At 32.4% G+C, this 72,089-nt stretch overlaps 1 protein-coding gene across 1 annotated transcript; it reads left to right on the top strand.

The window, feature by feature from the left end:
- The first annotated feature begins 13,811 nt into the window (after positions 1-13,811).
- LOC127731713 (fibrinogen-like protein A) lies at positions 13,812-55,332 on the top strand. Its single transcript, XM_052240526.1, has 5 exons — positions 13,812-14,155; positions 31,944-32,083; positions 48,969-49,065; positions 52,397-52,561; positions 53,570-55,332. Exons 1-5 carry the CDS (start codon positions 13,822-13,824, stop codon positions 53,812-53,814), a joined length of 981 nt encoding a protein of 326 aa, XP_052096486.1. The 5' UTR covers positions 13,812-13,821; the 3' UTR covers positions 53,815-55,332.
- Positions 55,333-72,089: the final 16,757 nt, after the last annotated feature.

The raw sequence follows: 72,089 nt of genomic DNA, 5'->3' as shown, positions 1-72,089 counted from the left end.
ATGTGTTAGGGCGTTGGATTTACCCATTTGTTAACGGACTTGAATTTTCAGTATTGAGTTCTGTATTTTTGTTATTTTACTTTTTTTAATGGTTATTTAAGACATTTAAGTCGAGTAATGCTATTTTGGTCAATCTCTTCAACAATATTGACAACAAAAGATGTCGCTTAGAGATTCATAACACCGTGTGTAAAGTTTATCCATCCAACATACATGACATACTTTGTCATCTAATTGCAGGAAAAATACAACTTGTTATAAGCACCACGCTAAATTTAAAACTGCTTTTAAGTTTTGTCATATTTTTCTTTCCTGGACGACCAAGGGGAAACATGATGTCGACAAATACCTAAAAATAAAAGACATTTCAAAAGCCTAATTTTAATTGAAATAATCGGTATGTTAATGGATAAAAATTAAAAAAACATGCACAATTGGTACATGTGCATATTGTTCTAAGTGTCATGAAAAACTCAACAATATTTCTTAAAACAGTTTTTTGTAAATGCTGCTTGTCCCTTTTACTCTGCTGATTAATAAAAAGTGTACAGTGATGAAAAGTTCCAGCGATTGGAAGATAAGCTAATGTACAAATGTATCTACCATTTAAAAGGGCAAAGGTCAACAAAAATGTCACAAATAAAACACCGATATCATATACAAATTGTTTTAGGAAGAACTGAAATAGTATGTTTTTACAATACCCACATACTCATATTTTGACTATAGGGTCTAACAGATGTTGAAAGTAAAGGGTTTATTTTATACACAAACAATTATAACAAATGCGTTTAATAATATGTTAAAACAATAACAAAACAAAAAAACAAAACTTGCAATGGTAATAGTTGATGATCCATGAAGAATGATGATTTTATTTTCTAAATACATTGTTGAATAGATACAGTAAAAAAAAAGAACAAGAAAGAAAAGAAATCTGAAGCCTGTGTCAATCATCTTGGTCTATGTGCATATTCAACAATTGACACACTCTACAACATCGTAGACATGGTAGACGAGAATACAGTTCATGAAAAATCTCTGTTATGTTGATTTTGTATTGCTGATGATTTATTTAAAAAAAATAAAACCAGATTTAACACAAAATAATGTCTTTGCAAACAAAAATTAGGACAAATGTGTGGGAATTGCAAATAATTCAGTACAATTTACTTTTAATTGTTTAAACTCTGAGAAGGCAAACTGTTGGATTCGGTATTTATTACAGAATGAACTGATCTGTTGGTGATTGGCTCAGTTTTTAAATTGCCCGAAAAAATAATTAGAATATATAAAATGCCGGAACTTTACAAGCATTTAACAAAAGAGAAAAATATTAGGCCCGTAATATATATATAATATATTTTAAAAAAATAGCCGTTTTGCTATAATTATAATTTATTTTCTTTTCCATGGAAAAACAGTATTGTAAAGGAATACTTTTATTTGTTAAAGACATTTTATAATTTAATATTCCTCCTGTATCATTATTACAAAATAGCAGCATTTACAACATAGTTTCATCCTTACTGCTACAGATCGCACAAGAACTATATGACTAAGATAAATATTACATACTCACCACTGGATGTCACATAAACAACATTCAATGTATTTAAGCGTTAAATTACCTTCATACATGGCTTTTGTCTAAGGTTGAGCATTCTCCTGTTACATACAAATATAGAACCATTTGTAATTCCAATAAGTTTTCGAACTAGTTGCTAATGCTACAAACTATTACTTTTTCCTATATTAAATCATTGAATTAACCATAAATGTCGTTCACATAACACACAGGCATGCAGATTAGCGGTGCTTTGTAACCAGTAGTCGCACTGGGTAAACATTGTATTCAGGTTAATATATTATGTTAAAGTTTAAACCAGTTCGTCGTGTACGTAGCTTGTTGGACATCAACGTCAGCGTAAAGTACATTGATTGTACTAAACGGACAAGGGGATACAACTCAAACTTGAATCTTTGTAAAAAGTAATTTAGACCTAGAATGTCCTTGATATTATAGTATTAATAAGTTAACATGTTAATATATTTATTCATAAACTTATTTCATTTATTTCTATTTCATTTAAACTATTTGGTATTTGTTTAGGGGGAGGGGTTAGTTTTTGCATTTCTGGATTTGATCGGGGGCATGGTTACTGCCTGACTGTTCCCCAGACTGTCCTTTATCGTTGCCTCCGTTCAACGCTACTTCACGCTTCTCGTGGTGGTATTTTATGGATAGTTTATATAATGAAATTACACTTTATTAAACTTTGTTATTGACTTAACAGATTTGATTTTGATTTAAACGTGCATTTGTCCAATTTCGGCTCTTTTCGGACAGTTTCGGTTACCATTCGGCCATGCTTACTTCACCTAGTCTTTATATACTTCAATTGTGCTTCTTATACAGGGAAGCACTGTTAATGAAAATGTGTGCCCTTTCCATTTTCATCTGCAATAACGATGTCCTATATAATGACCACCCCCCCCCCCCCCCAAAAAAAAAAAAAAAAAAAAAAAACTTGACTTTTAACCCTAAGTTCTATATATTCAGCGATGGCGGTAATGGTTAAAGACTAGCGGGTTAATCTGACATCTGAATAACCAATTAATTTTTGATTCTAATAATTGTCCCTTCACCGGATGTTTTGACTCAAGCTATTCAGACAAAACACGGAGAACAATTACTATTCAGACAAAACACTGAGAACAATTACTCACTTTAAACTAAAGAAACACATAATATGTGCCTTTCGAGAGTATTAGGGTAAAAGGTATTCAAAAGATGCACCCTTTTTGAACTCGTCTAGGTGTCAATAGTTACAATAAGTTTCAAACGTGGTCACTGGCGGTCTATCCGAAAGCACACATGTCATGAGATAGTTTCTTTAATATTTATTGTTTCCATTTCATGGCTTAAGAGCTCCACATGTAAGTAACATGTCACTAAAGAGTCTTTCGTAAGTGTATTATCTTTAAAGTTACATATCAATCTGAGAGATAAATCTTAATCAACTAAAAGCAGAATTATCGGCTTTCCCAAAAAAGGGGTGACCCCTGTCAACAACAATCAGTTAAACATCCGATCCTCTAAATTAAATATTACAAATGGACTGGAAAATAGATTTAGAGATATCTACACCATACATATGGTTAAAAAACCTTTCGTTTAGAGGCATGAAGATTGGGGAGAAATATATTTTGATAAAAACTACATTTTGTTTACACAAATGGCTGGGGAAGAAGGAAACCCACTGTTTTTTAGTTATTTAATTTAGTTAATTAAAACTGTATTTCCATGAAACGGGAGAAATTTGGTGTTTATTGTTTGAACGGTTGGAAAAAAGCATTTATGTGTCACTTTCATTTCTCTCTGCTTATTTGTACTTTATTTTTTTTTAAATTGCTCTAAATATGTTTATTGACTGTATAATTTTAAAACATTTATCCCTCACAACTGTAAGTGATATGAAATATGGGTAGTTTAAAAATTGGTTGCATAAATTGTAGAGGCATGTCTTCTGATAAAATAAAAAGAAGTGATCTATTTATCAAATGTAGAGAAAATACTGATATAGTTTTCTTGGTAGATACTCACTGTAAAAAAGAACTTGAAAAGTATTGGCAGGCAGAATGGGGATATAAAATAATATTTGGGTCTCATACCAAGAGTAGTAGGGGTGTGGCTATCTTGTTTAGAAGCACTTTTACTATTGAAATTTTTGAGCAGAAAGTGGATCAAGATGAGAACTATGCAATTCTAGGTATACAATTTTTCAATCAAAGAATGACAATAGCAGTAGTATGTTGACCCAATGAGGACTAACCATTTCAGTTTTTATGAATATGCCAACGAGATATTGAAAATTTTGGTAACACTTCAGTAATAGTTGGGTATGATTGGAATTTACCACAAAATAATGATATGGATACTTTACATTATTTGCATAGAAATAATCCAAAAGCTTAAAAAAAGGTTTATGAAATGATGGCAGAAATAGATCTGGTTGATGTTAATCGGGAATTACACCCAGAGAAAAAGAGGTTTTCCTGGAGAGGACCTCACAAGAGGCAAGAAAGACTGGACTACTTCCTTGTCTCATCTGATTTTCAACCACTGATTACCTCGTGTGATATTGGTGTGGCATATAGGTCTGATTAATTACCGGTATCTCTGTCCATTCAATTTAATACAAATAAAAAAAAAACAAAAAACAAAGGGACGTGGAAATTTAACAATACTTTATCATAAGACAAAGAATTTATTGCTAATATTAAAACTTGTATTGCTAATTGTAATGAACAATTTAAAATAGTTGATTCTGAAAACAGGGAAGAAATATAATTTTCCAGTTCAGATCAACTGTTTTGGGAAACATTGAAACTGATTATATGAGATAAAACAATATCTTATTCCTCTTTTAAAAGAAAGAACGCTGTAGGGGAAGAAGGAGCACTATAATTTCAATTAAACACATTGAACAGTAATGAAAACATTAATAAAAATGGGAAGAAATTACACGTATTGAACTTCAGTTAAGGTCGTTTAGAGAATCTAGAATAAAAGGGGAAATAATGAGAGCAAAATCAAAATAGCAAGTTGAAGGAGAGAGAAGTACAACATATTTTTGTAATCTAGAGAAAAGAAAATATATAGATAAAGTAATACAAAAATTAACTTTAGATTGTGGGGAAACTATCACTGATCAAGCAAAAATTCATGCAGAACAAAAACTATATTATGAGAATCTTTATTCATCCAAGAAAACATTTATCAATAATATACACAGGACTAATTTCTTTTCTTTGGAAAACCCATTTATCAAAATTCTCTCTGATGAACAAAATATTAAGTTCGAGGGAGAATTAAAAAGCTCAAAAATTCATAATGCATTCAAAAATATAAAAAATGGAAAATCGCCTGGTTTGGATGGTTTTACCACTGAGTTTTATAAATTGTTTTGGCACGACATTAATTCTTTCCTGTTGCGTTCTTTCAAGGAAGCATTTCTAGAAGGTAAATTATCAATTTCACAAGCACAAGGAGTTATCACCTGTCTACCTAAAAATGGAAAACCCAAACATTTAAAAAAAAAATTGGCGACCTACTTCATCACTTAATGTAGACTATAAAATAGTACCAACATGTATTGCAAATAGAATTAAGTCCTTGATCACCTGATTAGTGAAACTCAAACTGGCTTTATGAAAAGCAGCTATAATGGTAAGTGTACACGTCTTATATATGACCTATTACAAAACGTAGACGAGGAAGATATTCCTGGCTTGCTTGTCTTGTAAGATTACAAGCGGAACTTTATATGCGAAACTTTGAAATTTCTAGGTTTTGGTGACACAATGGTAAAATGGTTCACAACTTTATACTATAATTCTGAAAAGTTGCATTCAAAATAATGGCTATCTATCTGTTTTTTTTTTGTAGTAGAAAGGGGGTACGACAAGGGGATTCATTGTCTCCTTATCTTTTTATTTTATGTTTGGAACTGCTTAGTGCATCAATAAAATATGACAACAACATTAATGGTATAAAGATTAAAAGTTCTGAATTTTTACTCAGCCAGTATTCTGATGATTCGACTTTGATCCTGGACGCTAAACAATCCTGAATAAGATAGACTTGTTTTACTCATGCTCTGGTTTGATGGCTAATTTTGGTAAAAAAAGTTATATGGATTGGGGTAAAAAGGGGCTGTGGTGAGGAGCTAAACACAGATAAAAAAATAATATGGATATATAAATATATATGGAATAATAATATGGAACCATTCAGGGAATTTCAAACTCCTAGTCCTTCAATATTGTTTGTCAAAAGGTGATATATGTGATAATATTTTTTAGAAAAAATTCAAAAAGTAAAAGATTTCTTGGTGATTGGTCATTTAGAATTATTACTAAATATGGAAAAATTGTAGTTTTGAAAAGTCTTGCCCTACCTTTTCTAATTCAATGTTTTACTAGATCCATCCCCAGATATATTAAAGCAGATATAAGCTATGCTATACAGATTTGTGTGGGATGGTAAAGGAGACAAAATTAATAGAAATATACTTATCTCAAATTATGAGGATGGCGGTGTAAAAATGCCACATATTGAATCCTTTACAAAATCATTTAAGCTATCCTGGGTTAAAAAGATTTAGACCCCACAAATTATTCATTATGTAAAGTGTTATTGGCAGATCATCTTGAAATGAATGGTGGAGAACATATTTGGCGTTTATCAAAATCAGCACTAAATAAAATTAAAAATGAATGTAACCGTGTTTGACAAAATGTAATTTCATCATGGGCCTCACTGTGTGAACCTCTGACCACAGACACAAGTGACATCTTGTCTCAACCAATGATTATAAATGAAAATATTATGATTGATGGAAGAACAGCTTTTAATAATAGTTGGATAAAGAATAATATATATCTCATTAAGGAAAATGGAGAATTGCACAACTTTGGTGAATTTTTTAGAAACTATAATATAGAAACAACTTTCCTAGAGTTCTATGGACTAATCTTCGCACTTCCAAAGGAATGGAAAAATGTTATTCATTTACAAGTCTTTTGCAAACTAAATACAGTCGGTCACAGAATTGTAACCGCCATAGAAACAGTGGATAAAGTATCAAAACATTTCTATAAAATTTTTCTAGACAAAATAAAGGAAACCCCAACTCGTAAAGAAGAGAAATGGAAATTAAAACTGGGAATCGATATTGTGGCCGAGGAATGGAGTTTCTTTTTTAGTCTTCCTTTACTTATAACCGAAGATTCCACATTAAGGTCAATATAGATTACTCCATAGAATTCTAGGAACAAATACTTCACTTATAAAATGTAAATATAGTGAAACAGAATTGTGCACTTTTTGCACAGAAACAAAAGAAACATATTATCTATTTTTTTAATGTAGATATGTTCGAACATTTTGGCTTAACTTTTTTCAAAAGTTGGAAGAGGTATGTAAAATAAGTTTTCACCTAACTTTATCAAGTATAAACTTGGGTGTTAAATATCATGTATATAAAGATATCCTTAATACCTGTATTCTGATATTGAAGAGATATATTTACCATGTCAAGTTAGATTTACAGTCCGATCTGTTACTGAAGCAATTGAATGGCTTAGATATTATTATCGGATTGACATGGTCTCTATGAGTTTGTGCTCCACCAATAAAGCAATAAGAATAAAAGAAAAATGGTCAAATATTGATAATATTACTACGAAATAGAACTCAAATAAGATGTATTCTGTACTGTATTTTAGACTTAGTATTCTATAATTGTAACAATTATGGTTAACCATATATTTATGAGTTATTACAAAGTTGTTTTTTGTACATCTTTATTTGTAGATGAGACTTGAGATTGATATTAAAATAAAAATATATATTACAAAAAAATAATTGTCTCTTTGTGTTCTGTGTAATTTTGTTCATATCAAAAATATAATTGCTAATGAGACAACTCTTCACAAGAGACCAAATGACATAAAATTATCAGCTATAGGTTACTGTACTGACCTGTTTGTCCTTTTCTTGTTTAGCCATGGCGTTGTCAGTCTATTTTCGACTTATGAGTTTGAATGTCCCTTTGGTATCATTCGCCTCTCTTTGAAAACTACATACCTGTGTATATCGTTAGTGATCATATTACATTCCATCCATATTTTTTCTTTTTATCATATAAAGTAAGTTCACATGTTTTTTAATACGTTCCAAGTGGAAAGGTCTGGAATATAAATTACTATGTTCCTTGACTAAACTATACAAAAAAGAAGATCTGTTATGATGACAATTCGCCCTCAGAAACCAAATGACATAGAAGACTGAAACATCTATAGGTCAAAGTACGGCCTTCAACAAGATGAAAAAAAACCCATACCACATAGTCAGCTATAAAAGGCTCCGAAATAACAAATGTAGAACATTTCAAACGCAAACGAGAAACAAAATGACCTGATTTATGTTCAAAGCAATGAAAGTATACAGCAACAAACGACAACCACCACTGAATTACAGGCTCCTGACTTGGGATAGGCACATACAGAGTGTGGCGGGGTAAACATTATTTGCTAGCGAACCAATTAGAAAATGTATTCAGACACCTACAAATGTAACAGTTTTATTTCTGAACAAAGATAAGTAAAGTTGGATTAAAAAGTAGCCGGTATGTTAACTAGTATATCAGTTTTTTCAAACTCTTTTGAATTAATGATCAGGTGAATTTATAGGTGTCTTCCTGACAACAAAAGGCGTGTTTTGGATAGAAAACTGAACTTAATTTGCTTCATGTTTTTACAACCTAATCTGATCTAATCTCTTGCTTTTTCAAGTATCCCTTCTTCTCCTATATGGATCTCTTACTTCTGATATAAATTAAAAAAATTAGAAATAACAGGAATAAAGCTAATCTATATTCCCTACTTTTTTAATATAATGTATCAGTAACATTTATCTTCTTAAATGTCTTTAAAATAATGCATAACTTATATTGTTGTTTAAACGTTTTGAATCTGAGAATGACTTTTCAACAGATCGGAGTATGAATTTAAAAATAACAAAGTAAACTGATCCCTATATACAGTGTAAGTATCAATTCGTTGTTGAACTTATCTTTGATAGTGTAAAATCCATCCATAGCTTTTATATACAGATATAGGTCACTTTATATTAATAAATAAAACGAGATGAAACAACAACCTTATGACAACAATACATTTAGAGAGTATTATATAATATAACAAAAGAAATTGTTTCTATCCATTGAACACGTGATTTTCACTGTTTTTGTTAAATGTTATATGTAAATTGAGATACTTTTTATTTATTTAGACTTAATTTTGTCTTTTTCATTTCATATTAATTTCAATTTATAGAGTTGGATTTCTCATTTGTCGATTGCATTTGTTTGATTTTGATTCAATATTCAACTAATATTTCCTTTGTTCAAAATGTTACTACGATTTTGTTCAATCCCACCATTCTCAAATTCATTTTTTTAAAGTTTTATTTTGTCAATGTTTTAGTTCTTCCCCAATTTTTAAATCTGTGTTAAAACTTATCAGATTTAAGGCATCAAACGTTCATTATCCCAATACCTAGTTTACGATCAATGTAAATATCGCTGGTTTTCAGTTTTGTTATCATGTTCTCGTGTTTAATTAATTAAAAGCGATTAAATCATGAATCAAACACCTGACTGCCCGTGGCATTAAACACAAATATATAATGGATTCTTGACGTTGAACTATTGAACTTACGTGTATGAAAGTATTATCTCTTTGTCTCTGGATTGATTTCTTGTAAAATTAACCAAACCTAATTATAACCATTCAAATGTTTGCAAACGTCGACGATGCAGAACACACAACAATACAGAAAAAGCAGCAGTGTCCATCCAGATATGAAATAAACACTGTTGGCTCTAAAGAACATTGTATTGCTCACCTGGAACTTTAAGCATCTTCAACAATAGTAACTCTATAACATTATAGATTAGAATATATATTTTACATTCTCCTTTTTCTGATCATTTTAGTTGTTTACTGTTTCTATCTTCTAAAGTTTATTTTGAAAATTGCAACAGCAAAACAATGGGTACAAAATCGTCATTTAAGAGCAACAACTCCCTATAGGGATATATTTCAGCTATGTGACTTATTCGCATATCTTGTCTTTCTGATCATTTTGAGAATTTATTTTTAGCTACTACAGTTTTGCCTAAAAAGTTAAAACTTAGTAAAGATCCATGATTAAGGACAATAGCTCCTATAAAGAGCTGAGTGATAATTTCGCCCATTTTGACTTATTAATCAATATTTTCTTGCTAATTAATTAATTAATTCTCAAGATGATACATGTATGCAATCACGCATCAAATAGCTGATATGAGGCTTTAAGGGCAATAATTTCTATTATGAATCGACTTACGACTTAAACCGTGTTGTTTCATGTGTACACCTTGCCTTTTTATCACTTTACCTTTTTACAGTTTCTGTCTCTCTGTTACTCTTATAGAAAAAAAATCAACAATAACAATGTGAAAAATCGTCACTTATGGGGAATTACTCCTAAGAGAAGTCGTCGTACAGTTTTTGGTACAAATGGGCGGTAGGTAGAAATTATCATTATGAAAATCTCTTCCCCTGTCTGATTATTTATAACAGTTTACAAGACAATAGACAAAATACTTGCATTTAACCACTTATGTTCTATTGTGAGCCGTTTTTAGCCGTGTTGGCCATGTTGGTTGGTAAGCTTGCTCACCAGACACATTCTTTAAAAAGATAACACAAGGATACTTTAAATGTTAACGGACGAAGAACGACAGACGACGGACGCCAAGTGAAAGCAAAAAAACATACCGGGCATTTGATCAAATTGAGCCAAAAACAGCACTGACTGCCTAGTGGTGATAAACAGCAGAGGTGCCGACCCAGCGGTCACTTATAAACACTTATCATTATATGTTTGAAAATTTTAAGGCTGCACAGTTTTTTTTTTCGCCGAACGTATTGATATATTTGTTCAAACCCGTTATTCATTTTAAAAAATTGAAAATAATTATTATTGGGATCTATTTTTAAACAACAAAGTTAAAGATTATACGATAAAGATTTTTTATTAGAAAAATTGATGTCAAACTACTTGCATTTCAAGTTTACTATATAGCAATGGTTGTAAATTCATTTGTATGTGTATCTTTCTCCCAAACTAACATACAGGCTTTAAATAGATAATAGACATAAAAAAGAAAAAGAAAACAGACACGGCCTAATGAGAAAAAAAAAACACAAAAAAACAACAGAGAAGTGTAATTAAAACAGTCACAACAGATTTACTAATTATATATGTAGATGCATTCAATATTTGTAGTCAGTTAAATTTAATATTTGAAGTGAATTGAATCTTAAGTGGTTCTTATTTTATTTGAAAACATCAATTTGTCATTATTCCATCAACGAAATATTTATTTATTTTAATACTTGTAGTAAAAATGTTAAATTAAAATCATAAACGAGGGTCTCAATGATAATAAACTCATCATAGATACCAGGATTTAAATTTTGTATTAACGCCAGACGCGCGTCTCGTCTACAAAAGACTCATCAGTGACGCTCGAATCCAAAAAAGCTAAAGAGGCCAAATAAAGTACGAAGTTGAAGAGCATTGAGGATCAAAATTCCTAAAAGTTTTGCCAAATACAGCTAAGGTAATCTATTCCTGAGGTAGAAAAGCCATAGTGTTTAAAAAATTCAAAGTTTTGTAAACAGTTAATTTATAAATATGACCATATCAATGATAATTCTTGTCAGCACAGAAGTGCTGACTACTGGTCTGGTGATACTCTCGGGGAATAAAAACTCCACTAGCAGTGGCATCGACCCAGTGGTTGTTAATAAACTCATCATAGATACCAGGATTTAAATTTTGTATTTACGCCAGACGCGCGTATCGTTTACAAAAGACTCATCAGTGACGCTAGAATAAAAAAAAGCTAAAAAGGCCAAATAAAGTACGAAGTTTAAGAGCATTGAGGACCAAAATTCCTAAAAGTTTTGCCAAATTCAGCTAAGGTAATCTATTCCTGAGGTAGAAAAGATGGGACTTCTTACCTGTATTCTCTAACTTTTTTAAACCATTATACCAACGCATTCAAGTATTCAATAATTCACAAAAATTTAGAAAAGAAATTGGGAATGTGTCAAAGAGACAACAACCCGACCATAGAGCAAGTATACTCTTCTCATATTTTGGCTGTCATCTACGTTCTTCTTTTGCTTCAAGATATGTTTTACCTACCAAGTACTTTTAATATCTTTCCGAGCTTGCAATGTAAGTTGCCCTCTGTATTGTTAAAGCCTTGTTCGTACACTTTTTATTATTTGTTTATGGTTTTTACACACAGTTATTATATACAACGGAACTTTCAAGGTTTGAGTTCCACAAAATAAACTATTTTGGCAAAAATGTGTGTACTAGTAGTGCAAAGTCAATACACCTTTATTTAGATTGAAAGATACTCGTTGCATTATTATCATAAAAAAGCATACAATATATCTGAAAGATAGTTGTTAGCTAAAGTCCAGTGGCAAACATCTCATTAATACTTAGTAGGAGATATGAACTCTTTGTTTAATAAACGATCAACACAGTAAAGTTAAATTTAAAAAGTGAAGTGTTTTTGTTGGTGAACCTTTATCAGAAACGTTCCTTACTATTAAGTCAGACGGGATGTAAAGAAACGTTAGACCAGGTTTAATCCATCATTTTCTGCTTAAGAAAGTGCCTATACCAAGTCAGGAATATGTCAGTTGTTTTCCGTTCGTTTGATGTGTTTGAGTTTTTGATTTTGTCATTTGATAAGGAACTTTCCCTTTTGAATTATCCTTGGAGTTCGGTATTTTTGTTATTTTACCTTTTGCCTGTTTGTACATTTTATAAGGATTTGATTTACTTCTCCCAGGTTCGTAAACACTTTTTTGATGTGGTTTTGTTTATTTGAAAATTACGCGTAGCTACGTCGCCACTGTTTTGCCTTTTCCACTTGCCTTCTTCGTGCCATTTTAGTTTTGTTTAAAGAGCTTCAAATTCGTTTTCAATTTAAAACACATTGCACTTTATTAGTACGGAACCATTCTCATATTTAGATACGATTTTAATTTGGTTTTTTTAAATATTCTGAAGACGTCATTGTTAGCAGTTAATATTTAACATATTGCACCAATTAAAATCCTTATTCCAATATTTTTTTTTTTTTTTACTTTCAATCATCTTTAAAGGAAGTGAAGCAAATGACCCTTTAGTTTATTTCATACCATTTTTTTTCAATCTGCATGAAATCACAATACAGCTAATTTATATTTGTACTTTAAGATTCAAACAAAAGCATGACTTACTTATAAACAGATCATCAAATTGTAAACGCCTGAAGATAAATCCAAAGCGTAGTAATTTTCACAGATTTTAGCAATTTTTGCGTATTTATCTAAAAATATATCAAAAAGATATTCTTAATAAAAACCAAAACATTTTTTTTATAATGTTTTTTTTTTTGGCAAAAATGCATATCTCTGTGATAAAAAAGCTTTAATATTCCGAAAAAATCAAAGTGATGTAAACAGTTAATTTATATTTATGACCTTATCAATGATAATTCTTGTCATGAAAGTATCGTTGTTGTGTTTACTACAACTTATAAGTTCAATTCATCAGCAGAACAGAATCGCACTTTATTGTAACGATAAATGTTGTCCATGGCTATCGGAATTTAATTGAATTTTGATGTGAATTAATCAACCGAAGGTCGTCTTTATTAGAATATAAACAGCCAATAATCATTAATGATGAACTGTGAAAGTTTAAACATTAGCATACAGTATATTATGGAAATTGTCTCGACAGTTTAAGGTCATTCTCCATGCGGAAACACTCAATATATAATCCTAGTGTTAACTTTGAAACACATTTGTTAGACTTTGTTTCATGTGCTATGTGGATACAGAGACTTTTAGACGTCTATAGGAGCTGATAACTTACAACTAAACACTAAAGAGCAACTACAAACAACGTACTAATATATATGAAATATTTCTGAGGTTAAATAAATACTTATTATTGAAAAAGCTTTTAACTGCGAGTGTTTTGACAATAGTTTTATTGAAAAAATGCCGGACATGAAGAGTTTCATTTGGATTTACAAGCTCAAATGTTATTCAATTTGTAAAATACCATAAAATATTATCAATACTTTTTTTGAAAAATACCAGATCATATAATACATACATTTCGGTATGGTTTGGAACGTGTTTGCCGATCTATCTATTTCTTTCATTAGGCTCTTGGTCGGAATACAGATTTTTTGGTATTATGCTGAATCTACTAAAATTGAAATAGGAAAGTTTAGGACGTATAAGAACATGAAAATAGCACCATCTATTAGTTCCACAGAAGAACATATTGATAGGTCTCACATGGAATGTAGTCGGCGGTTACTCAGTAAAGATGACATTTGTGTCGCAAGTTATAATACTGTAACACGCACGTGCATGTTGTATGCTTACGGTTGCTCTCCGTCATTCAATGTGTCAAATACAGGAACGTGCTTAATACGCAGAGATTTGTCAGGTAAGTCTTTAAATAGTAAAATAAAGATTACACAAAGAACAGCAAGATAAGCTGTATTTCCTTTAGCTGTTGGTAATCACCATTATGTAGAATTGAGAATGGAAACGGGGAATGTGTCAAAGAGACAACTTCCCGTCCAAAGAGCAGAAGACATCCCTAGGCCACCAATGGGTCTTCAACGCAGCGAGAAAATTCCGCACCCGGATGCGGGTTTCAGCTGACCCCTAAACAATGTTATCTCTACTTTATTTCATGAATATTCACCACATGCTCTTTCATTTCAAATGAGAAGCACTATTTGATTTTAGCTATAGGGGTTGGGGGATTTTTTAAAGTGAACATTCCGCTCTAGTAGAAACTAAAAACTAATCATCTTGCCCATGACATGATGTAAATGAATAGTTTGCCCCACAAAATACAGGAAATAATGGTTATCAAAAACAAAAATAAAATGGTGCACGGGTAGTAAAATATATTTAAGTTATTAGTTATGGTTCTAAGTTAAGGGAGTATGAAAAGCGTTAGTTTAGTTTTCTTGTCTCTTAGATTCATACTAAGAACACTACAGCTAGATTATTAGGATCAATGAACATTAAACGCTAAAACGTTGGCAACAAATTATTTTATAAAAGAAGAATTGTAAAGAAATAGTACACGGGAGTTCCAATTTCTGAATATTTGATTACTCTCCTAAAGCTAGGTCTGATGTTGGACTCAGGCGTGACGGTGATGACCTTGAAATGGATTGCATTTTTTTTCAATGTCATTTCATTAATTTACGGATATCCTTAGCTTTTAGTGCGGGCAAAATGTTAACAGAATATTTTATAATAAAAGGTTGACACGAAACAGCACTTAGTATATGCAGTGAAGCCAAAATAGTATTTAAGGCTCACTTGTTTTACTTGAAGAAAGTAGTTATAATAATGAAGTCATATTTGAAATTGCATAATGCAATTGCAGTTAACCTTTAGGAAAAACTAGTACGGTATAGTTATTAAAAAGCAAAATAACAAAACTACCGAACTCCAAGGAAAAATCAAAACGGAAAGCCCCTGATAAAATTTAAAAAGCTCAAACACATCACACGAAAAGAAAACAACTGTCAAATTTCTGACTTAGAACAGGCATTTCCTTATGAAGTGGTGGATTAAACCTGGTTTTATAGCTAGCTAAACCTCTTACTTGTATGGCAGTCGAAACACTGGAGATCTTCAGTTTATAAATTTTCCCTTGATCTCGCAACGCTTGAAACTGATTTGTAGGTGCTGAGCTTTGTTTTCAATACTACGAAGTAATGGATTTGTTCCGTAATACAATACCTATTAGACGACAAACAAAAATCAGAACATAAAAGAAATAAAATAAAACCTCCACAGACACGATTAAACACTTTGAAGAATGATTAAACACTTGAAAGAAATGATTAAACACTTGAGAGATATGATTAAACATTGGAAAGAAATGTAATGATCACTTAAATAAATTGATTTGTCTCACCAAACTAGAAAATATTTTGTAAGAGTTAATGTTTGTCAATAGCATGATAAAGATTTCCAATTATTTAATGTGCCTAAAAAGAAACAAATACAGAGTAATACATTTGGATACGTTTTTTTTTCATCAGAAAATATGATCCGGTCAACTAATAAAAATGATCTCCGTCAGCTTGAAATGAATAAAAAGCCTGTCCTCCGCCCAAAAAACTCCAACAAAACCAAAATATAAGAAACAAAACAAAACGAAATCAATCAAACAAACAAACTGGAATAATCATAATAAATCCTCTTATATTATACTTTAAAGAAAGTTACTCTTCACTGTCTACCCTGGAAAAAAAAGTAGTGGTTTTTATTATTGATACACACTTTTTTTTGCAATAATAACATTACATTTAAATAACACATTGCTAAAGTTTCAATTGTTAGTAACATTTAACTTACTATCGATTGTCCAATTATATTGGAGCCTACTGTATTGTTACAATCGTGTACAAACATCTCTATTCGACATTCGTCAAACCAAATGGGGTCGTAGCAGCGTTCTCGCCTTGATTGCAGGAGGTCGCGGGTTTGAGTCCCTGGCGACCCAAACCAAAGACTTTGAAAATTGGTAATGGCTGCTTCTCTGCTAAGCACACGGCATTTAGCAGTCAAAGTAAAGACTGGTCGACTCTTAGTAAAGTTAATGATTCCGGGTAGGGTGACATGTTATATCCAATGACCTACACTTTGATGACTAATCTAGTGAATAATAAAGATTATATAACATTTTAATTGAAAAACATGAAGTATCAATATATCGATCATTTCTTATAATTTTATTTCTATGAATAATTGTTGAACTTTCTTTTTAAAACAATTTGAATCCATTCTTTTGGTACAAATTGCTTTAATTAATAATCAAATCCAGTTTATCTTACACTTCAATTTGTTTAAAATATAGTTTTCTGATAATGGCATAGTGTCATCAAAAATGTCATTTGATTCTTTCATAACAGTCTAATCCAGTTTTTCATGTTTTTTGATCAATAATTAAATGTCACAAATGTATTCCCCTATATTATTTGTTTTCTCATATTGACACTTGTAACTGGATGATTCGTTCTCCAACTCCGATGAAATTCCTGAACTTTATTCTTTTCTATAAACTTCTGGAAACTTTACAAAAAAAAAAAAGAAAAAAAAAAAAAACAACGTTCGAATATTTTTTTTAACAGGTCACATACGAACTCCTGGAGAAAATGGCCTTTACATTTCAACAGGAAAAACGTCCAAATTCCGATCGAACGCGGCTGCTTATTCACAGTACTTTAGCAAGGGTTTTTAAGGGATGACCATATTTCTATATGCTATTTAACTATAATAAAAAATCTGAAAATCAAGGAGACATCATTCAATATATTGTTATTATTTGGCGATGAAATTGTTACAAAATAATAAATGCAGCTTTTTTGAATGAACAATGTGAACAAGATTTTGAATGTTGACGATATTTGATAAAAAAAAAAGGGAAAAAGTCCCACGGGAAAAATGAAAAAAGCAGTGCAATAAAAACAGATCACATCATGTTAAAAAAAAAAATAATCATCAATAAAGTTCGGGGTGAACTCAACTGCTCCGAAAGAGTAAGTTCCTGCGATTAAGAATCCGGTATTAAGTCAAAATCAAGAGAAGAAAACTAAGTGGTGGTAACGACAAATGGAACATATCCGTGATCATAATTGATGATGACTGGAAACATAAGCCCTACGCTATTAATGGGGAGAGACATTTATTCCTTGCATAGTGCTTCTCAGAAATGGAATTTTCACAAGGAGAAAATTGAAACCATCTCTTTTGTTGTAATGTAAAATTCGTAACCGACCTAGAATATGAATTTCTAGATCTTAGTTAAGAAATGAGACAGAGACTCGACTGCATCTGTGGACTTAATTCATTATCCACATCTGATTCAAACCACCACTAGAGCAGGTAATTCGCAGTAACTTTGAAGTTCGTCTTTAATTTCAACCCCGTGTGTGAAGAACATTATATAATCTGGGTATCCAGTATTGAAAAAAAATCCAATTATTAATCTTAAATTATAATTTCAAAGAAACAAAATACAGATGTATGATTTTGAAGATTTCGTCTTTTGTTTGTGTCATGGGAGCATTTGTTTGGTTTTCTGTCAAATTGGCAACATCGGATTCATTTATCGAACCGTTTATATAATGCAAATTTCAAACAAAACGATCTTGTGTTGCACTTTATACGCGAGGACAACATATATGAAACGGAGGTAGGACAGTGCATAGCATCATTTTGTTACAATCGTGTACAAACATCTCTATTCGACATTCGTCAAACCAAATGGGGTCGTAGCAGCGTTCTCGCCTTGATTGCAGGAGGTCGCAGGTTTGAGTCCCTGGCGACCCAAACCAAAGACTTTGAAAATTGGTAATGGCTGCTTCTCTGCTAAGCACATGGCATTTAGCAGTCAAAGTAAAGACTGGTCGACTCTTAGTAAAGTTAATGATTCCGGGTAGGGTGACATGTTATATCCAATGACCTACACTTTGATGACTAATCTAGTGAATAATAAAGATTATATAACATTTTAATTGAAAAACATGAAGTATCAATATATCGATCATTTCTTATAATTTTAATATTATGAATAATTGTTGAACTTTCTTTTTAAAACAATTTGAATCCATTCTTGTGGTACAAATTGCTTTAATTAATAATCAAATCCAGTTTATCTTACACTTCAATTTGTTTAAAATATAGTTTTCTGATAATGGCATAGTGTCATCAAAAATGTCATTTGATTCTTTCATAACAGTCTAATCCAGTTTTTCATGTTTTTTGATCAATAATTAAATGTCACAAATGTATTCCCCTATATTATTTGTTTTCTCATATTGACACTTGTAACTGGATGATTCGTTCTCCAACTCCGATGAAATTCCCGAACTTTATTCTTTTCTATAAACTTCTGGAAACTTTACAAAAAAAAAAAAAGAAAAAAAAAAAACAACGTTCGAATATTTTTTTTAACAGGTCACATACGAACTCCTGGAGAAAATGGCCTTTACATTTCAACAGGAAAAACGTCCAAATTCCGATCGAACGCGGCTGCTTATTCACAGTACTTTAGCAAGGGTTTTTAAGGGATGACCATATTTCTATATGCTATTTAACTATAATAAAAAATCTGAAAATCAAGGAGACATCATTCAATATATTGTTATTATTTGGCGATGAAATTGTTACAAAATAATAAATGCAGCTTTTTTGAATGAACAATGTGAACAAGATTTTGAATGTTGACGATATTTGATAAAAAAAAAGGGAAAAAGTCCCACGGGAAAAATGAAAAAAGCAGTGCAATAAAAACAGATCACATCATGTTAAAAAAAAATAATCATCAATAAAGTTCGGGGTGAACTCAACTGCTCCAAAAGGGTAAGTTCCTGCGATTTAGAATCCGGTATTAAGTCAAAATCAAGAGAAGAAAACTAAGTGGTGGTAACGACAAATGGAACATATCCGTGATCATAATTGATGATGACTGGAAACATAAGCCCTACGCTATTAATGGGGAGAGACATTTATTCCTTGCATAGTGCTTCTCAGAAATGGATTTTTCACAAGGAGAAAATTGAAACCATCTCTTTTGTTGTAATGTAAAATTCGTAACCGACCTAGAATATGAATTTCTAGATCTTAGTTAAGAAATGAGACAGAGACTCGACTGCATCTGTGGACTTAATTCATTATCCACATCTGATTCAAACCACCACTAGAGCAGGTAATTCGCAGTAACTTTGAAGTTCGTCTTTAATTTCAACCCCGTGTGTGAAGAACATTATATAATCTGGGTATCCAGTATTGAAAAAAAATCCAATTATTAATCTTAAATTATAATTTCAAAGAAACAAAATACAGATGTATGATTTTGAAGATTTCGTCTTTTGTTTGTGTCATGGGAGCATATGTTTGGTTTTCTGTCAAATTGGCAACATCGGATTCATTTATCGAACCGTTTATATAATGCGAATTTCAAACAAAACGATCTTGTGTTGCACTTTATACGCGAGGACAACAACATATATGAAACGGAGGTAGGACAGTGCATAGCATCATTTGGGTCTTCAAAGTTAGTTGTAGCATGAATGATTATATGTCCATTCAGGTTTTTATCCCGATGTGTATCAACGTTATCACATATCTAGCCTATTTTGAAAGAGTTGACTGTTCTCCTAAATCTAATGATTTGTTTCTTTTTGTCGAGCCTTCTACATTTTGTCACGAAAGTGAAATATCATTCAGGTTTAGTTTGTGGTTGATTTGTTTTCATTAACTTTGTCAAACCTTCAAAGACTTTTATTAAACAAGAACATACGCCAATTCGCTGTTTCAGATTCTAAAGGGACCATGGGTTATGTCATTGTTCGAACTGCAAAATAAAATAAAATGAAATCATTGGTCGAATTTCCGTTTTTAGAATTATATTAACAAACCACAATGTTTTATAAAATTGAATACACTTTTGGAAGTAATACCCATAATGCATTTAATACTAAACAGTGAATTGGTCAAAATTAAAAAGCGATTAGTAAATCATAACAATTTTGATCTTTCTGTGGCTCTGTTATTAAGTAATTGTTTTAAATAGTTTATAACGGGCTCTGTTATTAAATAATTGTTTTTAATAGTTTATTGCGCATGACGCAATTGTTTTGGCAGCCTAATGTATAAAAGCTAACAGAGGTCATTAAAGAGCAGCCAAAATAGTTCAATTTGTAAATTTGGCTTGAAAGAAAGAGTAGCAGGTTTACCTTATTAAAGTCCGTTCAAATCGTCTGAAAATCTGAAAATGTAGAAACAACAGTTTGTGTTTAGGTCACACATATCTCCTGAATTCTAGTTATGCAATAGTGCAATGTTAAAAGCAAAAACAAATATTGGCGTCTGTTTGGTCAAGCGGGATGTTTAAGTACGCAGCCACGTCCGGTCATGATATATTTGCCACTAGACGTTAAGCAACAGCAAATCAATCAATAAAAAAGAATTGTCCAAATGATAAATTGTGCTCAGACTATTTTCACTTATCATATAATAAACAAAAGATACATAAGTTGAGAAATTATTCTTCGGGTCGGGGAGAACCTTTATATTGTATCTTATTTCAAAGTACATTACCTTTAGAAAGATAATGAATATCTCCATTTTCTTTAAAATTTCTTTCAAGAAACTAAGTCAAAAGTAAGAACATAATATTCATCTCAAATATTTTTCCAATAATTATGAATTAATTTTGACACAGGTTTATAATCCTTCATTCCTATAGATGTCGTAAAAACAATTTCAATGTTTTATTTCTCAAATTTTATTCTGAAATGAGTTATGTCTATTATCACTTGAATTTTCTAGTACTTTCTTTAAATCTTTTAGGATTAACTATTTCATTATCATTTGGCATCATTTTAAAAGATTGACTTATCTAAAACATAGGATTAATCAATTCACGATAATGAAAGACAACTTACAAAGTAAAGTAGCTTTACAGTCATCTATTTTTACATGCAGCGTGGTACACCATACAAAAGCTATTATGCCTCATATACACTTATAGTAATCGTACCTAATGTTGTCTGATCTGCTCATCTGTCCGTCCGGTTGCATGTTAAGATTATTGGTTAGTCGTAACTTACGAGGAAGGTGTGGCTATATTACCTTTAAACGTACACATATATAAAAAAAGGACATGTGGTATGATTGTCAATAAGACAACTATCCACCAGATTTCAAATGAAGTGGATATTAGCAATTATGGCCCATCGTACGGTCTTCAACAATGACACAAACTCATACCATATAATCGGCTTTACAATATAAACGGCTCCGACATGAAAAATGTGAAAAACAACTAAGCAAGAAAAACTAACGGCTTCATTTATAAAAAGTAAAATCACAAAAATACTGAACTCCGAGGAAAATTTAAAAAGGAAAGTCCCCAATCAAATGGCAAAATAAAAAAAAAACAAACACATCAAACGAATTGATAACAACTGTCATATTCCTGACTTGGTACAGGCATTTTCTTATGTAGAAAATGGTGGATTGAACCTGGTTTTATAGCTAGCTAAACCTCTCACTTGTATGACAGTCGCATCAAATTCCATTATATTGACAACGATGCGTGAACAAAACAAACAGACACAATAGGTAAAAATGTCAAAAATAGGGGTACAGCAGTCAACATTGTGTTATCATCTTAATCACTATAAAAACAAACAAATGTAACAAAGAAGCACAAAAAGGCATACATCGAATTTAACATCCTCATTTTGCTTATATTATACGATTTTATTTATCTATGTAAAATCCACCCAACAAGGATGGAAGGTTTTAAGTACTGGCGTAAAATCGCGCGTTTGAAATTCGCACACGTAGACATGAAATAGTTTTGTCGTTCAAAGTACCCCCCAAGGGTGACCGGGGAATAGAAGTATGGTCACCATTGGTCTTCCTCCGATCGGCAGTAAAACCCTTGCTAAAGTGGGGCGTCCATTTGGCTGTGCGGGATGTACAAATTTGCAGCCACGTCCGGTCAGAATGGGGACGTTACATCCGATGCCTCGTGTAAAGAGAGTGCCACGCTCTTTGCACGTTAAGAACCCTTGCAACAACTCTTTGAGGGGTCCGTAGGTGACTTGTTGCAAGGCTAAATTTCTGTTCCTATCCAATATACCCTCATTTCCCGTGGCAGTCTAAATTTCTCCGACCTTGATCCCGGACGCCCCTATTACAGAACCTACCTATTGTGTTAATTGTTAATTTGTTCTCGTCCTGAATATGCATGAAATATTTGCCACTGGACGTTAAGCAACCAACAATCAATCAATCAATCGTTCAAAGTATGACGGGATACATAAATACAGAGTCACGTAAAATGGATATAACAAAAAACAGACTTAACAGTAAAAGTAATATTAATAAATAAAATAAAATAATTATGTGGTACAAAGTATGACGATATACATAAGTACAGAGTCACGTCAAATGTATATCACAAAAAACATACTCAACAGTAAAAGTAATGTTAGTAAATAAAATAATTTTCTCGTTCAAAGTATGACGGGATACATAAGCACAAAATCACGTCAAATGGATATCTCAAAAAACAGATTTTACAGTAAATTTATGTTAATAAAGATATATAAAAGAATACTATAACACGTTATTAAGATAATAAACAACGTCAGTACGCAAAATCTATACTTCAAGACCATCGTGTATTATTTGTGAAGTTGATACGGAATATTTATCAACAAGTTCTTTGTACCTTCCGATGAACTTTTTTTAGAAAAAGGACGAGACGTTCTTTGACATACCCCTGGTTCATCAACTTCTGCTCAGACACTGGTTAACACAACATGTGGCGGGGCTAAACTTGTTTGTGAGTGCTCAACAGTTAGTAAATTTGCATGCGAAAGAACAAGATACGATTTGAGGTTTATTTTGCACTGCAAATTAACCGAATATAATATAAATTTACAATACCATTATTGGTTACGTATTTTAATTTGTTGAATGAAGGCCTTTATGAAAAATGAAAATAGACGCTTTTTGATTGTGATGCCATTGAAATTACTTCATTGCGGGAATTTACCAAATTCTAGCAAAACAACACAATATGCACATTCTGTTATTATTTTGGGCGAGATTTGTGTTTTATATTATTTGTTCGTTGGAAACATAACCATATTTTTTGTTAATTGTGCCATTCAGCAAAGGTGGATTTGACCACAAATGCTATATTTTGTTACACCTTAAGTGACCATTGCGCGATATAAGCTTCATTTATAATGTTTAACGTTTTGCTTTATATGAAGAACAATTTACTAAACCCTATTATACGTTATATGGTTTGCTACTGACCCCCTCCGGATCCATAGAGGGTAAGTAAACTCCATAGGGAGCGATCCGTAGGAGTCGGTAGTGAACCGTATAACGAATTTATCGCACACGAGACTTTTCCAGCTAAGCTATGTATAAAAATAAGCAATGCAATACAATAACATTAATCGATGACGTCACCATTAATTGTTCACGTGACGTCATGAACCCCATATGAAATCTACTGACCCCATACAGATCCATAGGGGGTCACCACGTGACGACGTTAAACCAATCATAACGTCATAATTTATTAGAGATGCGATACATAAACCTAAGCACCATCTGGATAATTTCGATTTTAAAACTCTTTTAAATATGAACGCGCATTTTGTCTAACAGAGCTATTATCTCAATTGTTTGTCTCGAGTTCCACTGATTAAAATGATCTAAAATAAACAAAACACATGTCTGGCATACTAAATTATAAGCCCAGCATCTGTGATGACTTTTATAACGCGACACAATAAATAGTTGATGATCATGAAGTGAATCAATAAATCATACAGCATCGTCTTATTCTTATAGAGCACATAGCATTTCATTCAAACTAAAATCATACGTGATCTTTGCGGCAGTACAACAACTTAAAAAAGATCGGTTATGGTTAGGTGACGGGTAGTTTTTATTTTCATCGAACTATAAATAAATATGAATATTCATATATTTTTACTTTTCTAATGCAGCTAGAGATTTTGCGGTCTAAAATTTTTAATTTTGTCTATGTAAAGGATATAAGCCGATAACAGTCCATTCTGTAAAAAAATATTTTACAGAATGAGCTGTTAGAGGCTTATATCTTACTTAAAACATTGTTTAACTTGTCAAAGAAGGTGAAAAAAGTAAACAAAAGTAAACAAATACAATGCAGTATTCAGTACGTAGGTGAAAGTGGACGCTACTTATTTAAACGCACGCAAGAACGCACGCAAGAACACCTTAATCGTTTTAAAAGACCCCATTAATTTAAAAGTATCATTTATCAACACCTTAAGAAGCACAATCATTCTATTAAATGTTTAACAGTTCAACCTTTAGAAGTAGTAAATAAGCAGCCTGGGGATCTCATTCAAAGTTTGTACGATCACGGAAAAATAATTGAATTAAATTGGATTAAAAAATTACAGACAGTCTATCCTCTCGGTCTTATTGATAATATCATGGGAATTGGTAATATATCAAGAACCGATTCTGTTAACATTTTGGTTATAGTTTCTAAAACTGTTCGTAAAAACTGTTCTCATGGGCGTAGAATAAATTGCAATCAAAGAAAACTTCGTACCAACAATACAAATAATTCGGACCTAATTTTTATTTCAAAAAAAATCGACAGACATTATCTGTTAACCAAGCTCTGTTCTTTACCTGTAACTTTATTACATAATTTTTTTAGGATTACAACATAATCTCCTAATTGCAGTCCTAAGTATGAAATCGTTCAAATTATAATTGCATATTGTTATTCTAAACTGTTTCCCAAAATTGATCGCCCTGAAGATCATAAAAAACATTTTATGGAAATCAAACATGTCAATAAAGGTTTTGATTTTGTAAATATTGCCGGTATTTTTAATGATCATTCTGTTAAAGAACAAATTCCTGGATATTATTATAATATTGAACTCCCTCTTATTTGTTATGTGTACATTTCAACCCGGAAATATGTGTTTATTTATAGCCAAGTGGGTAAAGATGTAAATATCAGTGACAATAGACCAACGTCATGAAAATGCAGTAATTCCGAATACATTTATGGCCCCAGTTCCCATGTTATAACAGGAGACCTTAACATCGTCCGTGACCGAGAGTTGAAATCATTCCTCAGTAAAAGACCTAACTATCGTCCCCCGTCAATTATTATTTGGAATGAGTGTCGTAACATCATCCACGACTCTCTCCGTACTTACTGCTCGAAATTAAAAAAAAAAAGAGAGAAAAAGCTGACAAGAAATCCTTAGACTCTTTTTTAATTCAGTAATGAACATAGTTGATATACGTATACAACATTTCAAAGAACATTTTACTCCTAATAACAACCATAATAACCTCATTTCTCGTGTCAAACATAAGCTAAAAGAACTCGTCAAGGAATTTGTTTTTGTCCCAGCTGATAAGGCTGCTTATAATATCATTATTGTTTGACGTAAATTTTACATTGAGGGTCTGCAAAAGGAAATCACGAATTCACCAACATTCCAAATGACTCCATTTTCGGAAAATGACATCTGTAACAAACATAAAGTTTTAGCTATTCCTTTACAAGCTGAACCAAATACAATGAAAGTTCCAACTATGTACTGGCTTCCGAAGCTGCAGAAAACACCTTACAAATAAAGATTTATTTCGTCTTCAAGCCATTGTTCCACTACTAAACTGTCTATTCTACTTACTAGTACACTTGGTAATAAATTGTTCAAATAAGGTCTTTGAAAAAGGTGGAATAAATTACTTTTGGAGTGTAAAAAAATCGTTGCAAGTACTTGATAAATTGCATGCTTATATTGAAAACAAAAGAACAATGTTAATTGGGCCTTTTTTGATACTATAACTGCCCTTGAATTTTTACTAGATAATATTTTAGTTAGCTTTGGAGATTCCGTATATCGTCAAGTTATCTGAATTCCAATGGGGACTAACTGTGCACCACTTATTGCGGACCTGTTTCTGTATTGTTATGAGTTACAATTGATGACTAAATTCAGCAAAAACCCATCCAAACAACATCTGATACAAAAATTTAATAACACTTTTAGATATTTGGATGATATATTGGCTCTGAATAATGACGACTTCAGTATGTACACTAAAGAGATTTATCCTGCTGAACTGACTTTAAATAAAGCTAATACTAAAAATTAACACTGCCCTTTCCTGGATCTTGATATCTATATCTTTAACGGCAAGCTTAATACCAAAATATATGATGAAAGAGAGGATTTTCATTTCCTATTGTTAATTATCCATTTTTAGATGGTGACGTTCCCTTGTCACCATCTTATGGTGTTTATATATCTCAACTTGTTTGATTCGCTCGTGTATGTAACAACGTATTTGATTTTTACTAAAGAAATCGATGTATTACTGAAAAATTATTACACCAGGGTTTTCGATATCACAAACTAGTCAAAACATTTACTAAATTTTATTATCGGTACAAGGACATCATTCGTAAATATAAATCAACATGCAGACATCCAATACGTTCAGGTATTTCACATCCAATCTTTTAAGGTAATATTCTATACAAACACAAAAATGTCGGCGTTCACCTCAAAACCTAACCAAACCTTTAAACAGACTTATTAAGAAGGGATATAGTTACGATACTGTTGTCAGGTCATTAAAGATGGCATATTTTGGTTTTAATATTGATTCATTTATAGGGTCTTTGCATCGGAAATAAACACATTTATTCTAAAATCAATTGTTGGCATGATACGGGTTATGTTCCTCTCATATATTTTATGATGGTATGATACTAAACCCCTAACGGGAGGGATTGTGCTTAATTTTCATATGATGGAGACATAATCTTTTAATCAGTTTAATTGAGGTCTGGAGCTGGCATGTCAGGAACTGTTAGTAGTTTTTTTGTTAATTTATGTATGATATCATTGTCATTTTGCTTAGTTTATTTTGTTACCTGTTCTGACATCGGATTCGGACTTCTTTTAAACTAAGTTTTACTGTGCGTATTGCTGCGTGTTTGTTTATTCTACATTGGCTAGAGGTATAGGGGGAGGGTTGAGATATCACAAAACATGTTTAACCCCGCCGCATTTTTGCGCCTGCCCCAAGTCAGGAGCCTCTGGCCGTTGTTAGTCTTGTATGATTTTTAATTTTAGTTCATTTATATGTTTTGGAGTTTAGTATGACGTCCATTATCACTGAACTAGTACACATTTTTGTGTAGGGGCCAGCTGTAGCACGCCTCCGGATGCGGGATTTTCTCGCTTTGTTGAAGACCCGTTGGTGGCCTTCGGCTGTTTTCTGCTCTTTAGTCGGGTTGTTGTCTCTTTGACACATTCCCCATTACCATTCTCAATTTTATTGTGTTAAGATTTTTTTTCATCAAGTCTGTAAATTGTTTTGGATAAACTTTATCATTTTTATCCTTCATGTTGGCCCCATTTAAACAGTAGCTCAACTTAAACAATAGAAGATAATAAAGTACAGTTGCAGGTTAACTACATGTATTGCTACATGTACATGAAGACCTAGTACATTGTGAATCATGGTTTTTGCGTGCGCTAGGACTACATTATATATTTTCCGTGAATTCCTTCACATGCGTTGGTGTCTAAAAATGAATAAAGACGATGAAAGTATATTCTTAATGCAAAAATCCTTTCCTACAAGAAGACAGCGATGTCAAATACAGTGATTGTGTTGTTTCAAACTTTGGAATAAATTCAAATTTGTGTTCAAATATATCAAATTGCAGTGCGGACAACGAGGAGGAATTAGTCATAGCAGCTAAAAATGGCAAGTTTTATATATATTTTAAAATGTAGTTCTCTCCTATTACTTTTTTCTAACCCTTCTGGGTTTTATTTCTCAAAAGGCGAATGAGAAAAAAAAATAAATAAAAAAAAAAAAAAAAAAAATATGAAGCTTGAGGATAAGTTCACGTTGCAGAAAAGGTTCAACAATATCGAGAACACCGCAGTCGATTTTATTTCGAATACAATAGATATAAGAAGAGGTGGTATGAGTGTCAATGAGACAACTCTCCACACAATTTGTAAAAGTAAACCATTATAGGTCAAAGTACGGATTCAACACGGAGAATTGGCTCACACCGAACAGCAAGCTACAAAGGGCCCCCAAAATGACTATTGTAAAACCTTTCAAACATGAAAACCAACGGTTTGATCTATATAAAAAACGAGAAACGAGAAAAACTTAAGAAACACATCAACAAACGCTATTAAATATAAAGTGAATGAGCACACATTAAGAGATAGCAAGTGTGAAAACAATTTAAACTATTTTGTTGTTCATCAGAATTTCTCTTATTTATATTATTTTAATGAATTTTTTTGAGAACTATGATCTAAAAATTATATCTTTTACTTACGTAAATGAATCAATATATTTATAATATCTAAATTCATCGCCATGAAATATCCGGAGATCAAGAAATCGATCAGACATATTCACCTACTATACATGAAAAAAAATATTGATTCATAACTTTTCCGTATGACAGAGGCCCAACTCTTTCCTCCCTCGTTCACATAAATTGACCCTGAATCGGTGGTTGTCTTGCAAGCGAAAGTTATTGTTTACCTTAACCGGACCCCCGAATACCCCTGGACCCCCCTTTCTAGTTTTTTTTCGGAAAGGTTCGTGTCGCTTTTTTTTTTAGTTTATTTGCGTATTGATGTCCTTTATTGTTTTTTTCATAAAATTGAGAATGAAATGGGGAATGTGTCAAAGAGACAACAACCCGACCATAGAGCAGACAACAACCTCAGGCCACCAATGGGTTTTCAATGCAGCGAGAAACTCCCGCTATAATGTTTAGTACCGAAATATATTTTTGTCCCTCGATTTCCCTTTGCAAACAACGTTTTCTTTTTTCTTTCAAAAAAAAGCGTTGTAGGTGTACATATCCTTGTTTTTGTACTTAACATGTATTTATTGTATTGAATTAATGTTACTTTTGAGGTTTTAGTGTTTAAAACTGTTGATCAGTACATTGGAAAGAAACAAATGTAATTCGTATTTTGACGTTTTATATAGTAAAAATACCTTTGTTAATAACTCTCCTTTTCATTCAATTCAATGCAGACAATGGTTTTATGTTCAAATTTATATAACACAATTACAAACTGTCTAAAACTTATTTAACAAACATATGAATAAATCTAGCACCTATTTTCATTTAATTTCAATAGACTTCATTGTGGTAACGTGTTCCTTTTTTCTGTTTCTTATATTCACCGTCGTTGATAAAGAAAGTTTTATACTATATTCCTATACAGGCAATATTATCATTTTTTAAATAAAAAACTAGCAAATCAACTCCGACACCTGAAAATTATAAAAAAAAACTGTTGTAGCCCCTTAGTGCATGAAGCAAGTTCTCGATTTGCACTTTTGCACGGGGTGAGGTTTAGGTTGTTAATCAAATTCTTAATTAGCTATTTTGTTCAAGGAACAATCTGTGGCTATAGCACATCAACACTTAGTAAAACATCTACTTCAATTGAACGATTTCTGCTAATTATGATAATAAAATTATTCTATTTGTGGTCCTCGTATGATCTATCAAGCGTTAGAAGCACTATTTTATTTTTTTCATTTTCATTGTAGCTGAAAATGATATTAGGAAGAATGAGAAAAACACAAATGTTTTTTTATTATATACAAAGACGGACGAATATATCAAAAATGTTGTGCAAAAAGAAATACCTAAAAGCACCAAATACAAAACTTACAACGAACATTGGCAACCAAAATTGGTGCTAAAGGAGACAACCCAAAACATGAGAAAAAATACTGTGAAATAAGTATTGACGCTGGCAGTTTTACAATGAATCTAACATTTTTTTTCTTCAAGAAACCGATTTGATAAGTGAAAAAATTATTGTATTGTAAAGTGACCTTAATAAAAATGTTCTTGATGTAATTGTCATTTGTTCTTATTTTTTTTTTCAAAATGAAGAAACAAATTGTGTAAATTGAATGATTTTTTTCAGTCCTTGAACTATCATTTACCTGTAAGAATCAACTATGCTACCTCCAGCTGTTCAATATTTTTAAGGAAGATGAGGGTTATTCTTAAAAAAATATAAGACAGTTAAAGGTAATATAATGGTTCCTTACAGGTAAATGATACTCCAATCACTGAAATAAAGAACGGGTACAACAATAGAATAACGTCACAACAATGTTTCAACTTGTGTTCCTTTACATGTTCATGATATCAAGAATATTTTACGGAGTTAAAAACGTGAAATACCCCATGCAAACAACTCCTATCGCATTGATGTTCAGATTGTTATCCCTTAATGGTCATTTAAATGTAAATTCTTCTTAACATGTACTCCACCAAGTCAACCTGCTGTTGATGATGTATGCAGAAGTCATGTCGTTCAATAACTTTTTAAAATGTTTTGGACTTGAACCTTTATTTGATTAGGTATGATATTTGTCAATAGGAAATAATTACGGCGTACTAGCAAAACATATTTAGCACATAACCTTGCTCCCTAACTGTAAATAAACAAACCCTGAATGAGTTAGTCAACTATTATGAAACTGAATATCTTTATACGTTAGCTGGTTTTGATTGGATTTATCAATTACAGAAAAGAAATATAATTGTATATTTTCCACCTCATATAGCAACATACATATTTTACATAACAGATAAGCCGTAGACGTAATCAAACCATGAACAGAAAGTTAATAAAAACATGCTAAAAAGCAATAACAAACACATAATTTGATTAAACAAAATGATATTAAAAAAATAAAAATAAAAAAGGAAAGATATATAATTCAAGGATAACGTGGATAAGATCTACTGAAATATAATTTCATATTTTCCGATAAATCACGCAGATCTTAATTTCCGATGGTATAGACGGGGTTTTACGGAAAAAAGAATAATGAATTTAAACAATTAATTACTTGAGAAAAAAAACCATAAAGAATAGAGAATGAAGAACCTCTCCAGACTATCATAGCATTTTGTTTGTCAAAGAATCTCAAAGTATAAAATGAAAAACATCTTTAATATAAGGAAAAAATTGAAATTCTACAAGACTAAAGACATGCAATGGAATAAACGCTTTATAAATTTCATGCATCCTAAGCGGTTTTCTGGGCTTACCATAATTAGCTGTGCTTAATTTAGATTTTACCATAACCAATTTTAGCTGAAAACATGCGTGGTTGGATTTCAAAACGAAACGTATTGGAAAACATATATTTAATATTTATATCAAGAATTCGAAATATCGTATCAACAGTGTACAATTTTATTGTTTATCATTTTGTAGTTTCAAGCAATACAGTAGTGGTAAGAATTTTCTAGTCCAACCTATCAATAGCCCATTTAAGTAATAAAGTGAATACGACGGATGACACATGTGGAGCAAGATCTGCTTACTCTTCTAGAACACCTGAGGTCAACCCAAGGCTTTAGACGGTTTGTGTGTTGCTTGGTTTGTTTATGTAGTGTTTTGTAGACTATTGTTTGTCTTTTCGTTGTATTTCTGAGTTTTCTATGCTTTTGCGGTCAATTTTTGAACTGTGAGTTTTTGGTCTTGAAGTCATTATGTCCAGTTTGAAACAATTTAAATTTCAAGATTTTTTTTCAGGTTTTATTCAGGACAACGAAGATTGTTCGTACTACAAGAATACCAATGATCCTAGTGGTGTCTTTACAATACAACCAGAGGGTGTCAACACTGGAATTGCGGTATACTGCGATATGAATACAGATAATGGCGGATGGATAGTAAGTATATGTTATTTATACAAAAGTTATTCCCGTTTATCGAAAAAAAAACTGTTTTCTTAATTGTTACTTGATAATTGTTTAAGAAAATAATGCGAAAATCGAGCTATTGAACCAAAATATTACATTGGATTACAGATGTCTAGACAAGAACGGATCATTAAATGAATGTGTCATTTCTTTTAAGATTTAATATCGCAAAAATAAACTTTTTTTTTTATTTCATAGATTAAACAAAAGTTATTTCAACCACTTGGCATACACCTTTACCAGTGGACTGTTCGACCCGAGTATTTTTGCTGCACATTAGCTACTACTTAAATACTTACATGAAAAATAGCTTGAATTGATATTCATTTTATTAAATTTGCTGTAAAACAATTTAGAAAGAACATCATTTAGAAAAAAAAAACATATGCATTTCCCTTATGCAAAGTTGTCTCTTTTTCTGTTTGTCTTTGTTTTACGTCCTTTATGAGCTGGTCAATGTTTGTATGATGCATTTTGAAATATTTTGGCCTTAAGCATTACTGAAGAGACATTAATTGCCAAAATGCAAATCTAATGAAGTAACACTAGACAGTTAATGTTATCATAGTATTTCCAGGTTTGAGACGTATTGTATTGGTAAATGCATTTTACATGTTATTTACATATGTTCGATTTTCAGTTTTAGATTCTAACCCGGATTTGCTTTTTCTCAATCGATTTGTGAATTTCGAACAGCGGTATACTGCTGTTGCCTTTATCTATGCAACATGCGTTCATACGCTAACAATGACTGTAACGTTGACTTTAATGATGGCAGAATATCATTCAATGTTTTAAATGAAGTGTAATATGATAAAAAAGCTATGTTTATTTTGTGTTTTCTTTCTATTTGTCTATTCATATAATTATGTAACTACACCACGTTATGAACTCTAAATGAAGATTGAAAATATGTTAAATTTAAACATATTTTATTTGCATTAAAACAAATTGGATAAGACACAAGACTTAAGAAGTCTTCTTCATTTAACATATTTAACAATACAATATTCAAGAGTATGCATACATTACATATTATTTTAACATTTGAACAAATTGCACAGAAAATTTAAGTGGAACAAAAAAAGAAGAGAGAAAAAAAAATGTACAATACAAGGATTATTCGACCCCTCTAATAAACTCAAACAATTGTTTTAAGATATTATCATTTTGCTCTAGAATAACGAGACAACTACCCGAGGTTAATTGTTCTTAATCTAATAATTGGTTTATAAGAAGCCAGCTAAGAATTTTTAAAAGCTTATTTCGTTTTTCTGAATATAATATACATTTACAAAAGAAATGATTCAAATCTTCGCGATACACCGCAGCGAATTTTTCTTCTCACTCTTCTTTCAGTCAACGTTTCTCATCCAATTTCCGTGTAAATTATCCTTGAGCTTGTAAAAAAGGTAAACCCGTTACTATTCGAGCAGCTTGAAGCTGTAATTGCTCCAGCTTATTAATATTGCCCAATCCCATATTATCCCAAACTTCACTGGCTTATTCACTTAAAGGTCTTATAAAAACTAGAAAGATTTTTTCTATTTTTTTCCTACTAAATCTATATTTCAGTTTCCTAAGCATATGTTATTGATTCTTTGTATTACACTATCGAAATATTTAACAGTGAAATTTAATATATATTTAATAATATGGTCTTTTGTTTAATCATGACTGTAAATAAAGACAACAGTAGTATACCGCTGTTCGAAACTCATAAATCGATAGAGATAAAAACAAATCCGGGATACAAACTAAAACTGATAAAACACATCAAATATAAGAGGAGAACAACAACACAACAAAGACACAACATTAAAATGTAACACACACAGAAACGAACTATAATGTAACAATGGCCATTTTCCTGACTTGGTACAGGACATTTTAAGAAAAATATGGTGGGTTGAACCTGGTTTTGTGGCATGCCGAACCTCCCGCTTCTATGGCAATGTTAAATATAATATTTACATCACAACATTACATGACATGACTACAATACAAATAAATGGGAGAACATATAGGACAAAGAAACACACGAATAATAGCTAACAAAAGGTACTAGGTTTAAAATTTAATACGCCAGACGTGCGTCTCGTCCACACAAGACTAACCAGTGACGCTCAGATGAAAAAAGTTTGAAAGCCAAAACAAGTACAAAGCTGAAGAGCACCGAGGACCAAAACTTCCAAAAAGTTGCGCCTAACACGGCCAGGGTTTTCTGCCTGGGACAAGAACATCCTTATTATTTAGAATAATTTATACTTTTGCAAACAGTAAATTTTATAAAATGACTATACAATAGATATACATGATAAAACCGAAGTGGGGACTAACTATAGAATAAAAAACGGATACATTACATAAAACAACTTAATCCAACACATAAAAATACACAGCCGAGTTAGCCAAAGTGACGTGTAAAATATTCTTTTAGCTGGGGTTTTATAATAAACATACAAAATATTCAATGATCTGTAAAATTGCTTTTAAAATAAATTGATTCACGAATTCAGTGCTAACGATATGTTTTAATGTATTGAAGACGTTGGATTTGTTTTAGTTTTATTCTATTAATTGTTCGCTATCAGCCAATTAACCAAAGTTTACATGACACTAAAGATGAATAAGAGATTCGCTTCATTGGATTGGACGATGCCTTCAATATTTATTATAGAAAAATTGAGCGTTAAATTGTATTTCAATTGGCATGCCAGCATATATTTGAACTATGAACTATGACTACTAAATAAAATTTGTAAACACAGGACATAATCATCTTCTTTTGTATATAATTTATAAAAAAAATAGAGTACTTGAGATAGATCGATGAGACATGACAGTTCAACTTTTATGGTCAAAACATGCCATCCTTGTCATGCTTCCTAACAAAATTAAAATGAAACAGACTTATACAATTAAAGTAAAATAAAATGCATTACTAAGTAAGTAAATAATAAAACTGAATACATATATTGAGAGTTTGAAAAATTCAAGATCGGTTTAATATTTATCATTTAATCTTACTTACATGAATGAATAACTGATTGTCTAATACATAATAAACTGATAATTCTTGAACATTCAGTGAACTTGACCATATGAATAATTTGATTATCAGGAGAAGGACCGTGTCGACACCACCTTGATCTAAAATATTTTACAAATTATTTTTTCGATGATTTTAACGAAGTATTCCCGTGTACACTTATAAAAAAAATTATCGCATCGACGTCTTGATAACACTATAACAGTTTATATCTTGGGGAAATTGCTTTTCAATATGTCTTAGCGTCGGAATGGTTAATGTAATAGACTATTTTCATATAATCGACTTTTGACTCCGGATTATATAATTTGTCGACAGGTTACCTTGGACATTATGGTACTCGGTCAAGTAAGAGCAACCAAAATAAGTAAAATCAAACATATAATCGGTGTAATTTGAGGAGAAAGTTTACTGTTTTCCGATGATTTTGTAGTGAAAAAAAAATGTTAAGCAGGTAATTTTCCCCCAAAATTGTACCGATTGAACGCTTGGTTTTACTTCTTTAGCTTGCTCTTACCTGACTTGGTACCATGATATCCAAGGTAACCAGTCGACAAATTATATAATCCGGAGTCAAAAGTCGGTAATATGAAAACAGTCTATTGGTTATGTTTTGTTTTTTTAAAAGCATTGTTTCGCATTCAAAAATCCAATTAAGATCATATCTAACAGATTTATTTGTACTTTTGTAATAAAGCAGATTACTATTTGTTATTATATATGGATGAAGATAAATAAAACAGACATTAGATAAATATTGACAAGCATAAACTATAGAATAAATTACCAGATGATTTAATAAAAAGAGGGAGATTATAAAAATGGAGCAACCAAATGCCGTAGTAGAATCAAACAGACAATACTCGGGCAAACAGAAAACAAAAACAATGAAAAATAATTAACTTATAGATACCAGGATTAAAATATACACATTCGGTTATCGTACATATAGCACTACCTTATTCAATAAAAACAACTGAAACTGCTTGCAATTTTTACGCCTCATTAAGCTTTGGACGTATTTCGGTGCATGTAACCTAAAACAACATAGAAACTATGTTCTTTGTTTTGTTTCGTTTTGATGCCGACATATTACAAACACTTTCCGATCAGGATATCGCTATTTCACTTCCGTCGATAAATTATCAGAACGCAGACGGTTTAAACAATAAGAATGATTAAACGCATGATTTCTTTCTCCCAGGCTTCGTTTTATTTGCTAAATAAAATGTATTTCAGGGACAAAAAAAAAGAAGAAATGTAATCAATATTGACAAAAAATGCATCGTAGCTGGGAAAGATAAGTTCAAATATAATTTTCTAATTCCCGGAAAGGTTCTTAGTTAATCGAAGAATCATGATGTATAATGTTATGAACTTGCTGTTTCTGTATTGGCCGTTGAATATATTCTAGGTCAGCTGACTTGGCTCTCGGTCCAAATACAGCTTATCCCGAATCTATACCAAGGCCAATAGAGAAAAGGTAAGGTACGGTATATCGGGTGTTTTCCTCGACTTGCTAATGATTTGCGATGAAAAAAGGGTGGTTTTTGATGTCGCACAGAAGAAGACGATTTTCATTTATTTTTGACTAGTGTTTTCAAATTAACTGTGTTTAAAATTCATGGATATTGCCGTATTAAGCGACCGCGCTTGTGACTGAGTGGTTCCTAACCAGAATTAATCTTAATGCATAGCCATCATGGCATAATACAAAAGGGTGACTGGGGAATAGAAGTATGGTCACCATTGTCCTTCCTCCGACCGGCAGTAAAACCCTTGCCAAAGTGGGGCGTCCGTTTGGCTGTGCGGGATGTATAAATTTGCAGCCACGTCCGGTCAGAATGGGGACGTTAAATCCGATGTCTCGTGTAAAGAGACGGTCACGCTCTTTGCACGTTAAGAACCCTTGCAACAACTCTTTGAGGGGTCCGTACATTGTAGGTGACCTGTTGCAAGGCTAAATTTCTGTCCCTATCCAATATACCCTCATTTACCGTGGCAGTCTAAATTTCTCCGACCTTTACCCCGGACGCCTCTATTACATAACCTACCTATTGTATTTATTGTTAATTTGTTTTCGTCCTGAATATGCATGAAATATTTGCATTGGACGTTAAGCAACCAACAATCAATCAATCACATACAATCAAGCACCATATTGCTTAAAATATCTGCATGTGTACTTGATATAACTATGTTTTACAATGGCTGCATACAGAAAAATAAATAGACTATCCTTTGAAGACATTATCAATCATAACATACTATATATACATTTACGACGGACAGAAATCTCCGTAAATATCTAAAAAATATTCTGTATTAACCTTCATTGGAAACTGAGGTCGCATATCAATAACATCTCAAGATAGCAGTTCATAAGATAATATCGCTAAGCAGAACGATGAGGTCATTGGTATTTTATCAGCATATAGTGAATCCAGAGTTACTTTTCTTCAAACACAGCATTCCTCTCTGGAATCAATACAAAAAGCATACAAATCCAACAATCAGGATCCCAGCTTGAATTTAAAAGTACACATGTACATGAGCTAGTGCATTACCCAATACCACGGATGAAGGTTTCTTTATTGTCGAGTTCAAGTTGCGAGTTGAAAAGGCAGAGTTGCGAGTTACAAAAGTCGAGTTGCGAGTTACGAAGATCGAGTTGCGAGTTACGAAAGTCAGTTGCGAGTTACGAAGGTCGAGTTGCGAGTTACGAGTTGCGAGTTACGAAAGTCGAGTTGCGAGTTACGAAGGTCGAGTTGCGAGTTTCGAAGGTCGAGTTGCGATTTACAAAAATATTATGCTTTTCTAATTTCTGAAGAATTATATATATATATAAACAGTCGTACATGTATATATAAACGGTCGTGTCGTCTGATTTTTGAAACAGAATTTTTAGGTTTCTAAAATAAAACAGGATATACTGTAGATATAAGACAAAATGTATACCGTACTGAACAATAAGAACATAAATCATGTAGACAAATGAAATATACTTGCAAATTATCGACATCTCACATAATATGGCACTGTGTTAGGCCTAACGTAAATACTTATCAACGGTACCAGGCTTATAATATTTTCTACGCCAGACGCGCGTTTCGTCTATACAAGACTCATCAGTGACGCTTGAATAAAGGATATTCCTTAGCATACCAAGTGCTAACTCTTCGTCTTTCGCAAAGGTTTAGGGTGATATAGGCTCAATTGCACATTTAACTTAAGAAAATATCTCATGAATAAGTCAGAAATGTGATATGCTATGTGCTTTATGTGATAAATTAAATAATTTTGAACTTTGTTAACTTTGTGATTTAACCCCAAGCGGAGAGTGCATATATATACCAAATAGTTAATAATCGAGTTGTTGTATGTATGTATATCTGAGTACTACAACGCAAAAAAAAAAGCATGCTATAGATGTCTTTATATGGCATTATGGTAACTTCCTGGCGTAGATCATAATATGGATTTTGTTTTTAATTTGGAAAGACGTTATTCTACAATAAGTTATACCGCTGTTACAAAAAATAAAGGAACAGTTATAAGGAATGTTATGGCGTGTGTTTTTACGGTAGGAGCACGGAAGCTTCGTTTGTCACAAGTTTACTTTTTTACCTGCATGCAGCCTTGATACAAATGTTGAAGTTTCAGATATCAGCAGGGTATTGTACATTTTTGTATGATTAACCCGTTTTTTAGAAAGAAGTTACACATTTCAAAACTGCGTCTTTTGTTTCTTTTACAAAAGTATGTTTGATAGCTACATGTATAGAATAAAGAATGGAAACGGGGAATGTGTCAAAGAGACAACAACCCAACCAAAATATACAAGTCAACCCAAGGCCACCAATGGGTCTTCAGCACAGCGAGAAATCCCACACCCAGAGGCAGCCCCGAGCAGGCCCCGAAGCACAATGTACACTAGATCAAGAAAATGGACGCAATTCCATGCTCCGAAACATATAGATGAACCAAAATTAAAAAAATGACAAGACCAACAAAGGCTAGAGGTTCCTGACTTAGGACAGACGCAAAAATGAGCGCTCAACCTTCCCCTTCTCCTATAGCCTATGTAGACATACATAACTTAAACGTCCACACTTTAGAGTGTCCATGCCAAAGAATACATTTTGGGGTCCCTAACAAATATTGCCTCTGCAACTGTCCCAAAGAGCCCACTCTTAACGAAATCTGCAGAAGGGATCTTTTACATATATGTACTATAGTTTAGTTGCTATCTCCCTTTACGTTTATATGAAGATGCTAGCTATGAAATTTAATAATAATTACACTACAAGCCATCCGCTGTATTTCAAAAGGCTATCTGTTTCTTCAGAAAATAACCATACTTTGCGAAGTGATTATTTAAGCAATCCATTCATTTTTATTTTACACGAGACTCAGATGAAGTCCAAACAACAAAAAGAATCGAATCAACGATACTTGATACAATTCTATGAGCAATCATCATTCAAAAATGTGAAAGAGGTACACCAAAAAATTAAAATAGCTGTCCCCATTTTCACGCAAATCTAATTTCGTAACTCGCAACTCGACCTTCGTAACTCGCAACTCGACTTTCGTAACTCGCAACTCGACTTGTGTAACTCGCAACTTGATACTCGACAACAAGTGAATCTCACCACCATTCACAATGGGTTTTGGAGTTTATGCTGAAGCGGACCAAACTAGTTGTTTTCCTCTCATAGGTGATGTTTTCCCCTCGGTTTTAGTTTGTAACCCGGATTTGTTTTCTCTCAATCGATTTATGACTTTTTAATATGACGGATCTTTCCTGCATAAAAAATATTTAAAAGTTTGAAGGCCTTTTTTGATTCCTGATTGCATGCACGTTCAGGACAAGAACAAATTGTCAATAAATAAAACATGTAAATCATGTAATGGAGGCCGTTTGGGATAAAGTTCGAGGAAATTTGGACTGTCATTGGAAAATTAGGGTATATTGAAAAGAGACAGAAATTTACCCTTGCAACAGGCCATCAACGGACCCCTCAAAAAGTTATTGCAAAAGTTTTTTTTATTTTGCAAAGAACTTGGCACTCTCCTTACTCGAGGCATCGGATTGAACGTCCCAATTATGACCGGTCGTGGTTGCGTACTTGTACATCCTGCACAGCCAAAAGGACGCCCCATTTTGGCAAAGGAGTCTACTGCCGGTCGGGGAAGACCAAGAGCGACCATATTGCTATTCCCCTGTTACCCTTGGGGGGTTTAGATTTTCGTGTAGGTTGAAAACATGAAAGCGAGTCAGAACATATAATACATTTTGATTTGTCCGAAGAAGCAATATAGTTGAAAAAATGACAATATCATCAGCATATAATACGGTAAACAATAGACTGGTCGTGAATTAACGATGACTGGACGGTTTGTGAATCTATCCTTTAATTGAACACAGGAGTTACTCTGGGAATATTTGCTCTTTCATGTTTTATCCTCGAGGTTATTACCAGCCCAGTAGTCAGTACTTATGGCATGACTCAGCTGGATTTAAGAACATGTGTTGTTCGACCTGTTAGTCAAATGCGTTTTGTTAAAATATACTTTTTCACTTTTTTGGTCTTTTGGAAAATGTTGTTTGTGCTGTATTTAGACCCCTCTAACAAGAAATTTGTTTTGCATGCACACGTATAAAAATTGCGGGTTTTATCCAACGCAATCATAGGTTTGAACGTTGTTTTCAATTTAGACTTGTTTATATTTTTTCGTTTTGGCTTGTATTATATTTGCCTTCGGGTTTATATGATCCGTTCATCCTATTTTGACTCCTGAAAATTCAAGAGTCTATCATTAATTGAGGTAAATTATGTGGTCTTCCAATAACCGTTTCGATTCCTAACATCACTGAAGAGACATTAATTGTCGAAATCCGGATATGGTGTACAAAAAATCTTTGCACCTTTGTTTGCGGTATACCATCTTCGCCGCAAGTTTATTGTTTTCTTTTTTGAATTAAATTTAAAGTTAAGATCCATTTATTACACCTTGTGATCCGTTTATTTGGCAATCGTCAATGGCAGTCAGCAGAATTTAAGAACATTTGTTGTTCGACCTGTTAGTCAAATGCGTTTTGTTAAAATATACTTTTTCACTTTTTTGGTCTTTTGGAAAATGTTGTTTGTGCTGTATTTAGACCCCTCTAACAAGAAATTTGTTTTGCATGCACACGTATAAAAATTGCGGGTTTTATCCAAGGCAATCATAGGTTTGAACGTTGTTTTCAATTTAGACTTGTATATATATATACAGATGCTCGGATAGCGACTCAGAAATTTCAGAAGACGAAAACAACTACAAATTTATAAAAAAGAGTACTTGGATCCCTAAACCGAGCAAAAATGCCACCTTGGAATCATTTATTGACAATTTTAAGTCGGACATTATTAGAAATACTAGAAATAAAAATAAACCTTTTGACAATCTTACCAATGAAGAACGAACTGCACTGAAAAACTTACGATCTAACGACAATATCGTCATTAAACCTGCAGACAAAGGCAGTGCAGTGGTTGTCATGGATAAATCTGCCTATATTCAAGAGGCTGAACGACAACTTGGCGATGCAAGGTTCTACCAAAAACTAGACTCTGATCCTACAACATCTTTTAGCAGAGAAATAACTGATAGTTTGGTAGAAATGCACAACGATGGTTTCATCGATGAAAAGACTCTAGAATATTTGAAACCAGAAAATCCAAAACCGGGCAGATTTTATCTTTTACCTAAAATTCATAAGGCCAATAACCCAGGAAGACCTATAGTTTCAGCGAACGGTCATCCGACGGAAAAAATATCGGAATTCGTTGACTTCCATCTTCGTCAACATGTTGAGGACTTACCATCTCACATCAAAGATACTACCGATTATCTTAGAAAATTGCAGGCCTTAAATCCACTCCCCTCCGACACGTCACTTGTCTCTATGGACGTCACCTCCCTCTACACGAATATTCCACATGCAGATGGCATTGATGCATGTAAAGAAGTTTGGAATTCCCGACCAGTGAAATATCCACCTACTGAATGCCTGGTCAAAATGCTCACGCTGGTACTCAAAAACAACAACTTCACTTTTGATGGAGACCATTATCTGCAAGTTAATGGAACTGCTATGGGCACCAAAATGGCTCCATCATATGCCAACATATTTATGGGCAAATTAGAAAAACAACTCCTTGAATCTTCCATCGAAAAACCGCTTTCCTGGTTTAGATTTATAGATGATGTGGATATGAAATGGAATAAAAGTGACGAGGATTTAGATACATTCATCACTCATGCCAACAACATACATCCAAGTATCAAATTTACTCATGAGAAATCTAAATCCAAAATCACCTTCCTCGATACTTCCAGCTCGCTCACAGATGGCATCATATCCACTGATCTATATTCTAAGCCTACTGACACTCACCAATATCTGTCCCCTAAAAGTTGCCATCCTGCTCATTGTACTAAGAGCATCCCGTACAGTCAGGCACTCAGAGTCAAGCGAATATGTTCCAACTCAGAAACAACTAAAAAACAACTACGTCAACTCGAAACCCGCTTGAAGAGAAGGGGCTACAAACACAAAACTATCCAAAAAGGCTTTCAGAAAGCGGAAACTATTCCAAGGAGTAAACTGTTAGAATACAAATATAAAAAGAAAAATAAAAGGACTCCATGTGTTCTTACTTACCACCCATCTCTCAAAAACAGCTTCGGTGTCATTCGTAACATTGGAAAACAGTTGAAAAGAATTCCAAACTATCCAAGATTTTTCCCGAGCCTCCCATGATAGCTTTTAGGCAACCCAATAGTCTGCGTGACCTGCTGGTGCGGGCTGAAGTGTCGGATAATAAAATACTTCTGGAGAATGTCGTTCGTGTGATGAAAAACGCTGCAAATGCTGCCTACAGATGCATCACTCATCAACTTTTCACAGTAAGGCAACCGAAAATAACTATAAGATATTTTGCAATGTTAACTGCAAAAGTATGAATGTTATTTACATTCTAGAATGTTCGGTTTGTGGCCTCCAATATGTTGGTGAGTCAAAGCAGCCTTTCCACAAACGCCTCAATGGCCATAGGAGTGATATCTCTAAGAAGCCACTTCTCCCAGTTTCTCAGCATTTCAGACAGTCTGGTCACACACTTGATGACTTTAACCGCATGAAGATCCTAGTGATTGAACAGAACATTCACTGGAGTGATGCCCAGCGACAGGTTCGGGAAAGCTTTTGGATAAAGGAACTAAATGTACATCATCCAAACGGCATCAATAAAAAATACTAAGTTTAATTTTTCACTCATTTTGGGTTGTAAATATACACAGTCACGTATATTTGAGTATTGAGTTTTGTTTTATATTATGATGTTCAGGATTTTGGATTAAATTAATAGACCAAAACTTACCTGTATTATTGAGCTATTTTTATACATATTATCAGTATTGTTAAAATAATTGACACCGCAGAAGGCTATTTGTTAAGCCGAAATATTTGTCAACACGATTTATTAACAACATCTTCGTATAATACCATCTTAAATTAGTATCGTTGTGCAAATCTCTAGACTTATATAATTTTTTTCCTTATCTGCACAGTATCGTCTATTGTAGACGATCCGGTACATAGTAAATTTGCTGGTTGGTCCTTTTTATAGACTTCTATATATATATATATATATATACTTATATTAAGGATGTATTCTTCTGACATTTCAGTCTCGTTGAAATATCGTTCTGGAATTATTTCCAAAACATGTGATACAAGTGGAAAATATCAGCAAATTTAAAAAATATTATAATCAAACTTAACTCTGTGAAAAAATTGTGTATTTACAATAACTCATGAATAAGTAGTTTTTGAGTAATAAAGTTTTTTAATTTTATTACCAATCAAGTCAGTCCTATTAGCTAAAACGTTGAGAAAATGGGTTAGGGGTACAAGAAATGATTTTACCAGAAACATGTACATTCCATATCAATTTTTTCAATCATTTATAACAAAGAAGTTGAAATGATATGCTTTTTTTCAGATTTGTCCACTTCATCTTTATTGAAAGTATGAAAAAACAGTTTAATTGTAAAACTGTGATTTTTTTTTCATGATAATAGCCCAAAAATGGATAAAAATTGATGAAAAATGGAAAAATCATCAGAATTGAGTACTTTCAAATGGCCGTAGCAAAAAAAGAAGTGCACCACCATATGATTTTTTCTTCACCAATTATTTGTTTACAGTCAAATAAACCCAAAAAATCAGGTTAAGAAAAAAAGTTTAATTCTAGAACTTTTTGGCTCCTCAGAGGTGTACATCCTTAAATATAAACTTATACTTGCCTCGTATTGGTCTTTTGAGGGTTGAGCGCTCAAAAATATGTTTAACCGCCACATTCTTTATATGCCTGTCCCAAGTCAGGAGCCTGTAGTTCTGTGGTTGTCGTTGGTTCTTGTCAGTCATATTTTGTTTTTCGTAAACTGTTATAAATTAGGCCGTTAGTTTTCTCGTTTGAATTGTTTCCTATTTTTCATGTAGGAGTCTTTTAAAGCCGACTATACTATATGGGTTTTTGTCATTATTGAAGGCTGTACTTTTGCATAGAATTGCTTTCATCCACTTCCTTGAACTCTGATGGATAATTGTTTCATTGGCAACCATACCTAATATCCTTATTTTTGTATTAATATCTATACTAACACCTTGCATAAAATAATGGTTGTAGCTTTAAAACAGAAGAAAGAGTTAGCTGGACAAACCATGTACCCTATGTGAGATGGACGGGCGGACAGGGATAAAACAAGATGCCTGACATTTTATTGCAGGGGCACACACATAGTTGATCACGAAGTTTTCACGATATGTTGCCTTGTAAACCAAAATATATGTGTAAAAGTTTAGAAATTGCCACATTAACGACAACCTTACTTAGAATTTTCAATTATGGCATTTATAAAGTCTCAATTAAACTATGACGTCCGTTTACTTTTACGATAATCTTCTCCTCTGAAACAACTTGGCCAAATACAACCAAACATCATTTGGGTATCTAGTTTGAGAAAATGTGCCCAATGAAACCACTTGCCAACCAAGATGGCCGACAGGGCTAAAAAAAGAACATTGGGAATAAATGCAAGTTTTGTCTATTATCTTGAAAACTGCTATAGAGAGAGAAATTCTGACATGGCAGCAATGTTTTGAATGTAAGCTCTATCTATTGTCGATTTATGTAAAAACTGTCAGACGACTGTTTATGCAAGTTATTGTCCTTAAATAACGGATAATATCAATTTTTTTTCAATTTCGTCTTTTATCTTGAAAATGATAACAGAAAGAGAGAAACTTCCTACGGCAAATATGACCAACAAGACAAGATCTACAAATGGCCGAAATCGTCAGACGACTATTCATTAGTCTAGAGTTATTGCCCTTTAATGATTGTTGTACCAATTATTTTGCATTTTTGCCTCATACCTTAAAAACAACAATTGATCGAAAAAAATTTAAAACGCAAAAATAATCAACAAGACCTGACATACAAATAAGTCATTTGCCGATATAATCAGCTGTATTTGGAGTTGTTGCTCTTTAAGGACGATTTTTGCCACTTTTTAGTGTTTTTGTCTATTATCTTGAAAAGTATGATAGATAGATCGACAATTTAAATAGCAAATACAATTATCAAGACAAGATCCACAAATAAGTCAACATAGTCAGATCGTAAGTCGAATAGTGGTTGGGGTTCTTGCTGTTTAATGACGATATTTACCAATATTTGGCGATTTTATAAAAATAAGATTTGGTATAATATATATTATATTGAAAACAATCAGCAAGTTCCGAATAAAAATACCTGTCAAGAGACACACTATTTCAGTCAATATCCGTCTGTTTTATTCATGGAAATTGAAGTGTTATTTTTGTTGTTGCTACTTAGTTTGACACTTTAAATTACCTGGAAATTATTCCGGGAAATCAAATAAACCCTATTAGATTAATAAAAACGATTATCATTACAGTAGGATTATGATGTTGATTCGTTTTATTTTAAAACCTAGTGAAATATAACATTGAAGGATGGTATGGTTTTAAATTAAATGCTATAAATCGTTATCTTGTAGGTGATAGTTTAAAAATATTGACCAACTTGATGTTTATTGACCGTTTTCATTATGTAAATTTGATATATCTGTCAGATCTTTCCATTAACAAAAATTGAATTACATTTAATGACTACAACATTTCAAGCAAACACGACAAAGTATTGCTGGTGAACATATCAATTAATGGTTTTGTAATTTTAGCTCATTGCATATTAATACATGTAATACATGCAAAATCTTTCATAGTTATTAAATGGTAATTATTTCAGACAGTTAGAATCTATTGAACGCATGATTGTTCTCGCTGACGTGCAGTTTTATAATGTATCCATTAGACTTATCAATAGAATTAATTTTAATATTCTAGTATTTGAGATAGATGATATTCTTCACATGAATTGGAAGCAAAATGACATATTTTGTAAATTGTTAATTAATACCTCAGCGTTAAGTGAGAATTACATGTGATTCATCCATTAATTGTTCAACTCTTTCACCAACGGTTTTGAAAAATGAAAAATGAATAATACCAATAATGGATGTACTTCAGTGCAGTTAATTAACTACATTTGAGAAACATAAATTGTCCACTTATATGGAATTTGAAAAGTTTAGTTTTTTTTTTTAATTTTTGTTGAAGCAAATGAGCGTTAAATAGGCTAGCTACTTGTCAGTCATACGAAAAAGAAATACAGTAGACCGCGGGCAACGCCAATCAGTGAATTACAGGGACAGGCACATATATAATATGGTGGATTCATTTGTATGTTTGTGATCGCTTAACTCTTCCCTTACCTGCGATAATTGTGTAACAGCACAACATAAGAACAAACTGTGTGAAAATAAGATGGAAATGGCTTGACCGCTCAGATTGGAAGGAAGCACAAAAACAACTATCATGACGACAAATGACAAAAAGTGCCGATCTTAGAGTATTCGAATTTACCAAAAGCTAGTTCAAAGCCAAAAACCACAAGTATACAAACTATGTTCTCCGAGACTAATCATGTAGTAATTAGCACACATCACACGGGTTTTATGTAAACAAAACAGCATAAGAAAAACATGATCTTGTGCATTGCCATATTATCGACAGGGCCATATTTTTTTTTCATAAATGTATTTAAATACATAGGGCGCATTGCATTTGCGCCAATGTTTGAAAAAAAAATGCAACAATTCATTTGCGCACGAAACGTTATAACGGAATGTTATGTTATGCTATCAAAACTATGTTGTAACATTATTATTAAAAGTATATTTTCAGTGTAGATCTATTATTTATACATTTACCTGAACTATTGGGGACAATGAAATGCCAATTGGCGCAGAAGCAAAGCACGTGGCTGCGTATTTATACATCCCGTATAGACAAAAGGGCGCATATATAGACATGTCCCCGCGACTCTTCCTTGTCTCTCTATGAAAATGAGATGCATACGTATCCTCTTTTATAATAAAGATCACTCGGTATGCACACTTATGAACTTGTGTCAAATATCTTACTTAATTCACCTCTTTCATATTTGAATGGATTGATGTTTTGATAATGTAGGGCATTGTTAACTTTTTGAATTAAAATATTCGTGGTTTTAAATTTCTTGGGTCTGAGCTTTTTTCTATAGAAATTAAACCCAGCAGAGAGCTTTGAAGGCACCATATTCATTATTGTTTTGGTTTATCTTATGTTGGTTGTTCGTTCATAAAACCTGATTTAAATATGAAAGGCTAATATCTAGCCTGAATATGCATGATATATTTGCCACTGTACGTTATGCAAACAACAATTATTGTTCTGCTCTTTGGCCGATTGTTTTGTCTCTATGACACATTTCCCCGTTTTCCATTCTCAATTCTTTTAGATCATTTTATATGTAACGGTAGGATAGTTATATAAATGACCAATTCAAATTGTTTAGCATAATTAAGTGCACTTTTACGGTACAATTGTAAAGTAACTTATTTTCAAAATCTGTTTGTGCCCTTCTGTGTCCCTTTTATAATTTAGTATACACGCTAATGCGTCCTTGTTAAAATTGAAATTGTTTATCATAATTAAGTGCACTTTTACTCTACAGTTTTAAAGTAATTTTTTTCAAAATCTGTTTGCGCTTATGTGTCCCTTTTATAATTTAGTATACACGCTTATGTGTCCCTTTTATAATTTAGTATACACGCTAATGTATCCTTGTTATAATTTAGTATACACGCTAATGTGTCCTTGTTATAATTTAGTATACACGCTAATGTGTCCTTGTTATAATTTAGTATACACGCTAATGTGTCCTTGTTATAATTTAGTATACACGCTAATGTGTCCTTGTTATAATTTAGTATACACGCTAATGTGTCCTTGTTATAATTTAGTATACACGCTAATGTGTCCTTCTTAAATTCAAATTGTTTATCATAATTAAGTGCTCTTTGTTGGTACAGTTGTAAAGTGTCCTTTTTCTAATTCAATCTATGCGTTAACGTATTCTTATTTAGATAAGCACTCAGTCCAACTAAAATCCTCGTAGGAACAGTGTTAAACTGTTATTTTCATTTTGCCGGAAGTCCTTACAGCTGGACCATTTTCTATCTGATGTGTAACAATTTGGCGATGGGAAAGAAATAATTTGGTATTTTTGCTCAATATATGTCACAGAAATAATATTTTAATTGTATTCTTTTCTGTAGTTAATCCAGAACAGATACGACGGCTCTGTTAACTTTTACCAGACATGGAACCAGTATAAAAACGGATTTGGTAGCTTATCCGGAGAATTTTGGATAGGTAAAGTGTATATAGTAGTTTTTTAGTCGGTGTTTAACTTTCAGAAACTAGGCTGTAAATATCATATCGACCAATGAAGGAAAAAAAACAAGAAAACCCGGAGAGAACGATTGACACTGTCAATAATTTTGAAAGAAATGTGTCTTGTGAAGGATTTTCAATTTTGTTAAAGGTCATTTATTTGAATTTTTTCTATCACACATGTACAGGTTGTACATGTTCTAAAATGTATGTTGACAAAGTTATATTCGCCTGAAAGCCCGGGTCTCATGAAGCTTCTATGGGAAAATAAAAAAAAAAAAAACATCTATGGGGAGGAGGGGTGTAATGTTTTTTTTAATTTTTGTACCACGTAGGCAACACATTTTATTTTATTAAAGAATTTAACATTAAAAGAGAGGCGAAAGATACCAAAAAAAAGTAAAATAAAAAAAATACCGAACTCTAAGGAAAATTCAAAACGGAAATTCCTTTATCAAAAGGCAACATTAAAAGCTCAAACTCATAGTCGAAAATAAACTCACAACAAAATGGCTTAAAAAACAACAACAACCGACAAACAACAGTACACAAAACAAAACATAGAAAACTAAAGACTGAGCAACGCAAACCCCACCAAAAACTGGGGGTGATATCAGGTGACCCGGAAGGGTATGCAGATCCTGCTCCGCATTTGGCATCCAAAAGTGTTGCACATATGATTGATTGATTGATTGAGTGTTGGTTGCTTAACGTCCAGTGGCAAATATTTCATACATGTTCAGGACAAGAACAAATTAACAATAAATACAATAGGTAGGTCCGGTAATAGAGGTCAACTGGGTTGCAGGTTGGGAAAATTTGGACTACCACGGGAAAATGAGGGTATATTGGATAGGGACAAACAGTTTGCCGTGCAACAGGCCACCAACGGACGCCTCAAATAGTTGTAGCAAGGGTTCTTAACGTGCAGAGAGCGTGACACGCTCTCTACACGAGGCATCGGATTTAACGTCCCTATTCTGACCGGACGTGGCTGCGTACTTGATACATCCCGCACAGCCAAACGGACGCCCCACTTTGGCAAGGGTTTTACTGCCGGTTGGAAGAAGACCTGTAGTGAACATTTTTTTATTCCCCGGTCACCCTTGGTGATAAGTTGCTCATATGAGTACAAACTATGTGGTAAGTCTAATTCGGTAGATAACTTTCGGGGAAATTGGGACGGGATTGTAGTTTCGATTATTGGAACATATTACAAAAATCTAATTGCAAAAACGTTCAGTTAAAAATAATTTTCCTTCTCCCTGATCCACATCTTTTTATTTCAAAGTTCGGAATTAAAAATCAGAATTTTGATTTTGATTTTATTGATATAACCATACTCCAATACAACTTAATACTGAAACTCATATAGATATGACGAGAAAACAATATCCGCTTTTTTCAAAATCATGTTAAAACCTTTAAAAACTCATTCCTCATAAACAAATGGAAAGTAAAGTAACAAAAATACCGAACTCCAAGGAAAATTCAAAACGGAAAGTCCCATATCAAATAGCAAAATCAAAAACACAAACACATCAAACGAATGGAAAACAACTGTCATATTTCGGACTTGGTACAGGCATTTCCTTATGTAGAAAATGGTGGATTAGACCTGCTTTTATAGCTAGCTAAACCTCTCAATTTATAAAAGTCGCATAAAATTAAAGTTGTATATTTGACAAAAAATTGCCATTTTACATATAATATTTGGCACGGACTTACCCAAAGAGATATTTTGAACACATTAATATATGGTATGATACATGTGGTGGCAAATAAATGTTTTGGGGTAAAGCAACAAGTTTGAAGCCTTAATTCATAAAGAATAGAATATACTTGATTCCAAATTAATGGGCCCACAAGGGGAAACATGAGATTATAGCAATACTCAAGTAAACATATACAAAAGAACAATACTAAAGGAAAGAATTATTTCATTCATGTAATATAAATGGGACAAATATACATTTGTAGATATCTACTTTTTGATTTTCGAATCTAGGGGCAAAAAAGGTGACCTTATCATACCTTCTCCTTTACAGTTTCTAAAGGAAAAGACTTTTTTTCTAAATAGAGTCTAAATGATGCACCTTCAATGTTCTCCAGTCAATTATACTTGTTGAAACAAACTTTCATTTCAATGATCACCAGTCTTTGAACATGTGAATATTCTCTTTTGACTTAAAGTGCGTTCACATGGTACGATTTACGTTCGATTTGTACCCGGGCACCTGCTTTCGACTAAATTGCACCGTGTGAACACTAAAATCGAATGTCGTTTTGTTTATCGAATGGACAATCGTATCGTGTAAACAGAACGCTGTACGATTTACCTGGGCGGCGATATCAAATCGGACGGAAAATCGTACAATGTAAACTCATTTTTAGGCTTTCAACTCTTCAAGCTTCTCAATTATGGGTTAATTAGCGAAAACACATATTTTGAAATTTACGGCATCCAATGTAAAGAGTATTTCATACTTAGACTTACACTTCTAGTAAAAACGATCGATCTCTCCTGAGATCAGTCTGAAAAGACCAATCTTTAGTCTAATGTAAACGGGAGAGATCAATCTTCAATCGCTCCAGAGGTGGTTTAAAACAAAATCTATCTTTTTTAATCGATCTTTCTTCAAGTGTAAACGCATAGATCGATCGCCATCGATCCTTCTAAAAGTGAAAGTTTTATACTTAGATATGTAAATAAATCTGCGCTTGTCCAGTTCGGAATATCTTTATAAAGGTCTGCCTGTCGATGTTTCATCCATACTTCCTTATTGACAGAACGTGGGGACATGGCAAGTACACAATGAAATAGATTCCCCCGTTTTCGCATCATTCTTCTAAATCAATAAACCCTTAACTCCTCATTTTTCGAACACATTGACCTTTCCCTTTTATTTAAGTGATAGTCTCCTCTTATTTCTTTGTTTAATGTCTTGGGACATTTTAATAAAAAAGATAATAAATAACTGCATACGTAATTCCAATGACCAATTTTTCTCTCCATGATTGTGCCGTGTGTGAATTTTTGAGGGAAATGCAAACGTTATCATATTTTATTTACGATTGTTTGTTTGTGAAATATAAGGTAATTAGGTCAGACTGGTTCTTTTTATACTGCAGACTAAATGCACTAGATTTAATAAGATGCAAATGTAAACACGAACCGATCTTTTTAAGATCGATTCAAATAAAGATCGGTTTTATATCATGCAAGTGTAAATGGGGTCTTAGTGTTCATCGATTTACTTACTTTTTTTATTCACCGAATAACTAAAAACAAGCATTTTTCATATTTCAGGCAATGACAACCTTCACACTTTAACTTATTCAAATAAGTACATGCTACGTGTAGACCTAACAGATAGCTTTGGGAACCAGACATATGCAGAATACTACATTTTCAGAGTATCAGACGAGGCGGACAAATATAGACTGATTATTGGAGAATATTATGGTGATGCTGGTAAGTATGTGGAAACAGGATCGGTACATGGTAGATATATAGGAGATAAATAATATTTATGATGTTTGCTGCTCTGTTTTACAATAATAAGCTTTTTAAAAGACTGTTATAGATAATAAGTATAAAAAATAACGGAACCAAAAAAAGCAGAAGAAATGTTTGTTTTTAACCCCCATCCTCCTCACCACCCTTTTTAACGTTGTTATTTATCTTCTAGAAATTAAAATATTGTTCTGATATATGATATTTGCATGATTCATTTAAGGAATATATCTTCAAATGTTTGAATCCAATCAATTTATATTTAAGTAATATACAAGGATCTAGATGGGGTTTACATAATAGATTGATTGATTGTTGATTGCTTAAAGTCCAGTGGCAAATATTTCATACATATTCAGGACGAGAACAAATGAACAATTAATACAATAGTTAGGTCTTGTAATTGGCCTGTGCTGGATAAGGTCGGGGAAATTTCGACTGCCACTGAAAAATGAGGGTATAATGAATAGGGACCGAAATTAAGCCTTGCAACAGGCCACCAACGGACCCCTCAAAGAGTTGTTGCAAGGGTTATTAACGTACAAAGAGCGTGGCAGTCTCTCTAAACGAGGCATCGGATTTAACGTCCCCATTCTGACCGGACGTGGCTGCATACTTGATACATCCCGCACAGCCAAACGGCCGCCCCACTTTGACAAGGGTTTTACTGCCGGTCGGAAGAGGACCTGTAGTGACCATATTTCTATTCCCCAGTCACCCTTGGGGTATAGAATAAAGAATGATAGACCAATACTACAGAACATGGGCTAAAGAATAGAGAAAAAGAGAAAGAAAAAAAAACCCCTGAATAGGCAATAATAGAGTGCTAAAGTATAAATAGTAGAGAATATTACAGGCGAAAAATAAAACGATAAAATTTAAATACAAAACTTAAGGACACTCCATCCAGACCGTCCTATACTATTTTATATGAGTCATGTGATCTGATTATATATTTAATTCCAGGAGATGCTATGTACTATAATAACAACCAAATATTTCACACAAAGGATCAGGACTCCACAGTAGGATTTAATGGAAGAGTTTGTTCCCTTGACAGATATGCTGGCTTTTGGTTTGATAGGTGTACTTGGGCTAATCCGAATGGACGCTGGCTTCCGGGTATAGCAGCCTGGGATTCCATTCACTGGTACCAGTGGCTCAAGAATGAAGGCTTATCTAAAATTTCAATGAAAATCCGACGAAAATAAAGTTGTAGAAATTTGAGATTGTGCGCGTACCTATTGTTGAAACTATGCAATGTACTTGAAACTGTTTACATTGCATGTTAATAACATGTTGTTAGTAAAAAAAAAATTACTGAAAAGAAGAAAATGATAATGAACCAATGTTAAGGTGTTACTTGTTGTTAGTCTTATTTCTTACATAGTGTATCGGCAAAGCTAATATTGCAACATGATCTTGATTTAAAGGACTTTTTTGCCATTTTAATATAACACATTCTTCTATCACTAGTTTTCGATTATTGATTCACTAAGTGTTGTATACATCAGATGTCATCACAAATAAAGCACATGTTTGTTTAATTCGACAGTTGTAATTGCTTTACGTTTTTTTTCATTTCGGGGCCTTTTATAGCTTACTATGTGATGTGATTTGCTCACTATTGAAGGCCATACGGCGACCTATAGTTGTTAACTTCTAAGTTATTTGGTCTCTGGTGGAGAGTTGTACAATTGGCAATCATACCACATTTTATTTTTTATAGAAAATCAATATTTGATAAACAAAATTTTACTTGTTTCCATTTCTGTTCACCCGTTTTTCATTAATATTTATGACATGGTTTTTTAACCCGTATTTTTTTCCAGCGTAAGGTTTTATAGATATTTCTAATCTTATGTCCTGTAACTGGCATTATATGTATACCTAGTAGACAAGAAGATTCCTTTCCATTCGTTTTTCACTTAATATTACTTACATATTTTTTCTCTCGCATGTTTTGCCAGAATAAGTTTTTTTACAGATATTTCTGATTATGTCATGTAACTGTCAATGTATATATACCTGGAATGTATACATCGTGTCTGAAATTGTGTTGCAATGCACGGATGGTTTGTATACATTCTAGAAATTATGTTTCTGTTTCATTCATGAATTGACCAAATTTGACAAAACTAATGAACCAGAGATATATTGTCATAATTCATGCCTTGTTGACACGACTGTGCTTGTTGGAATAACTTTATACATTTCGGATTCAACCGTCTGATATATTTCACAAAGGACTTATCTAGAATTCTGAACACCTTAAAAAGCGTGTAAGACATCTTAAGAAAATACTAGTATACCAGACTCAAGTGTGAGGCAACAAAAAACGGATTCTTTATGCTCTAAAGACAATTATTTGTTTTTAATTGTTATTGTTATGTTATCCCACGCATATATTTCACATCTTAATGTATATTTTGAAATTACCAATTATACATATCAAATTTACTATAAATGTTTGATGATGACGTGCAAATTGGTATTCTAATGTATCAAATAAAAATATTTAAAAAATAGATTTATGAAATTATTTAACATGAATTACCTGCACAATTTGTGATTAGGACAAGAAAATAAATGTGTGCTTCTGATTACTAACTGAAAAAAAGAAAAAGATCAATTGTTGAATATGAATTCACTATGAACAACAAGTTTATTTATTTTGTAAAAACTATCTTCGTACTCCTGACAACAAAATTATTATATTTAAATTTATCTGTGTATGTTATTTTATTTAACGCCAGTGTCAAAGGTTATAGTTGTCATTTCGGTGTAATAATATCACTGTTTGCACCGAATTAAAAAAACATTATATATATTTTTCATGTTCATGATAATATGGCGTATGCGACACAATACACATTTTTGTCAAGATCGAGTAAGCAAAATTACTATAAAACATTTAATATTGGTTACCGATTGTTTGTCACGTGACATTTCGGATTGTAAACATTTGAAGTGCTCTAATAATAAATATGAAGGCAAACGCAAATCTAGATTTTTAAAATAATATATGAAAAATAAAGTTCTTTGGTGAAACACGAGGGCAAAAACAAAATGATGACTCGAAAATTATTTTTTTATATATGTAAAATTCAGATATTATGCCATTAAAACTAGCAACTATTAATGTAAACGGATTAGGATTAAAAAAGAAAAGACATTGTGTATTTCAATGGTTACTTAATAGAAATTACGATATTATGTTTACAAGAAACTCATTCTTGTACAGATACAACTGAAAAATGGAAAAGGGAATGGACAAATATTCGTGGGGGTAATAGCACTTGGAACTGCGATTCAAGTGACTCCCGTAGTGTAGCTATATTATTGAATAAAACATTTCAGTTCAATTTTACAGAAAGTCTTAAAGATGACCAAGGCAGATTGATTAATTTTGAAGTTTTAAACGAATACCTAAAATTATCATTACGATGCATTTATTCCCCGAATGACGGCGAACATAGAAAACGTTTTTTTCAAATCACTTTCATTTGATAATTTCGCTGAAAATGCTTTTCATTTAGTCTTAGGAAATTTTATTGTGTACCTGAGAAGGACGGTGATCGACGTCCGGTCCATTTTCGTAATGACATAGGTCATGACGTACTGAACTATATGATAAATAAAAACAATTTATGCGAAGCATGGAGAACTTTAAACCCTGAAGCTAGAAGGTATACCTTTAATAGGACTTATACAAAATCAAGAATTGATTACATGTTTGTCAGCAAAGATCTTCTTAATAGACCTTTTCAACAATTGTCTACATCTACAATTAAGAACGACTACGACAGGTGAGATATGAGGGGTCGTCTCAAAAATAAAATTTAGAAAAATAATATTGATCGCATATGATTATTTTGATTGCCAATTAGACAACTATCCAACTTGACGTGTATAAAAGTAATTGTTGTGTACCGTACCTTATTTTGTTGATAAAGTATTTGCTTATCAAAATTAAACTTATTTGTGAATTGACTATGAAGAAAAGGAAGGACTTCTATGTTTCATTTCTTTTAGACGTCGAGTTTGAAAATGAAAAAAAAAAAACAAAAAACAAACCTGTATTTTTGTAGTAGATTTTTAATTAATCAATATTTTATGTCTGTTGACAAGGGCGGTACATGTTTCTACAATGTCTGTTAATTTTGGCTTCGGATGCCTCAATGGTACTCATTACTTTATTTCTTTTTAATTCACCAATTTGATGTTCAACTTGAAATCGATATTCAGCGACAATGTAATTTAAATTTCGACTTTTTCTCTTTAAATTGTCCGGTTTACTGTGCCGTCGCTGGACCTGAGCCCCGGCAACCAGATGCCGTAGCGGACAAGAGAGAGGTGGAAGCTGATGAATTGCCTCGCCCTAATGTTGTACGACCAAAACAAACTTAAAACAAAATAGCCCAAACAGCCTCATTCGCGAGAATCAGCTGGACTACAATAAATTCATAACAAAATAGATACCAAGCTTTTTAAAGGCCCTTGGTGTCTCTTCTGATTCAGATTCAGATTCAAATCGTAAGATTTTTTTTTCGTTCTCTTGCTATTTTTATGACTTCCGCAGTAGGAAAAAATCACACAATGCAACATATAAAACAGACATTCAGAGTTACCGCATGGTCTGCATTTTGCATTTTGCATTTTGCATTTAAAGACCCCCATCCCAAACTCCAAAAAAGAAAAAAAAGGAAACAAAGTTACTATCTTTGATCGAATAAAAAGGAAATAAATATAAGAGCGAAGCATAATGTCAAAGTATCAAATTGTAAACTAAAAATCCTATTGTGACAAAAACTTACCAATTGCAATGACCAACTTGTTCAGGAATTGTTTCAGGAGCATAAAACATGCGACGGGGTTTTACTAGTTTATATGGATCTAAAACCTCCCCTATGTATGGTCAGAGATGAAATTTAAAAACCATTATGCATGGCAAAAATAGAAAAGAGTAGAAAACCAAAGCTATGTCCTGAAAGGGGAAGGGAAGGCAGTTCTCGCTTCTTGCCAGACACACGAAGGTCATTTTTCTGGAACAGGGAAAGGAATCTACGACAAAGGGACAAGGTATGTTGTCTTTAGGGACACGGACAACCTATAACGATCAATCAGTTCGGAACTTTCCAAAAAGACACTGCAATGAAAACAAGCTCTGTCAGATATAAATACCATACGCATCTCTGAAGAGACATTTATTGTCAAAATGCGCATGTGGCGCAGAAAAAAATGGTGCCGTTAATGTTTCCAGTTCATTAAGGAAACATCTCAACTTTAACATGGTATTTTAAAGCGGAGTAGTCCCTCGTAACTAAATTATCGATGTGGCCTTTTCCTTTGACCTTTAAACCAATAGGCTTTTACCCCTCCCAAAATTGAATGTGTACAAAAAGTAACGTGAAGATCGGTTGTGACAGACAAACTCTAGCGGACAGACGGCAGTCCTGTTACAATGTTCAATCCGCAAATTTCATAAATAGCATTACAAAAACGAATTAATCGCCATTGGCATGTGGAACAATCTGCATTGACAGACTCGCTTATCTAAATACTCACATAATAACATTTAAGTAGAAAAAAGGCAGATTACGATGTGAAATGATTGCAGTAATTATATACTTGAAGGTTTAATAAATTCAACGTAAAATGTTGTATAAATACATGTAACTATAATGTTATACAAAAGAGAGAGATATAATTCATTTTTGTTTGAAATATGTTCTTTCGTCAAAATAGTGTAAAACGATAAATCGAAGGTGAAAACGTAATACTATTCACGAATGATTTTCAATTTTGAGACGACCCATTCATTTTACCTGTAAACTGTAGGTGTCATTAGTCGGTGTCGAGAGTTGTACGACTTTGCCCCCAGCAGAGCTATAGAAAAACAGTACATTAACGGGTGTTACACGGACACTTTTTAGATGATACACGGACACTTTTTAGTTGTTACACGGACACTTTTTATGAATAGAATCACTCGTGCATGATCAGTGAGTTCATGGGCACTTTAAATTTTAATTAGATTTGAACTTTTTGTTTCACCGACATATTTCCTGTCTTTTTAATTAAAATATTTACGTTAGCATCAATAACTATATTTTTTTCAAACAATTCCAGTAACTATTCATATTAGTACACTAAGGGATTGACCATTTAACATTTAAAAAAACATTTTGATCCCAATTTTATGAGAAAAAATATATAATATATTATATAGTTGAAAAACTAAAAAATGTTCTTACTCAGAAAAGAACACACCCCCTTTTGAAGCTAAATGGTCGGTCCGTAAATGTTTTTTTTTTTTCAATATATGAATAGTATTCTGGACAATGCTGAAAGAAATGCTGGTACCAACGTTTATACTTCAATAAAAAAGACAGGAAATATATATAAAAAAATCAAATATAATCAAAAGATAAAATCCCTATCAACTCACCAATGCACGATTGATCCTAACTAAATAAAAAGAGTTCGTGTAATACATGTTCAAATAGGCAGCAAATCTGGAAGAAAATCATTCAACTTATGTCATCAATTTTGGACGGTAAGCTCTGATTGGATCATATAATGACACGTGTTTAATCCTGATCAACACTATCAGAGACATATAAAAACCTATAATCATCATTTGTAATCCATTCATAACATTTCATTCATTAATGAGATAGGAAATTCATTCTTTTGATACACTTATATTGTTATTGAATTCATATTTTTTTAATTCATATATTTGGCGGCAAACTTACGATTTTTACGAATTTTTTAGAGGGATTTGGGGGGGGGGGAGGGGGGGGGGGCTTGAATGGCACATCCTGCATTCTTTCAACAAAAAAAGGATGAAGCCTGTTTATTTTAAATTTATTTTAACCCCCCCTTTTCCCCAAATAAAAATCAAATGGAAGCTTGCTTACCTCTGAAATCTTTTTTTATACATTACTTACTTGCGAAGTTGCATTTCAAAAATTCTCAAATGTGTATAACATTCACCTTTAACTTGAAATGATTCTTTTTATAAAGTTATTAGATTCTTGAATTTTTTGAGAAAAAAACTCTCGGCTGAAGGGAAGTGAGAAAAAAAATGGGTTTAAACTGTAACTTACATTAACTGGTACATGGCCATTTAAGTTTCTAATATCTTTAGTTTTGCTACCTCTTCTAAATGCAAAATGTACTTCTTCCTTCTTGAAACGTCGTACAAGTCAGATACAAAACAAAGGTAACTAAAAACAGGCCGGAAACAACCTGCCGTATAGTTTGTCTGCACTTGTAGTCAGGTCAAGGTCCTCGGCTATCGCCTCGGACCTTGACCTGACTACTCGTGCAGAAAAACTATCCGGCAACGGTTGTTACCGGCCTGTTTCTTTGTTACCTTTGTATTGTATCTAATACTTGTTGAAAAGGTCTATTAGACGTGTTAGGAAAGTCAATACTATTTTGACGCTGATGTTAAATACCAATACCACTACAGGCTATAGTGGGGTCCATCTCAAAAAGCACAGATAATCCTTTATTATAGTTACCTGTATGGGTTTGTTTGATAATGCTGAGATGATTTTTAAACAATGAAATAGTAACAATTTATTCCGCAATACACGGACGAGGATCCAGCAAAAGAACACGATCATTATTCTTAAAATTGCATTGTTTCATGGTAGTGATCGATTAGGTTTATGTTATATAATAAGATCGTTTTTCCCCATTTCTTACTATTTTGTTGAACGACTACAAGGAAAACCTACAAAGTGATCAAAATAAATGAATAAAAAAAAAACCACAGGAATAAAAACACATTCACATTCGATGTTTTACTCAACAGCAATTTCGTTTTATTTGAAATTTATTTAAAATATACTTGTCATGTCGGGGCCTTTCTTAGCTTTTAAGCGGGATGGGTTTTGCTCCATTTTGGGGGTCATACGGTGACCTATAGTTGCAAACATTTACGTCAATTGGTCTCTAGTAGATACACTGTAGTTTTCTATTTTGGCAATCATACCACATCTCCTTATTTTATATCATTTACTAGAATAGAGAAATGTGTAACACAGTAGCGTAAAATACCTAAAATTGCTAAAAAAACGTTAAAATGTGTGAATTTGTTATTCTTATTCACATTTTCCCTGACATTTTCTTTCTATCAACTTTAATCAGTTAGGTTTATCGGAAAAGAGAAGGTATCGAAATAAATATTAAATGATTATAACGTTTGAACATTATCAAGCATGCTAAATTTACGTTCGGTGAAGGGTTGGAAGGGTTTTTTTGTTGTTATCACGGCTTCCCCCACCAACAAAACAGAAGACCACGATTAAATTGAGATATTGTTGAAAGTGGCGTTAAACTTTCATATGGAGAAGTTAATTTTATTATCTTTGGGTCAGGAGGATATTTTGAAAATGAAATATTCATTTTCACCTCTTGCAAAACAAAGTCTGCTAAATTATATGTCGGGAATTTTTTTTTTCGATTTTCTTCATTCTGTTTTGCCTAATATTCACTATACACTCTGCTTTCTTAATTGGACGGTATATAGTGATGGGTGAATGGGTCTATTTGTCCATGCATTGCATTCATACCCAGATAGTATTAGACAACACGAATCACATGTAGCTCGTGAAAAGTGATTTTCTTGAACATTAAAACGATGCACAGCAAGACAACCTTTTTTCTGTAGCCCACTGCTTCTTAAAGTTTTATATAGAAATAGCACTGTGTCAACATGTGTCAGCCTGTAGCCACCAGTTTCTATAATTTTATATAGAATGAACGTTGTGTCTACGTGTGTCCGCCTGTAGCCCCTCTTTCTTAAATTTTATATAAAAATTACGTTGTGTCCAGCGGTGTCCGCCTGTAGCCCTCTGTTTCTGTATTTTTTATATATAAATTACACAGTGTCCACGTGTGTCCGCCTTTAGCCCCTGTTTCTTTAAGTTTTATATAGGAAATAATACTGTGTCCTGCTGTGTCCGCCTGTATCCACCAATTTCTATATTTTTTACATAGAAATAGGACTGTGTCCAGCTGTGTCCGCATGTATTCCCTGTTTCTTTGAATTTTATATAGGAAATAGCACTGTATCCACTTGTGTCCCCTTTTTATTTATTTTTTTATATATAGATATAACGATGTGTTCAGATTAGTACTGATTTGTTTAAGCCACACATACGTGTCCCTGTATCCCCGGACACAAAATGCATCTAACTATATTTTGCAACGAAAATAGGACATATCTATTGTGGAGAGACAAACATATTCTAATCATATCTCTTAATGTATGTATTTGGACTTGTGGCTGTAAAATCCGTCATTCCCATTCTTGGCTCTTACATATATTTTGTTCAGTTTTGTTTTGCACTCCTAATTCAAACAAATACAAATGAATGTATGAAGATCTACGTAAACCGAGGCCAATGCACGTCGTAAAATTTGGAGTCGACGTTAACCGTTCGCTTCATGTTGTATCAAACACACCACAAAGCTAAACTATACTTCGCCGGGATACTGTTCAATGTAATTGCATTTTGAGAAAGTCCACACTTAAATTTTGTATCGGTATTGGTATTTAACATCAGCGCAGTATTTAAATCCCTTTCCTAACACGTCTAATAAAATAACAAATGTAAAGATTGCTCACTTTCCCTTTAGTGACCATGATCTAGTAAGTGCTAAAATAAGTTTGAATGAGATAGACAGGGGACCAGGGGTATAGTAAGTAAGTAAGTAAGTAAGAAAGTAAAACTTTTTTTGATTCGGCATATTGACAAACATATTACAATATAAGCTCTAATGAGCTTTTCACCGAATATAAAAACATATACCATAACAAGAAAAACAAGGCATGCAGCATGCAAATAAATGGTAATAAAACAGCACCACATTTAACTCTAGCATATACATGTATCTTGCGTATACCAAAACATATATATGAAGCACTAATACAGGAATAATTTTTTAAATTTGCATCTGAAATGTTTTTAAAATAATTTATAAAGTAAAAACTTCAACTCTTGTAATTATTAAAACGTAAAACCAAAAAATCAGTTGCAATGCAAGCTGTTAATGCAGCATAAAAAGCATAAATAATGTATCACAAATTACCTACAAGCAGAGCAAAAACAGTCTGTTCCACTCCAGGACTGAACAAGACTTCTAAAATGTGTGAAGCTGTTACGAAGTCCTGAAATGGTCTGGTAAACTATTCCATAGAGAAGCAGCAACAAAGCTAAAAGATTTCTTCCCATATGAGGTAGTTCTTACCTGTGGTATTTCCAAAACATAAAGGAGCCAAATTATTTAAAATTTTATAAGTCTCAAGTGCCATGTCCTGATGCGTCTCACTTGTAGGGTTGGAACCTTTGTGTTCTCCAGAAGAGTTTCAGAAGATGATAAATAGTCGTCATATACAAATCTTAACGCCCTTTCTTGTATTTTTTCGAGTTTTTTTTAGAATTTTTCTCTGTACAAAAATGCCAAGCCAAAGGGCAAACGTTAAAATTACTTAAAATGAAAGTATGGAAAATTGTAAGTTTATTCAATCTGGTTAAATAGGACCCAGTTCTCTAGAGAACATTCAGCTGTTGTGATGCCTTTCTACACATGTTACTTATATGTGCATCAAATTTTAGTTGGAAATCAATATCAATTCAAAGTAACTTGACGGTTTCTTCACATGATAAAATTTTTTGCTGAATTTGGATAGACGGATTTTTTGCAAAGGTTCTTTTACCTACAGAAATAACTTGAAATTTATCAGGATTTGTCTGCATCTTATTTTCCTTAAACCAATCAATCAGCACTTGAGACTCAGATTCTAATATAGATATGAAATTGTCATAATCAGGACTGCTAAAAGACAGAGTATTGTCGTCAGCATAATTGTATAAGGTACTATGATTAACAAAATAAAAAATATCATTTATGAAGACAGTAAATAAAAGGGGCCCCAATATAGAACCTTGGGGTACCCCCCTTTTGGATGGCGGCCCAGCTACTCAGAACATTTTTGACTTTAATTTGCTGTTTTTGTCAGAAAGATATGATTTTAATAAAGATACAGAATACGGAGAAACACCATATGCTAATAATTTATCTAATAATATATCATGAGGTAAGCAGTCAAAAGCTTTTGATAAATCCATAAGAACTGCAGCTGTATAAAGATTTTTGTCTAGGGCTTTACGCCAGTCTTGCAGTAATCTGAGCAGCGTAGTCTGGCATCCATGTCCTCTACGGAAAGCACATAGATAAAGATTAAACATGGAATCAAAGAAGTCATATAACTGTACTTCAAAAATCTTTTCATAAAACTTTGAAAAAATAGGTAACACACTGACTGGTCTGTAGTTTGATTTCAGTAATGGGTCGTTCTTTTTATGTAAGGGTGTAACTTGGGCTTCTTCAAGCCGATCTGGAAATATGCCCGTATCTACATTTAAATTCATAAGACTGGTCAGCTGAGGTGCAATGACAGATTTACTTGCTTTAACTATTTTTGCTGGTATCCCATCTGCTCCTGTTGCTTTTTTCCACTGGTTCTGGTGTCACCTTTTGAAATTCAAATTTTGTGTCTGTTTTCAAGTAATTTTGTTCATGTATGGCATTTATGCTGTGATGGTTTGATGGATCATATATTACATCTTTCCTATCTTTTCAGCAACAGTAGCAAAAAAAATATTAAAGATATCTGATGCATCTTTTGAATTATCTATTATTTTACTGTCTTCAAATAAAATAGTCTTTTGCCCTTGGGATTTGCATTTTTAAAAAAGAAAGGTTTGACAGTATTCCAAAAATCAGCACTTTTTGAACCTCCAGAACAGCGTTCTAAAAAATATATTTTCATACATTTCCTTTTTAACTTATTTACCAAATTTCTTTGCTGTCTGAATTTTTTCCAAGTATGATTATTTCGTTTTTTTGGTGTACTGAGAAAATAGCATGTGTTTTCGATGTATGGCTTTTCTTAATTCTCCATTCATTCATGGAAGAGGACTTTTTCTGGGATACCTTGACTTCAAAGGTGCATGTTTGTCTAGAGTGCTAATAAAATTGTGTTCATATGTCTGGTAGATCTCATTTACCTGTTCTGCAGTTGTTACTCCATCTACAATTTCAATCTTAATTTTAGCTATATCATTATTAAATTTATCAATATCAAACATTTTGTAGCTTCTGTATACAATTTTTTCATTCTGCTGTACAGTGGTAGAAATAAAATTATGGCAGTCACTTATACCAGTTGGAAAATTTAAAGTTTTAAAACAGGATGACTTTTTGTTCGTCAAAATGACGTCAACTAAAGATGGTCTACAATCTTTTTTAAAACAAGTTGGGTCTTTTACTAATTGATCAAAATAAAAAATATCACAGATATCACTTAAACATGTTAAAGGTTGAAATTTGTCAGAAATTAACCTGTCAAAATTCAAGTCATCAAGCACAATATAATCATCATATTTAACAGTTAATTTATCTAAGCTCCTTGAAAAAGATTCTGAAAAAATATTTCCAGCCACTGAAGGTGGTTTATACACTTCCATTATAAACCATTTCTTATCATTTATGTACACCTCGTTTTTTATTGTCTAACATTCTAAGTTAACCTTTCTGCTGGACGGAATATCTGATGATATGGTGGAAAGAATACCACCGCCGCTGGAATTTCTATCTCGTCGATAAAGTTTATACCCTTCACTTTAAAAAAAACTGTCATTAAGGTTCATCATAACCAATTTTTTTAGTTATAAAAAAAATATATTAAAACTATATTGCACTTGAAAACATACTGTAAGAGCAGAAATTTTCGTCGAGGATTTAATTTCGTTTATTTCGTGGAAAGAATATATCCACGAAATTAAAACCCCAACGAAAATTTAACCTACATATAGTATCACTTCCATTTAATGGAAACCACGAAATTAAATCCCAATGAAATTTTATATAGAGACAAAACCACGCTATTTTAACCCCACGAAAATTAATGTTTCTACAGTATACATATTGCACATCAAATTAATCCTCATGTATCACTCTTTGAAATTACACATGATATTCTAATCAAAATACTGTCTAAATGTTCAAAATTTACCATCAAAGTCTGTCTCTCTAAAAAAATGGTCTGGTCTCAAACAGTAATATAAATCTACAAAAAAACAAAAACAATAATCTTATGTATGCTATGTATGTGATGCTATCTCTTAAATTAAGATTTATCTAACAGGCAATGATAATTTTAATTTTCAAATGTCATGCATATCTTTTTTCAATGACACACAAAGGCCATATTGGAACTACTTTAATAAAAGTTATGGAGCACAAATATGGACACTTTGAAATAAAAAAAAATTAAATTGAAATTTCCCTTAATAACTCATAATTATCCATAGCCAATATTAAACTATTTTATAATGTGTGTTCTTCTCAAATAGATATTAATATGCTTGTGTGATTAAATTAGTCAAACTTGTAATAGTTTTCAATAATATAATAAGTTCTTACCACATATACAGGAAATCTGTCAATTTCAAATATCTACAAACTTGGCCAGGGACAACAAAAAATATCTTTAAGAATTGTTTCTGAAATAAATATTTAATAAAATTAAAAACAAATATACATGAAATTTTCACCTTTGAAATTAATCATGAATTTATTGAAATATAAGGTTATCTTTTAAGCCGTGGTGTCAAAAAGTACTCTCAATGAAAAGAAAAAAATATTCTCAATCATACATACATGTGTGATGTTTAATTTTTTTTCATAGGCTCAATGTGGTATTGGATATTAAATTATGCAATGAAGATTATTATACGGTAACTCATTAACTAAAGGATGCTTTTATTTGTATTGAAAAAATGCAGTGAAACTTTTTATGACAATTTCTAGTTTTAAAATAATAATTTCTTCAAATTGCTCCAATTTTGTGAAATTTAATTTAAGTATCAATCTCGTGTCTTACTGATTTATGCCACAAATCATTGAAATGAACAATAAGAGGATTTCAAATACAAGTGAAGTGTAGGTAAATGTATAAAAAATATCTTACTTCTCATGTTCAATAGTGAATGGACGACAAATAATAAAATTAATTAAATACTGGTGTTTTGATGTCTAGTTTATCAAAAATTCTTTAACTATGACACACTTGATTTCAATTTATACATTGAACAGCATAATTAGACAAGAAATGTTCTTTATAAGCTTTGACATAACAACATGGTTGTATTTTTTTATCAAAATTAAGAAATTTTATATGCCACACCAGCATTACAGATAATTTGTTTACGGTTTTTCATTTCAACAACAAAAATAAACACACAATTACCTTAAAGATCAATAAATTCCAGGAACAATTTCGATAATCTTCAAGGAGATGATCAATTAAATGAGGTTCAGCTCCATCTGTTTCTGTCAAACCTGCTGTGACTGTTCCTGAATACCACTTGCTGTTATTATCTTCCTCTATCCATTCATGAGATATTTGTCTACCAAGAAATTTCAATTGGCTGCATTTTCTTTTTTGTTCTAAAAATACAGTAAATTAAATAATCTTTAAAACATATTCATTGGTGCTAATGGTAAGTTCTGAAAGGGATATTTTATACAGATATTAATACATGGCAAAATCAGTATCACATGATGTCTTCACCAAAGACCTTAATACCAGCCCAGGCCGAGGGCAAGCTTGACATGTGATACAGATACTGTCATGTTTGGTTCTTTTTATCCTTCACTTTTTATACTTCAATATAACATTTGCTATGAAGTTAGACACACAATAAACAGTTTGTCTATGAGGTCATCTACTGATATGTCATAAAAGGTACCAATATATAAAACAGCCTACGTGATACAGGTACCTGTCTTTTAACAATAGCAAATAAACAATAAATCAATGACACAGGTAAATCATACAATAGATATTTATAAATATGATACTATACTTAAATGTAAAGGTTAGTCTTGCAATTTCATTGGATATCTAGACACTGTATATATGAGCCTATATTGCCTGTGTATACGATATACAAAGTATATTAACAATAAGTAACTGAAATATAGCATATGTTATAATGTATGTCTTTTTACAAGTTTGACATGTATTATTCATTTCCATTGTCAGAATTCATATTGGTATATGACCAAATTCTTTTATTGAAAAACAGACAAATTGTATAAATGACAATAGGAAATTATACGAGAAGTCTTAAATATGTGATGCATTTTAATGCATAGATGTTCCAAGTCATGAGCTGGTTGTTCAGTACTTGTCATTTGTTGGTGTGCTTCATTTTTGTTTCTTTTTATTGTTCAGTATATAAAATAAAACTTTTGTTTTCTGTTTGAATTGTTTTCCACTGGTCACTTTGGGGACCTTTATAGCTTCCTGTTCGGTATCAGCCAAAGCTATTGTTGAAGGCCGTACGTTCACCTAGAATTCCTAACTTTAAATACATGGTCACTTGGATGGAGAGTTGTCTCGTTGTCACTCATAACACATCTTCTTATTTATATAAGTAAGTCAATGTAGTTTTGGGGATATTTAATTAGCATACCTTCTTAATGTTTTCTTCTGATCATTTATATGAGATGGTCCTTGTGCTTTCTCGTTCGTCTGTTGTCAAATCTTTTCTCTTCCTTTGTTTCTTCTTCAACGATGGTGTTTTCTTTTGAATATTATTGTCATCAGCATACTGAAAAATAATACAGTTGCATTAAGATATTTTTTATACTAATATAGTTAAATCACCACCATTAGATTTGAATTGCTTTTTTGGGAGGATGGGGGTCGTTGATAAAAAATGGGTTTTTAATTTTTTTTTCTTGATGTACATGGTACATTTATTAGTGGGTGATAAGAAAACTGAAAAGGAATGATGAAAATATACAATCATATAAAAACAAAATCTTATCTATGCCAAAGGTATTTTAAAGTTATTGGGTTTTGATTGTATTTCTTTTCTTGATGTAGACGGTACATGTATCTATGGCTGATGAGATTACTAAAAAAAATGAAAATAAAAAAAAAATCTTATCAATGCAAAAGTTATTTGAAAGTTGTTTTTTTAACATTTAATTTATCAACCCTGACAAACACCAAATGACAATATTTGACCTATTACTAAAATTTAAAATTTCATGTTTTAACCCATTGTTTCTATTACATATTTTCACATTAATACATGAATAAATCAATAAATAAATAAGTTGTTATCAATAAAACTTTTAAGAATTTGGGTTTATTAAATGTAACAGTTTTCATTTAAGTATGTCAACATCAACAAACACAATATCACCAAATTAAAAGGATAAAGTTTTACCTTTAAGAAGGTATATTGTGCGCTTATATTTCTTTCTGAAACGATCTGATAATAGAAACTGCTAATGTGTTAAGGGGGGGAAACAATGTAACAAAAGTGAAAACAGGCAAAACCCATCAAAGGGTCTTCAACTCACAGAGAAAATGCCTCGTACATGTATGAGTTATTCTCCTGCATTTTAATAAATATACGCATGTTTTAATTAACCCATACCCAATTTCCTGGCTCTCTTATTCCTGGATATTTCTTATGGCGAGGTGATGCAAGTTCTGGCAATATAGCTAGATCATAGAAGGCTGTTAATTTGGGTACCATCTTTTTCCATAATGCAGTGTTCTTGTCTATTCTTTGGATGAATATGTCATATGGATTTAGGGTTCTGACAACAAAATCAATCCATGGAGAGTCACATATATGAAGCAATGCCTGACACTGGTAGTAGTAGTTGTGATTGGTTTTAAGTTGCAGAGTACTATTTGTTCCAGATGATACCTTTTCCAAACAAAAAAAAATTTCAACGATGTTGCTGCCTGAGTAAGTGTTAGATTTTTGTTTTGTACAAGATTTTTAACTTCTATAAGTCCAATTTCATTATTTTCTTTATCAATCACTTTTCCATCAGGGCTAATGGCAAAATATTTAATTTGTTTGTCAATAATACGTCCACAAGGTTCAACTGTTATCTCAATATTGTCTTTTCCTTTTATAATGATATATTCTTGAATGGTAATTCGTTTCTCATGTAGGCCAATTCTAGTGGATTTATTTCCTTTAAGGTTGCTGTATAGCAGCTGTAGGACAAGAGGTGTCACTTTAATACTGGGCTTTCTTTTAAAAACATTGCCAAAATTTGAAGCTGTAAGCCTTATCTTGCGTTCATTTTTCCATTTTTCACTGCAGACCTGCATTTGAGTGTCCTTCTCAATTTGAATTATTTCAGACGTTCTTATTTCTATATTGTTTTGTAGGAATTTGTATTTCAATTTTGTAAGCTCATCTTCCGAAACATCATTTTCAGGTTGAATCGATTCATTACCATAAGGTTGTTTTGCTTTAATGCTGTTGCTTTCTTTTAGAGATGACATTTTTCTTTTCCATCTTCTTTCCCTTATTTCTTTTTTATCTTTGCTCTTGTTGTTGTTATTAATACACTGCTCTCTCTGTTGGTACAACTAATCAAAATATAAACCAGATGTTGTTTCAGTGGTTTGGTAACCAATTAGGACCTAGATTGAAGCGTAATGCACCTGCATAACACCGTGTATGCCAAGCACCCCTATTGCAATGATTCAGCATTTTCCCCCATCAAAGTTTGACCTAATGTGCATCCAGCACTCAGCTAAATTTGTAGTAAAATTTTCGATGAGACTGCTGGATTTTTTTGCAACATTGTTCAATAATAAAGAAAGGTCATGTCTCATCCCTAATTGCAGATCTGAGGGGTTCAGGTTGTAATTACCTCGTGAATCTTCTTGGGCTTGCAACGATGTTTCTGCATCCCAAAACTCAGACTGTTCTTGAAATATATCTTCAGATTCAATTTCACTATCATCATTTTCATTTTGGTCCTGGTGTGAAACATTTGATTTTGCTTTACAAAAGTCTGGATTGCATAGCTTATGGTCTCCATATATGTGGGAAGTGGTGTTTCTTATGTCGTGTTCTAATTTCTTTGTTGCTAAAACTCTGTTTGTTTCATCTGACCTCTTTCTGATGGCACATCTCACAGCACTCATTATTCTTACTCTTGTTCTTTTGCATAACTTGCCTTTTCCCTTGTATGATGGGTTTTCTGCAACTAAATTTTCGAGGTTTGATCGTTAACACTTTGTAATGTGATTGGCACATTCCAATTTCTTAACATGTTTCCCCCATACTGGTACACGATCCATTATTTGGGCATGCATTGATGAATCCCCATCTGCTATAAAGTGCATGTATCTTACACCATGACTGTTTGCTTTTAAAAACCCTTCAACAATAATATCAGATTCCATCGATTGGCTTCATTGGGTCCAGTTTTTAAAGCATTGGTGTTGTTTTGGTGTTGTTCCTAGGGATTCATTTCTGTTGCAAATGTAACAGTACTTGTTCCTTATTCCTACATGTAATATTGTTTTGGTTTCTGTCCCAATTATAACAGCCACACCTCCTAAAGCGTTATAGGTATGTTTATGAGATCTCTTGCTCCAACCCCCATCACATATTACATTGACTGATGGAATTCCTGAAAGTTAATGTTTAAAAATTGAGTCACTGATATCCATATTAAGTCAATTTATCTCCACTTCATGATGTTTATATGTTTTGATTATTACATCATGCACATTTTTCATGGATGGATAGAACTATATGAAGTTTCCTTAAAATCCATTCTAAGATTAAAGAGTATAACTATTTAATTTACAACATGCAGTCACATGCTACATGATACAATCAGTAAACACAGAGAAAATTATCTCCCTTTAATTTTGTCAGACTGTTAAAATGGTGTATTAAGCTTAAACAACTTCATTAGTTGATTACCGCAGAAAGAAGGTTTATTGAAATCTATTCATAGAATAAAAAATCTTGTTCGTTTACAATATAATGGACAGTCAGATGGAAAAACGATAATTTTTAAGCTATATATATATTTATATTGGTCTATTTGAGTTTAATGAGAGAACATTAGGAGTTAATACTTTTTTACAGTAAATAATGAATCCGTTTTAAAGATGCATTTGTCTATAACCAGATCACACATAAGATCTGACATGTTTTTATATTTTGAAGAAAAAAAATCAAGTTCAAACAATAACAATCCTATTAGCATGATGAGTCAGTGATAGTGTTTGTGTAACTTGTATAAAGAACACATCACATCGAAGGAACTTTTATGAAATAAATTGTGTATTTTGTACTCATTCATCTTTTTCATTGTAATTAGTATGAGTGTAGAGCCGATATGCATGATATGTATTTACATTGCATATTTATTCTTTTTCAATTCATAAACAACTGGTAGTGGTACACTGGCACATAACCAAAATATGTGTTCATTTATATATGTGCTAACCTTCATGATATCTGTTTTTACCTATAGCTATGTTTTTCTCTTCTTCAATGGCAGATGGCATTTCCCTGTCTACAACTTCCTTCCACCAGTAATT

Source organism: Mytilus californianus, unplaced genomic scaffold, assembly GCF_021869535.1.
Source record: "Mytilus californianus isolate M0D057914Y unplaced genomic scaffold, xbMytCali1.0.p SCAF_20, whole genome shotgun sequence".
Taxonomy (NCBI): domain Eukaryota; kingdom Metazoa; phylum Mollusca; class Bivalvia; order Mytilida; family Mytilidae; genus Mytilus; species Mytilus californianus.
This window is presented reverse-complemented; position numbering and strand designations above follow the sequence as displayed.

Coding starts and splice junctions, on each gene's coding strand:
- LOC127731713 (XM_052240526.1), top strand. CDS start 13,822: ATGGTTTGGAACGTGTTTGCCGATCTATCTATTTCTTTCATTAGGCTC. Junction 49,066..52,396: donor ATCCGGAGAATTTTGGATAG/GTAAAGTGTATA, acceptor TTCATATTTCAG/GCAATGACAACCTTCACACT. Junction 52,562..53,569: donor AGAATATTATGGTGATGCTG/GTAAGTATGTGG, acceptor ATTTAATTCCAG/GAGATGCTATGTACTATAAT.